A 70,000-nucleotide genomic window follows, 5' to 3' on the forward strand; every position below is an offset into this window, starting at 1 on the left:
GATGCAAAATTTTTCCCTCAAACTTGCTTAAGTGGCTTGTTAATTTCACGCAGCTTTTAAGAGTATGCGGTACATAAGCACCCATTCTCTTCAACCAATTCATAAAAAAGCTTTGTTCTGTAAATACTGCTCCCCACTGGATAAGATGAAAATCTGATACTTCCCTAGTTAATTATTCTTCCAAAATTTTGTCGGTTGGGAGGACTTCGGTTCTCATCATCTTGTTCTGGTCAAATGCAAACACAAAAGATAAATGTTGTATGGCTATTGGCTAAAAAAAAAGTAAGAAAAAACTATACAGAAATAGCCTAATAATAATATATTATATATATATATATATATGTATATTGTTTTTGGCAAATGAGAAGTGAAGAAGTTGATGACCCACCAATAGAAACAAACACCTATTAAATTGCCATGCATTATGAGAAAAATTTATATGGGATAAAATGTGGCACCGCAATAAATCACCACGTATAATACCCATCATTCAATTTCAAAAATGCATTTTATTTGACTTTTTCCTATTTTAACTTTAGCTTTATTTTTTATGTAAAAAAAATGGACTTTCTTTTTGTCTTCATCTCTCTCACGTACTCCTTTTATTGCATCCATCCTTTGAAGGTCTTATTTTAAAGGCATTCCCCTATGTGTAGATATTAATTGCTGAAAACATGGATTAACTCTCACCATCTTCTGTTTCTATTTATTTATATACATATATATATATATATATATATATATATATATATATATATATATATATATATATATATATATATTTATATTTATATTTTAATGGTATCAACACATTAATCTAATTGTCTTGTCTTTCAATTTTTGTTTTTTTTTTTACTTTTTTTATTTTTTTTAAGGTAAATTATGGCTGAAGCTAGTGGTTCGACAATTGGAAGCACTCCACATAACAAGGATCAATCATCATCAACACCTTTTAGCGACAATTCGACTCCAATTAGTACTCCTCAAGAAATACCTAGTCAAGAAGATATAAACCAAACTTCGATAGAGGTATGTGACGAGGATAGTAGTCAAGTAATTGGAAAAAGAAAATTGATTTCGGTTGTGTGGAATCATTTTAAAAAGGTAAAGATAGATGGGGTGGATAAGGCCATATGTAACTATTGTAGTAAGAAACTAGGAGGAGGGAGTAGAAATGGAACAAGACATTTGCATGATCATTTTAAAAGGTGTCCGCTTCGAACACAAAAGGATATTAGGCAAGCAATTTTGAATCCTACTAAAGATGTCGGTGGGAAAGTTAAAGTTGGTACATATACGTTTGACCAAGAGAATGCCAGAAAAGAGCTTGCAAACATGATTGTTTTGCATGAATACCCTCTTTCAATAGTTGAACATTATGGGTTTAGGAGGTTTATAAATACGGTTCAACCATTGTTTAAAGCAGTTTCTCGTAATACAATTAGAAATGATATTTTTAAATTATATGATTACGAAAAATCCAAAACAATGGAGTTGTTAGAGAAGAATTATGGTAGAGTTGCAATTACTACGGATATGTGGACATCTAACCAAAATAGAGGATTCATGGCTATTACGGCACATTTCATTGATGATGGTTGGATACTTCAAAGTCGAATTATAAGGTACTTTATAAGTTTATATATTAAATTTCATATTTATTGGATTGTTTTATGTATTTAGTTTATTATAACTATTTATTATTATTATTTTTTGTAGGTTTGTATATGTGCCTTGTCCACATACTTCTGAGGTTCTTTGCAATGTTTTTATGGATTGCATATTGGATTGGAATATAGATGGTAAGCTTTCTACTTTGACCTTAGACAATTGTAGCACAAATGATGCTTTGGTCAATCTTCTTTTGGATAAGCTTCCTAATTCTTCATTTTTGTTAAAAGGTCAATTTTTTCATATGCGGTGTGGTGCACATATATTGAATTTGATTGTGAAAGATGGTTTGGAAATAATTTGTGGAAGTATTGAAAAAATTCGTGAAAGTGTTTATTTTTGGACATCAACACCAAAAAGAGAGGAAAAATTCTTAGAATGTGTTCGTCAATTGAAAATTTCTTGTGATAAGAAGTTGGTTCTTGATTGTAAAACTAGGTGGAATTCTACATATTTGATGCTTGCTACTGCTTTGAAATATAGGACTGTTTTTCCTCGTTTGAAACAACGAGAGTCACTATATAAATGTTTGCCTAGTGATCAAGATTGGGATTTAGCCAAAGAGGTTTGTGAAAGGCTAGAGTTGTTTTATGAAGTGACTGAAATATTTTCAGGAACAAAGTATCCTACAGCTAATCTTTTTTTCCCACACATTTGTGAGATTAGGATGTCAATTTGTGATTGGCTAACATCTTCTTGTGAGGAAATTAGATTGATGGCCGCGGGTATGATATCTATATTTAAAAAATATTGGAGTGAAACACATGGAATAATGGCTGTAGCAACTCTTTTAGATCCAAGGTATAAAATGAAAGTGATAGAATATTATTTTCCTTTGATTTATGGGGATGAAGGTGTGCATAAGATAGCCATTATACGTCAAATTTGCTATGATTTAGTGAAGGAGTATCAATCAAAACGCAATTTGAGTGCAAATGTTCCAAATGTTTTATCTTCTCAATCCAATATGACTCTATCTGGAAAAAAAGATCGTTTGGCAAAATTTGATTTGTTTGTTTCTAGCACTACTAATCTTGATAATGTAAAATCTGAACTTGATCGTTATTTGGAGGAGCCGGTTTTGCCTAGATCTAATGACTTTGACATATTGGCATGGTGGAAAGTAAATGCAATGAAGTATCCTACTTTGCATAATATTGCAAGAGATATTTTAGCCATTCCAGTATCAACTGTTGCATCTGAGTCTGCATTCAGTACCAGTGGAAGATTTGTGAGTCCACATCGAAGTAGACTTCATCCTAAAACTTTAGAAGCTTTGATGTGTGCACAAGATTGGTTATGGGCTGAAATTAATGGTATGAAAAATTAAATTTTATATTTTTTTGTGTTAAATAATTTTTGTATTTATTGTTAACTAATTAATCTCATTTTTGTTAGCTTCATCTTCTTCACCGTATGTTGGAGCTTGTTCTTCTACTATGAGTGACATAGAAATTGATGAGGAGGTAAATTGAATTTATTTATTACAAAAAATGTTTATATTAAATTGTTTAAAATTTTTTGATATTATTTAATATTTTTGTCTATTTTTGTAGCAATCAACTCTTACGGAACATTCTTTCATGGAGACTTAAGGAAATGAGAAGTAAAACTTTAGTATGTGTGCATGTGTATTTTTAATAATTTTATGTTTATGTATTTGGATTATATTATATTGTATTTTTTGAGAATGTATGTTATTAAAATTATAAATTTGAACTTTGATATCTTCTATTGTATTTTTATTATATTTTTGGTCATTTTATTTATATTTTGCTTATAGAAGAAATTTTTTTAATATAAATTTATCAAAAGAAATTATATCAATTATACGAAAAAAAAACAAATGGGGAATCCCCGTCCCCGCCCCGCTTCTAAAAAAACGGGGAAAATTGCGGGAATGGGATGAAAAATCCCATACGGGGATGGGGACGGGATTTTAAAAACCGGCCCCGCCCCGCCCCGTTGACATCCCTACATCAATGTCCTCTCCATGTGGTGCGGACAGGTTCATTCTATAGCTGCTATAGAATGAATCCGTTCAATGTCCATTTTTTTTTTTTCTCCATTTAATGAAATGGTGCGTTGACATCCATTTAAAAAAAAAAAAAAAAAAACCACATCCGTTTCTTTCTTTTAATGAAACGGTGATTGGCACCCAATTCCCCAAAAAAAAAAAAAAAAAAAAAAAACCCACATCCATTCCCTTCTTCTAATGAAACAGTGCATTGGCACCCCATTTCCCCAAAAAAAAAAACAAAAAAAAAAAAAACAACAAGAGAAAGCACAGGTCTTCCTTCCTTCCTCTCTCCCAGTTGATCCCCTTCTTTCCTATAACTATAAACCAGCAGCTCACCACCCACCAATTTTCCTTCTCTACTACCCAACTCTCTCTCAACTTATATTGGGGGCAGAAAAGTAAAACTGGTGGTTGGTAAGCTGCTGATTTAGGGATTTAGGAAAGAAGAGGACAAACTAAGTGAGGAAGGAAGGAAGACCTGCGTTTTGTTTTCTTTTTCTTTTCCTTTTTTTTTTTAAAGAAAAGGGGGTGCCAATGCACAATTTTGTTAAAAGAAATGAATGGATGAGGGTTTTGTTCTTTTTTTTTTTTTGAAATTCGTGCCAATGCACCATTTCATTAAAAGAAAATGGATGTGGTTTTTTTAAAAAAAAAAAAAGAAAAAAAGGAAAAAACAAAACAAAACAAAACCTAGATCTTCCTTCCTTCCTCTCTCGCAATTGATCCTCCTCTTTTCTAAAGCCATAAACTAGCAGCTCACCACCCACCAGTTTTCATTAAAAGAAAAAAATGGATGTGGTTTTTTTTTTTAAAAAAAAAAAAAAAAGGGTGCCAACGCACCGTTTCTAAATTGAGAAAAGGAAACGGACGTCAATGTCCCCTCCATATGGTGCAGAGGGGTTCATTCGATAGCTGCTATAGAATGAACCCATCCGCACTATATGGAAAGGGCATTGACGTTTGTTTCCTTTTCTCTATTTAATGAAACAGTGCGTTGGCATCCATTTAAAAAAAAAAAAAACAAAACAACATCTATTTCTTTCTTTTAATCAAATGGTGCATTGGCACCCCATTTCAAAAAAAAAAAAAAAAAGGAAAAAACAAAACAAAACAAAACCTAGGTCTTCCTTCCTTCCTCTCTCGCAATTGATCCTCTTCTTTTCTAAAGCCATAAACTAGCAGCTCACCACCCACCAGTTTTCCTTTTCTACTACCCAACTGTCTCTCATCTTATGTTGCGGGTAGAAAAGGAAAACTGGTGGGTGGTAATAAGCTGCTGATTTAGGGCTTTAGGAAAGAAGAGGATGAACTGAGTGAGGAAGGAAGGAAGACATGCATTTTGTTTTCTTTTCCCTTTTTTTCAAAAAAAAAAGGGGGTGCCAACGCACAATTTCATTAAAAGAAATGAATGGATGTGGGTTTTTTTTTTTTTTAATAAATTTGTGCCAATGTACCGTTTCATTACAAAAAATAAATGGATGTGGTTTATTTTTTTCAAAAAAAAAAAAATTGTGCCAACGCATCGTTTCATTAAATGGAGAAAAAAAAACGGACATCAATGTCCCCTCCATGTGGTGCGGACAGGTTCATTCTATAGCTGCTATAGAATGAATCTGTTCAATGTCCATTTTTTTTTTCTCCATTTAATGAAATGTTGCGTTGACATCCATTTAAAAAAAAAAAAAAACAACATCCATTTCTTTCTTTTAATGAAATGGTGCATTGGTACCCCATTTCAAAAAAAAAAAAAAAAAAAAAAAAAAAAAGGAAAAAACAAAACAAAACAAAACAAAACAAAACCCAGATCTTCCTTCCTTCCTCTCTGGCAATTGATCCTCTTCTTTTCTAAAGCCATAAACAAGCAGCTCACCACCCACCAGTTTTCCTTTTCTACTGCCCAACTATCTCTAATCTTATGTTGCGGGCAGAAAAGGAAAACTGGTGGGTGGTAGTAACCTGTTAATTTAGGGCTTTAGGAAAGAAGAGGATGAACGGAGTGAGGAAGGAGGGAAGACCTGCATTTTGTTTTCTTTTTCTTTTTTTTTTTTGAAAAAAAGGGGGTGCCAACGCACAATTTCATTCAAAGAAACGAATGGATGTGGGTTCTTTTTTTTTTTTTTAATAAATTTGTGCCAATGCACCGTTTCATTAAAAGAAATAAATGGATGTGGTTTTTTTTTTTAAAAAAAAAAAAATTTGTGTCAACGCACAGTTTCATTAAATGGAGAAAAAAAAAGGGACATCAATGTCCTCTCCATGTGGTGCGGACAGGTTCATTATATAGTTGCTATAGAATGAATCCGTTCAATGTCCCTTTTTTTTTTCTCCATTTAATGAAATGGTGCGTTGACATCCATTTAAAAAAAAAAAAAAAAAAACCACATCCATTTCTTTCTTTTAATGAAACGGTGCATTGGCACCCATTTCCCCAAAAAAAAAAAAAAAAAAAAAAAAAAAAAAACCCACATCCATTCCTTTCTTTTAATGAAACAGTGCATTGGCACCCCATTCCCCCAAAAACAAAAAAACAAAAACAAGAGAAAACACAGGTCCTCCTTCCTTCCTCCCTCCCAGTTGATCCTCTTCTTTCCTAAAGCTATAAACCAGCAGCTCACCACCCATCAATTTTCCTTCTCTACTGCCCAACTCTCTCTCATCTTATGTTGGGGGTAGAAAAGGAAAACTGGTGGTTGGTAAGCTGCTGATTTAGGGCTTTAGGAAAGAAGAGGACAAACTAAGTGAGGATGGAAGGAAGACCTGCGTTTTGTTTTCTTTTTCTTTTTCTTTTTTTTTTTTAAAGAAAAGGGGGTGCCAATGCACAATTTCATTAAAAGAAATGAATGGATGTGGGTTTTGTTCTTTTTTTTTTTTTTTTTTGAAATTTGTGCCGATGCACTGTTTCATTAAAAGAAAGAAATGGATGTGGTTTTTTTTTTTTTAGAAAAAAAAAAAAAGGATGCCAATGTACCATTTCATTAAATTGAGAAAAGGAAACGAACGTCAATGTCCTTTCCATATGGTGCAGAGGGGTTCATTCGATAGCTGCTATAGCTGCTATAGAAACAACATCCATTTCCTTTTCTCTATTTAATGAAAGAGTGCGTTGGCATCCATTTAAAAAAAAAAAAAAAAAAAACAACAACAACAACAACAACATCCATTTCTTTCTTTTAATGAAATGGTGCATTGGCACCCCATTTCAAAAAAAAAAAAAAAAAAAAAAAAAAAAAAAGAGAGAAAAAACAAAACAAAACAAAACCTAGGTCTTCCTTCCTTCCTCTCTCGCAATTGGTCCTCTTCTTTTCTAAAGCCATACACGAGCAGCTCACCACCCACCAGTTTTCCTTTTCTACTGCCCAACTGTCTCTAATCTTATGTTGTGGGCAGAAAAGAAAAACTGGTGGGTGGTAATAAGCTGCTGATTTAGGGCTTTAGGAAAGAAGAGGATGAACCGAGTGAGGAAGGAAGGAAGACCTGCATTTTGTTTTCTTTTTCTTTTTCTTTTTCTTTTTTTGAAAAAAAAGGGGTGCCAACGCACAATTTCATTAAAAGAAATGAATGGATGTGGGTTTTTTTTTTTTTTTAATAAATTTGTGCCAATGCACCGTTCCATTAAAAGAAATAAATGGATGTGGTTTTTTTTTTTTTTAAAAAAAAAATTTGTGCCAACGCACCGTTTCATTAAATGGAGAAAAAAAAACGGACATCAATGTCCTCTCCATGTGGTGCGGACAGGTTCATTCTATAGCTGCTATAGAATGAATCCGTTCAATGTCCGTTTTTTTTCTCCATTTAATGAAATGGTGCGTTGACATCCATTTTGAAAAAAAAAAAAAAAAAAACCACATCCATTTCTTTCTTTTAATGAAACGGTGCATTGGCACCCATTTCCCCCCCAAAAAAAAAAAAAAAAAAAAAAGACAAAACCCACATTCATTGATTTTTTTTTAATGAAATTGTGCGTTGGCACCCCATTTTTTATTTTAAAAAAAAAAGGAAAAAGAAAAAGAAAACAAAATGCAGGTCTTCCTTCCTTCCTCACTCAGTTAATCCTCTTCTTTCCTAAAGTCCTAAACCAGCAGCTCACCACCCACCAGTCTTCCTTTTCTGCCCCCAACATAACATTAGAGAGAGTTGGGCAGCAGAGAAGAAAAACTGGTGGGTGGTGAGCTGCTGGTTTAGGGCTTTAGGAAAGAAAAGGATGAACTGCAAGAGAGGAAGGAAAGCCTGCGTTTTCTTTCTTCTTTTTTTTTAAATGGGATGCCAACACACCGTTTTATTAAAAGAAAGAAATGGATGTGGTTTTTCTTTTTTTCAAAATGTGTGCCAACTCACCATTTCATTAAATGGAAAAAAGGAAATGGACGTCAATGTCCTCTCCATATGTTGCGGACGGGTTCATTCTATAGCAACTAGAACTACATCTAAGATGTTAAAAATTTGAAAATCTGCAGCTGATTCGCTCATTTTTTATTATATATTTATTCATCTACTCACATCTTTACATTGAAAAACCAAAAGCTCATTCTTCCAATACATTAAATTGAAATTGTCATCACCAAACTCAAGCCATTATAAAACCAATTATATGTTAGTTTACACATATTCATAAGTTTATTAAGATATTTGTTGCAATTAGATTAGAACACATTTAAACCCATGTTTAGTTATTTGAAGGAGAAATATTAAGTACTTTTGGGTCTGCATGAAATTCGGAATTCTCAAAAGTGTTTGGTTCAAGGCTTTTTATTAGCTACACACCTTCAAATCGCATGACTCTCATCCACCCTACATCGGTTTTATTTTCCTTTTGGATATTAGGATTGGAGGAATCCAAACTCAAAATATTTCTGTTCGAGAAAACAATAACTTTGATACGTGAATGTCTTTTAGATAAAACCATCATGAGTGGTTCTATTCCCTTGGCATGCACGGAAGTGATACTGTATGCAGTTGCATGGCATGTGCCAAACTTTAAAAATGGAGATCAAGGTGGAGACTAGGCTATTAAAACTAATAATCGACGATACTCACAAAAAGCTTATTAGAAAAAGCTCGTTAGTGTTTTTATTTATTTATTTTTTATTTATTTTTTTTTCCTGATGATGTCAACTTCTAGGGCTTCAGACAAGAAAACAAAGGGTGCTCTTAGGAGGCATCTTACTAACCAACCCTGGGTTGATTTCTATTTTCTGTTATGAAAGCAAGTCCAACAAGTTCAGAAGAATCCTATGTAATCGTTAATAATTTTTATTTTTTTTTTATTATTATAAACAGTCTTCTTTTTTAAAAATTTTTCTCTCAATTACTGCAAGTAAACGTATTGAATGACAGAGAAAGTATTTTTGTTAGGCTACCAATGCTTATGCATAAAAGTGATCCCTTTTTCTTACTAATAATAATTCTTAAATTATGAAATAAACAATTGTTCTATACTCCTTTCATGCATGCAGGGAAAAAAATAAATAAGTAAAAAATTAGGCTCTTGTTAACATTACAAAAATGTATCTGTATGTACCATTTATACAAAACCATCAAACACTATTACACAATGAATAATAATAATAATAATAATAAATAAATAAATAAAACACACACACACACACACACAAAAGTAAATAAATAAGAATGAAAAGCCAATACCAAAATTTTAACTTCTGAATCTGACAAACTACTCAAGATTCTCTCCAAAAATATTAGCCAATTCAACAATTGGATCGTTGGAGCTATAGTATTAGAAATGAAGATGTTACAACGTAACCATTATATTTAACTAAAAAATAAATTATTTCTAAATGTAAGTCGTACTTTGTTCAAGTCGGTGGTGTAATTCAGACTTCCATATCTTGTACCTTTTAGAAGACTTATTTCAGAGGGAGCAAAAATCACTTATCCGAGTCTAGAAACGATTTATTTCTTCTACTAGTATCAAGATTCAAGAGGACCTTACTTTTATAGATGAATATCTAAACAAAGAAAGTGCAAATGGTGCACATCAGCACATCCCCTCTACGTAGAAACTAAACAAATCATATAAAAGTAAAAGTTAAACTAACCCATTTCTAAGCCGTTCCTGACCCCATCAAAGCAGGAATGGTGATTATGGGTCTTCTTCTTCTCCTTAAAGAGTTTTGTCTTATGAAACTCCTGTGCTGGCACATGTGCAGCCACTTTTGGGTTCCTCTCGGTTGCTAATACTATAAACGCAGATTGCCTTGCAACCTCTTCATGCTCTTTGAATTGACTAATAGTTGCAGGGGAAAAAGGAAAAAGAAGGAAAACAAAGCATATACCCTGTACAAGATCAAATCTATTGTACAAAAAGAAACAACATACAAAATTAAAAGGTCCCCTCATGGATAGTTTACACCAGAAGGTTTATTTCAAGTTCTATTTCATAATCTTAGTACAAAATGGAGGATTAGAAAGAACCTACATCTCTATAACCATTCCCATGAGTTCTCAGCTTTTTACGACGAGACCGAGGAAACAAAAGTTGCTGTATCTGCTTTTCTGCTGAAACTTCAGAGGTGACCTGACAATTATACATGCACAAAAAAATTCCATTAACATGTTTTTGCCAATCAAATGGAAGAGGTATGGTTCCTAGGAAATTAATCAGTTATGATTTGTTTTTATTAAATTTGACAAGAACCGTGTGTTTCCTTTGTATAGTTATGCATAACTGACAGTATAAAATGGATCAACTCTACTAGCTATTCAATGCATTTGGCATTCCAAAATATAGTTACATGTCGATAATCCCAGTGTACATCAAAACGAACTTCAATAGTTTTTGGTTTACCATTGTCGGTAAAATACAGTTTCCAAACGTTAAACAGTATATCACATAATGCCCATGTGAATGCGTGGATGCAAGTTGCTTGCATTCTAAAATGATGAATCAATAAACAGATAAGGGTGTCTGCATATCATAAGTGCACAAGAACACAACATATTACACTTTTTGATGGTGAGGGCATTACAACTGTAGTTAGCATTTTTTTCACATTATTTATTAATTAATTTATATATCTTTCTTATGTTGTTGGAAGGAACTAAATGATTTTAGCAGGTAAACTGTAATACATATTCAGACATACAGATAGCAGGAAATCATACTCACATAGCCCAAAATAAAAGCCTTACATATACACTATCTTTTAATTGCACTATATAATGCTTACTCGAACTTTGAAGGGAAAACGATAAGTTTGTACTTCCAACCCCGAGAAGACTCTGACATCCATTCCAAGACTGTCAACGCCAATCAAATTAGCTCCCTACAAGATCAGTGATTCAAAAGACCAGATGAAATCAATTATCTGATGACAATATGGAGTCTACCTACAAATTACAAAATATGTCTTGTTAATTATACATGTGGCAGCATTGAATTTCGACATTCATTCGAATGCATGGCAAGAGAAACGGAGAATAACAAGGCTTATGAAATGAAAGGCCTATCATTAAACCATAAGCAAAATAAATGAACCAAAAATTAAAAGCAAAATGAGAAATTTATTTTTCCTAACTATGTCTCAATAATTTCAGTACTAAACAAAAATTTTGATTTCACATTCTTTAAACATGGAATGATTTAAGTTTTTTTAATCAATAATTTCATACCCCTTTAAAACTTTTCAAAACAATGAAAAAGAATTTCAATTGCAGCACTATATGTATGCAAAAATTTTCAGTATTTTATCATATAATAATTAAAATGCATAGTATAATAATAATATAGTAAAAATAAAAGATATAACCAATTTAAGAGGTTACCAAACTCTTTGTGTACAACATAATGTAAAGTTTCATACACACAAACAGCCATATATTCACATAATTTTTCTGAGAAAAAATTAAAGTTGATATTACACAATTATGTGACCTAGTGAAATTTGATTTCTCATTCCAACCCAATGACTTCCTTTCACCCTAAATCTTGATACCATTGACCTGAAAGAAAATGATCTTTAAGATCTTCTCCACTTTGTTCCCACAAGAAATTCATATTTAAATTTTTCAAAGGTCTAAATATTTTCATAAGGTCTCTAGACAACGAAAGATAGTATGGAGGAATGCTTGACAACATACACTGCTGTACTAAAGTAAGCTTGCCACCTTTAGAAAGGCAGCCATCTATCAAGATGCATTTGACCTTCATTACTAATGGATCCCCAAAGTCAGGTTTATAATAGGATTTCCTCTTAAAGAACTGCATAAATAATTTATATGTGATTGTCCTATGCCACAGAAACCACTTTTGAAGCCAATTCCTACAATTTACTACCATAAAAATTTATCTTCAAAATTATACCTTTTGGATTGTCGTCTCAATCCTCGCTAAATATGGGTTGCAATAGGTTGAAATGAACCTCTTACAACTTTTAAGGTAATAAGGTAAATGTCAGGTTGAATATAATATCGACCAAGGAAGCATCATAGTTACCTCAACTTGAAGACCTTTCTTTTTGCAAAGAGCTTTAAGAGCCACATCACACTGAATACCTTTTTCACTGAAGCGCTCTACAATTGCTGAAGTAGAGTGCACAAGAAAATCAGGCTCCGCATCTTGGAAGTCTTGCAAACTAATTTCAGACTGCATTTATCAATAAATAAAATAAAATACTTTCAGTTTAACATGGTCAAATTTTTCATTGAAATACAGATTTCCATTGTAGAAAGAGAATAAACATCTTTTCACTGTTACATCCTTAGTAATATTGACATATTCTTGACGGTAACTTTTATTTTACATAAGTCTGAAACATTTCAAGTAAGACAGGACATACGAGTTAAAATTACATACATGTCCACAAGCAGTAAAATATACATGCCTGAATACCATACACAGAGAACAGCTCTATTCTCATTGTCTCCAATCTGTACAGAGTTGAGGCAGCGTCACTTCCATCACTTCTTGAATTAATGCTCAAAGTTTCACCATCTAAACATAAAAGTAAGAATAATGACAAATAGAAGCATCCCAGGGATACAAATGTGACTCAGCTGCATAGAAAAACAAGAATAAAAGGATAAACATGTTTGAAGGTATTTCTACTAATCAGATTCGGTTATCTTCTTCTGGTATAGAATGCTTAATTGTAATGTTTTCTTTTCAAATTCACAATGCCTGAAACTTTATGCAAATAACAACATACTAACTGAGTCTATACATCTAAGGTGTGCCAGAAAGCGAATGGAATATACAAACTCAAACATCTTCCCATTTTGACTAAACAATGGGAACTGAATTTTTCTTTGAGAATGGAATGATCAAAACAGATGTGAAGCACTCATAAATCCCAAACAAAGGCAATGTCAACAACTCACAACAAGGTTTTAATATCAATTTAATATCTTTTGAAGCTTGTACACCCCTTACATGCCCCCCAACCAAAAAAATAAAAGGTTGACAAGTAGACCCTCTTATCAGTGCCTCATTAAGTCAACTATAATCAAATTCAGGCATACGTACACACGCAAAGTATGCATTTGAAATTTTTCTTCAGGACTACACAATTTAGTGCCATACAAGTCATAAAGTAGAAGATCTACATTCTACTCGAACGACTTAGTGGGTGTGTGAACAGCATGTCAACAATTTAAAAAGTTACACTTGAGTAAAATGGTGAACCCCATGCACTCTACACTCATTAAACATGCAAAAATTCTATTAGCACTTGATTGAAAAGTACCGATTGACCCTAAAAATTTCAAGGTTCATTGCTTAAATTTACGATATCAGGTTATGGGAAGAACATGTTTAGGTCAGAGTGCAAGGGATAATTTGTAAGAACTTCAAAAGTTAACAATCCATTTCAGTAGGACCTACCTATTTTGATGTCCCCATCCATATCTTATATAGTGAAAGATAACTTTTCATTATATCAATTCAAATTATTCAAGCATGGAAAATATCAAACATAAAATACCTTTCCAATCCAAATTATATCCATCACTACCTTCATAGTAAAACAGCTTTCTTATATATGATTCTTCATCTGCAAAAGCAGGTCTGAGGCACCCCAAAATAGAAACACCATTTGATGGATGATCCATTTTCTTATCATATTCCATATTGATGGCCTACGAGAATGGAAAATGGAATTAAAGTGATTCAAAAACCATAAAATGCCTATACAGAAAAAAAGAAAAGGAAGAAGTCCAAATACCATAAAGTAATTTGTTACAGATGCAAGAGACTGGCTATTTTAAACAGTTAGTACTGGATGCCAAGCAATAAAACTCTTATGCTAAACCTTCAAAATCTCATGATTACCAACAAATGCAACAATGAGAAATGCTCACATATCTACTTGTCAAACCAAGAAGTAATCGATATCCAAATAATAACTTTTTTTGAAAAAAAAAAAAAAAAAAAAAAAAAACGAAAGGAGTAATTACCTTCGTCAAGCATTTGCTAAAATATATAGGATGAGTCAAACTAGAAGTATCTGGCATCCCCCAATCCACTGGAATTTCGGAGACTTCTGATTCTACAACCTATTTTAGTCAGAAGAACCATGTCATATTGAGTAACTTTGGCAATCCAATAAATTAACTAAAAATATAGAGGAAAAAAACAAAAATTGGAGGGTCACTATAAAAATAAAAATGTGAAGGTTTGGGCAAAGAAGAGGAAATTGAAAATTTATGATATGGGTAGATATGAAGAATAGATGAAGGAACAAAAAAATGTTAGGGGAAATATGAAATTGTATCCAAGGAATTTCCCCAGCCTTCTTCCATTATGCCCTGAATGCAACCCAAGCAACATTATGAGGAAAAACCCACAAAACTCAGGGCACAATAAAGAATGAAACTTCCAAACAATCAAGAATCCTCCTTCATTTACCAAACCAAAACTACTACATGATGCATAACTCAAAGGACTAGCAATTCCATATAGTCAATGCAACTTTTTGACAAATGGTGGTGCATAATTTTTTATTTGTTAGAAATTAATTTGAGACTCATTCACATAGTAGGACTAGATTCTGTAGAACATCTCTCATCACCTTTCAAAGGCACTAGAATGAAGAATGATACAAGGGAAAATTCTTCATATGGGGACCATTGCTTATTTGAAATAGTTTTCTAATCTCACATCACTTTTTCTCACTACCTGACAAAATCTTTCTATAATTTTCTGTTTCCTCAGCCAAAGCTCAAACTTTTGCTTGCATTTCCTAAAGCTTTTTCCCATCCGATGTCAAAATTCACAATCAAATGAACTCCTAAAATCAAGAATATGTAATTTCTAACCTCAAAATAATCATCATCAAAGGGAATTTCCTCACTACTGCTATCTGAAATGTTGTATTCACCAACCGTCCGTCTGTTCTCATATATTGGCATGTCCATCCCAATCAAAGCATTCTGAAGGCAATGAAATCATGTTACCAAAAAAATGCAATTACTATCACAGAATTACAACGAAAAATAGCACAGTATAGAAAAGGAAACAACTAGAGAGGTATGTACAATAAAGAAGTCTAAGCCACTAGGGATGCTAAAATACAGGTAACTTTCCTAAAACCATGTTGCATGCAGACGTCTGCCTACCCTATATCAAGAGCTTATTGTGCATTAACATGCCAATATCCAACTACAATTGGTTTAAATTTATAACTTATGGTTAACTAACAATATACAAACAATATGTATTTTAATATGTTTTACTTATTAACCTGCAGAAGTTCCTACAATATTGTTAACTTCTATTTATTAACGTGAAAAACCATGCCCACCAAACATCTCAAGTAAGCTAAATAGCAATACAGATGCATCATATTTGTTAAAAGAAATTAGCAAATAATGAATAATTGGGAAATGGACAACCTACAGGCTACAACATATTTAAATGAAGAAGAATATAATATAAGTGAGAAAATTCTCACCACAGGGTTACTAGCTGCACGGTCCTCTAAGATGTTTCCGTCATCAAAAATTTCAAAATATAGATCTACAAAAGTAATTTAAAAAGCCCAATTCAGTGATAAAATAGATATGGAATGTGATATTATTCACTCTAAAGTACAACAAGAAATTATATACTAAAACCCAAAAAACTAAGAGAGGAAACAGACCTCCATAATCATCAATAACATACGAAGAAAAAGAGAGAGAAACAAACCTCCATAATCATCAATAACATATTGAAACTCAGCCCATGAAATTTGTTCATGTGGTTCACAATGTACAGTCCCAGGGAATATCAGCAACGCACTGCTATTATCCTAGACAAAAAGAAAATTTTAAGAATGCATGGTAAAAACATGTACATAAAATAAAGAAATGAGAATTAGGTACTGCATTGTTATCTGACCATTCTTCTCGTATTCAACTTCATATTTGTTAAAACATGTAAAAATGATATGCACACACCTCAACCGTTGTCCTTGCTATTTCAGCAGAAGTAAGTTTAGTCTCCCGGCTCTTTTTGCACACCTTTAACTCTTCCAGAGGATGATAACCTCCTTTAGTCCTGTAACTAGACGAATCAGGAACAAAATCCGAATAGTCAGCAGCCACTGAAACTTTCCAAGGGCAAACATCATGTCCAATAGACAGCCAGTGGAATTGTGTTGACCCAAAAATTGGATTCCTGCATATAAATTAACAAAAAAAGTAAACACTTCACCTAACAGAGATTGATTTTATTATGAAAACATTTGGAGCAGAGAGTTGTATAAATACAAGGTGAAAAGAGGAAACAAAGGTAATGAATGCAAAGAAAATTCAGCACCAAAATTATTGTCATGCACTCATAGTCCATGTTTAGTTGCCAGTTCCCGTATAGGAGAGAAAAGATATAAACCACAGAAACTAAATTTCTTTTCCCACGTGCGCTAAGAGAAGACAGCATTGATTTAGAAAAAATTGCAAAAATTCCCCCTAAGCTTTTACCTCTGTAATTTAGGAAAAATTCAAACACAGGTTAAAGTTCATTGAGGATTTGCAAATTTCTGTTTAGATTTCATATGCATGTCAACAATAACATGTTTTTCTTTCAAGCCTTTATCAGAATCCACACAACCAAAGAAAAGATCGACACTGTTCAAATCCACTCCGAAAAGTCGCGCAAAGAATACAACGATTTCTAGGATTGTAACTAGATATGCCACTTTAAACAAGAATAATCAATTTCAAACAAAATAAACCTTATGCTGGGATGATCAGCAACTCTTCGACCATCGAAAGTAGGTTTTTTGAAATTGTTTGTGATCCCATATGATGTTGAACAACAAACTCCTTCTGCATGGCATGAATGATTATGACAAGGACCTGAATTCATCTCCAACAAATAATAGTGTTACCAAAAAGTCTTGGTAAATGTCAAAGAATGCAGAGCCTAGGCAGAAGCCATAAATAAAACACTTCAAAGACGCATAATGACAGACAAACAAACAAATAACTACCCAAAAAATTACTATCCAACTGCCATCAAATTTTAGGAAATTAATACAAAAATTACAACGTCGAAACCAGTATAAGTTTTCATGATTCCCATGACAGAAAGCCTCAAGTAGACAGAAACGTAGTCTTTGGTCGGTTTTTTCAGATAAACTAAAAACAAGAACGCTAAAAATCACAATTTTCCTCTTGTAACTTCTCAGCCGCTTAACAGATTTAAAAAGCCATTAAGAGTGTATAATCAATCTATCTCCAACTGGGTTTTCTTCTCCACAACAATAACAATCCGATAAATACCATGCTGATTAACCACTCAATGCAAGCATTTTCATTCAAAATTTGATACAAAAGCCAAAAGGGTTTCCTCTAAAACATGCAAATCAAAGTGGGTATTTCACAAATTCAACTGGGAATGCTTCAAATCAATCAAAACAACAATAAACGTGATTCAACAAGAAGAAAAATAGGAAACGGGAAAGGACATGATTACCGAGAGGAAGTGAAGAAGCAGCAGCGATCGCCATGAGAGAGACAGAGAAGAGAGAGAGTTTCAGAGTTTAATGAAGTCTCAGAGGTTGTCGTTTTATGTTGGGTGGTTGGTAGTCTGATCAGCCCATCAAGATCTCTGCCAGGAAAGGGCCAAGGAGCTTCTTCTCCTTTTGTGTCTTTGCGCCCCAAAAAACCCATTAAATAATTTTTATTATTTTTATTTTTATTTTTATTTCAAATGAAAAACGACTAAAGTATGGAGAATAGTTTCAGAATTTATAAGGTTAACATGAAACAATATTTCGCTTTCATATCCAACAAAATAGTTTTTTTAAAAAAAATAGCGATAACAAAAGCAACATTTTTTTTTTCTTTGCCAAAAAAAATATATATATATATATAAATATATTTTTTATTTTAATCTTTTCTGCACACGATAACATTTGGGAGTCAAACATTATTATAATTTACAAAATAATGAATAAATTGGAAAGTATGTTACCTGTAGCGAATAACTATTTCCAAACTCACCAAATTTTTGTATTCAATAAACTAGTATTATATTATTGGCTTTATCTTTCTAATTATGGAGCATTATTAATTTGTCAACTTTAATTGTCATATAATTGATGTCAAAAATTTGATTAATAAATTTGATATTTGTAATTTTGCTCTCAAATTTTATTCAAAGGAAAATTTCAATTGACAAATGCTATAACTATCAAATTTTATTTACCAAATAATATAATTGATTGCTACGGAAATCAAATTGTTTATGAACTAATGTGATAAAATAACAAATCAATTTTTTATTGATTTGTTTATAATTTTACTTATTCAACTAAGGTGGCTATTTAATTGGTGGTTTATTTTGAATTCATTTGTCTATATAAGTTTTTGATTTTAAATCCACTTAACTAATGTCTAATCAATTTTAATTTTTGACCACCAATTGTAATAAATAGTTATACTCAAACGAAAAAGATAGCAATTTTCTTCTAGGAACTATTAGATAATTAATTCCAAACTACCATGGTTTTTTTATTAACATTTTACAAATCGATCATTTAATTCAAGGAAAAAGTAATTTGTATAATCAATATATTTTTAAATAGAAACTTACATAAAAATAAATTATTATTTAAAAGATATATTACTCTTATAGACTATTTACTTGAATGGTTAGTCCTTTTAAACTGTTGAAAAACAATCCCATTATTGATGAAAACTTAAAATTTTATCGTTTTAAGAGGAGGCATTACTAGAGTTAAAGCTTTATGGAGAAAAATCAAATTTAAAGGCAAACTTAAATGAGATTTATTAAAAATTTAATCAAATTAGATGGTTGGCAAAATAAGTAATAAATATAGTTGAAAATTTTGGTTAAAATGGATAAAGTTTTTTTATTTTTTTTGTGAATAAAATCATTTTTATAGCAAAATTTGAAGATAATTTATTTTTTAATAAAACTATACTTGAACAGGAAAATATATATATATATATATATAGAACTACAAAAATAGTGGTATTAAAAATATATTCCGAATTTACTAAAAATTAATAATGTCCCTTTTTTATTTAAACAAATTTCCAATTTATGTCTCTATTTGCTCATTCAGTCTTTCATTTCTGTCACACATTCTCAGTCAACTCTCAATCCTCGCCGCCGGTGGCTGACTCGTCGCCGGCGTACACTGCTGTACGACTCTTTTTCAGCCAGTAAGTCTCTCATCTCGTTCTTCTCTCTATCTTTCTCAACGCGAGCCATTTAGGTTTTGATTTTGCATTTGGTTTTTTGCTTTTGTTCAGCTTCCAAAGCGCGTTTTAGGTTTCCTTTTGGATTTGTCTTCCTGGTTGGATATTTGAGATTTTAGAAGAGGGATTTAAAAAAAGTTGCGTAAAAAAAAAATAATAAAAATAAAAATCTCTGAATTCACTACTTTGTTGTTTTACTGATCTTTCTTTATGTTGAAAATGTTATTGTCTGTGCTTAAGAAAATGCAGAACTAAGAAGTGGTTAAAACCATTATTAATTTGCGAACAGTATGTAATATGAAATATGTTGGATATGGAAGGGGAAAAAAAAAAAAAAAAAAAAGGTAAAAGAAAAACAAAAAACAAAAAACAAAAAGTTATAAAGAAATTTCAAAAATCTGCAAGTTAAATCTGCTTTATAAATAGGACATGGGAGTAATAACTTAAGGTCAGTTTGGAATGCAGTACTGATCCGGATTGGATTGGATTGGATTGGATTGGATGACTATTGACTATGTAAGTTTAGTCCAATAAAATTGGACCCTTTGGGTATGGGTTGGGAATGTAAAGAATGCAAGCTTATATTATGTTTGGCAACATTTGAAGCTTTGTGTGGGAAGGGAGTTTGGCAAGGAATAAGGGGGTTTTTTTTTAATACTTGACATGAATATGATAATTTGGTAGTGGGGTTACCATGTAGATTTATTTGATCCAAAAGTGCTTCTCTTCCCCAGTAGCATTTTTCATGTTACTATAAACTCTAAACGTTGTGTGATTCATTTATGTATCTGTGTTTCTTATTTTCCTCTTATGATTTAGTGTAATCACCCTTATAATTTGGTCTGCTATTTTCACACTCAAGGAATGTTAGACATAAAACAGATACATTTCCTATTACATTTTTAGCCATAAGGTGTCCATGAAAATGTCTGACCACTAGAATATGTTGTTCCCTCTACAGCGCTATGGAGTTTATTCTTTCTGGAAAGAAAGCTGGCTATTTTCAATATCCATCCAATCTGCCAAGTGATTCCCATGATAATTAATTTGCCATCTGGATGTCACTGTCTTGTTTTTACTCTCGCTCATTTTTAATGTTTTTATTGTTTGTAATGTCATCTTGTAAATTTAATTAATGTCAGGTGCTCCTTTTTTTCAGCTTCAATTTGTGCACAATGTGCGAAAAACATGCTTGGTAGTGAAATTGGGGAATGCTGCTCATCAATATATTGGTAGAAGAATATGGTTAATTGGTTGCTATTCAGTAGGATTGGAGGAAACAGTTTTCTCAATGGATGTCAGTTAGGATTTAGGTACCAGCAGAAGTGTAGTTTAGTGAACATAAAGTTGAAGTGGGTGAAAGATAAAGCACTTGATGCTGTTGTGAACGATGACAGGGATCTCAAAGCAGCCTGCATTCTTGTTACCATTATATCCTCAACACCTCAATGCTGCCTCCCTATACATAGCCTCTCCCGTCATCGTGGACAACTTGGTCTTCCTTGTGATCTTAAGCTCTCGACCTTTATTAGGAGATATCCTTCTGTTTTTATTGAGTCACATAGTCTTGACACCGGAGGAACTCGTGTCCCCTGTTTCAGTTTAACTTGTGAAGCCCTAAAACTGCACCAAGAAGAACTCCACATCCTCAAGCATACTCAGACTGATCTACTTGATAGACTCCGCAAGCTTCTCATGCTCACCAGAAATTGGACCCTTCCTTTGCAAACCATAGACCAGCTAAAGTGGGATTTGGGATTGCCATATGATTACCATGATTCACTTATTCCTCATCATAATGATCTGTTTTCTTTTGTTCGGCTTCCTGATGAACGTGTTGGCTTGAAGCTTAGAAATTGGGATGATGGCCTTGCTGTCTCCCAATTGGAGAAGAGCTATGTTTCACAACAGAAGGAAGATGACCAGCAAAATGGTTGCTTGGCCTTTCCAATTGGATTCACTAGGGGTTTTGGTTTGAAGAGGAAATGCATGGACTGGTTAAGAGAGTGGCAGACACTCCCCTATACTTCTCCATACTTGGGTGCTTCCCATTTGGATCCCCGTACTGATGTCTCTGAAAAGAGGATTGTTGGAGTCTTTCATGAGCTTCTTCACCTTACCATTCAAAAGAAAACTGAGCGTAAGAACGTCAGTAACCTACGTAAGCCACTAGCTCTTCCCCAAAAATTTACTAAAGTTTTTGAGCGTCATCCTGGCATTTTCTACATATCTAAGAAGTGTGACACTCAGACCGTTATTCTAAGAGAGGCCTATGAAGGTCAGCAACTGTTGCAGAAACACCCCCTTCTGGAAATCAGGGAAAGGTTTGCAACAATGCTTAGAGAAGGGCAACTGGACAGGAGCAGAGGGTTGTACAAGAAAACTACAGGTTTTCATCTAGAAGGGGATCCATCAAGACATGTTTATCATATTGGAATTGGTGATCATTGATTAATGCTAATGTTCATTATAATGTTTTCAAGTATCACTAATATAGCCCCCTACATCATCCTTGTTGACGCAATTATCCCTGGCAAACAATTTTTATGTGATGGTGAGTTAAAGCACAACAGCAATCGCAGATGAATTTTTTGTTAGGAATCTTGCATAACATCATCAACGCAGTCCTTAGTGGATCTTCATTCTCATGAGGTAACAAAATCAGTTTAAAATATTTATCGATCAACCAGCTGTTCAATCTCCTATACCCTTGCCCATAATTCTCTAGCATGTGCCTCTAAAGGCCATGATACCCTTTATTGACAAAGTTTTCTCTTTTTTTTTTTTCTTTTTTTTTTCCCCTAAGAAACAGCTTTCAACTACGGGTTTCACTAGGAGGGGTATCAAATGAGTTACTTTTGATGTCATGTGTTTTCCAACGATGAAAATTCTTTGTTGACACGGAACAGAGAATCTATTGGAAGCTGGTACAAATGTTTCTTTTGGGGTGTGGATCGGAGGGGTTTGTTCAATATCCTATGCCTTTATAATGTCAGGATAAAATTTTGGAATGAAGTCTGCTCACACGATGATACACTCTCTCTTTCTTTTTTCTGATACTTCAGCTAAACACCTATAAAAACAGGTAATAAGTGAAGGTAATTCTTGGCTCTGCTATTCTCTTACGATACTAATGGATTTTTAGGAATGAGTGCATTTGATTCTGTGAATTTATATAGGTTCCAAAGATGGTGGTAATTGTGATTACCGTCTGCTAGAAAAATCCTCAACTTTCAGTACCTATAATCACTTCGTAATGCCGTCTTCCAACATTTTCCTTTTTATTTTGAGATGTAATGCAGAACAATCAGAGAGAATATATACATACATACATACATATATATATATATAGACTGCGGAATTATTAGTTTGTTCAGATATGAAGTTGGGACTTGGGTTTTAATTCTAAGACTAATTTATGATGGTTTTACCTCAAAGAAAAACAACATTAGCCTGTATTTATGCATTTTTTATGAACTAATTAATCTCCCAGGCATTTTAAAATTACCGCTGCTGTTCCCCAACCAGGAAACCCCAGCTTATAATTTTCAAGTTGTGGAATAATGCTAAATCATTGAAACACAAGCTAACCATATTAGAGTTTTTAATATTGCTCAATTTATCCTTTTGCTGGCCCTGAACTTTACAATTGGTGCAAACAACATTCCTGCATATGTACCTATTTGAAGTTGACTGCTTCTATATCAGTAGAATTCATCCAATTACTCGACTGTGTTTTTCTACCTTAGTTACCAATCATGCCAAAATACATTATGCAACTTTAAAATACAAAAACTTATTTTTTAAGACTTTTATATTGGAACATGAAAAAAAAAATATGATGGTTGGAAAGATATCTTTAAAAATAATAATAATAAAATAAAATAAAAAATTGGTGTATTTAGTAGGCCAGAAAAAATGACTGTTTAAAGAATTGTTTGGAAATGTTAGCAGCTTGCAATTAGTTTGTAAGATCCATAATTTGGTTGTTTCAGTTAACAGAATTTGCGAAAATGTCATGATGTTTGTTTTTGCAATTTTGTTTTATGGTATTGAATATGACAAAATATGTGGGTATTTTATTTTTATTTTTTATTTATTATTTTTTTTTGGGTGAATGATGTGGGTTTGCTGCTATTGCATATAACAATGTGGAATTTTTGTTCTGAAGCTTTTTTCCAGTTACTAGGAATTGCTTCTATATTTCTAAGGTAGCAAAAATTGTCCATTGTCCTTCGGGATTTATTGGGGTGGGCATGTAGCAGTGGTTACCTGCCAGAGTTGTGGTGTTTTATCACTTCTTGTACTGTATGTTATGCTTGTGAAACATTAAATCACATGAGAAATATGTGTGTGTATATATATATATATATATATATATTATTTAGCTTTAGAAACTAGTTGATGAAGGATTTGAAGATTGCCATGGGCCCATTGACGACTCAATTTGTGTGATGTATTTTGCTCATTGTGTATTGAATTAACTTATTAATTAAATTTGTCATATTTTATTGATTATTTTACTTATATATAAGACTTTCATGTTTCTTTATAGTTCAAAAAAGAGAAACTTTAATTTCAAGAGGACATACATGAGAAGCACGAGAAGCAAATACAAACTAATTTCGAGATGAAATACACGAGGAGCGATATGAATGGGCAGACCTAGTAGAGGTATAAATACAATAATTGTGTTGTGAATTGTTAAAATGTAAAATGACTTGTATGGTTGTGGAAATTGGCATTCGATACCCTCTTTATTATTATTATTATTTGAACTTCATAAATGTGAGATACTCTGTATTATAATTATTTTCATCATACAAAATTACGTTTGTAAACAAAAACAAAAAAAAAAAATGTCTTATTCATTAATCATAGATGAGTTATTACGTAATTAAAAATATTAATCATAGAGGACGATAAAAAATAAAACCAAAAAAAAAAATTAAAGATGAGAGATGCTGGACAACTATCATTGATTAAAGGTTTAGAAAAACTGTAATCAAAATATGTATTTAGATATAAGTGTATGTTTAAACAACTATCATTGATTCAAGGTTCAGAAAAACTGTAATCAAAATATGTATTAAGATATAAGTGTATGTTTTAAAGTAAGGATATTCAAATTTCTCTTTTTATTTAAAAAATATATATACAAAATAAATTATGGGAAAAAAAAAAAAAAGTCTAATTTTGGGATTAAAGTTTGGGCACTTCAGGATACAGGTTTTGAATTTCAAATGTTGTTTTATGTGTAATTTTGTAGTCAGAACTTAGCTTCTTAGCATAACATGTTGATTGACATTTTTTGGTTCATTTGTTGAACTTAATTTTATTTTTACAAAATTGTTTTATTTATCAACTTCCTTTCTTTCTTTAATGATAAACCCTTTCCACATTCCACCAATGCTCGAATTTTCCATTAACATGGAGACCTGCCACTTCTTAAATCATATGGATGTAATAAGGCAGGGTTGCAAGGGTTTCAAAGCCGCCTTCTCAAGTGAATCAAAAATCAAACCCAACTGGAGCTAGTGGGTCTCATTCTTGTGCAAACCCCACATCATGGGTCCTCTTCTCGTGCTGTGAAGTGGGAACTTTTAGAATTGCTTTGCTCGTTAACATGAAAACTAACTAGCTAAACTAGTGTAGGATTAAAAATAGCATTTGCCTTTAATAGGAAAGTGAATATTTTAAAAGTTAGTACAAGAAATTTATAAGAAATCTAATACAACACACCTTATGATAATTCCATAACAAAAATGTTGGAGACATGCATTACGATTTTGTTGATGAATAGATAAAGAGGATTGAAATATATTTACAAATAAAACGTAGATAAGAACAATAAGAGGCAGAGGAGATAAACAAATAAGGACACTCAATGAACTAAGTAATTAAGAGATTACATGTGGCGACATGTCCTAAAATTAGAAATTAGAATTCAAATTTTATATTTGGCTTGATTGGGATTGATCAGTTACACTATGAATGATCCTAATTTTTTTTTTTTTAATTAGGCAAGAATTTTGGTTTGATAGGTACACTGTAGTTTAGAGCTCATCGATACTAATTCGTAAACTGGTGACTCACCTAATTCTGTATTATGATTAGAAAGTTATGATTTTGGAAAGTTTTAAATATCAATATTTATTTATGTAAAAAAAACAATCTTAGATTTTATCATTTAGTAGACCCTAGGCCTATATATATTCATAAGGATGCATGTCATCATTAAATATATCAGAAAATACCCATTTTGTCCCAAAATCCATCAAAACCAAAAAACCCATTAGGTCAACCCACCCCACAGCATATTGGGCTTTTTGCCAAAATCACCCATTTTGTAGCCAAAACCATTTATGTGCACCAGACAGGGCACTTGGCCGTTGAATTTTTTTTTTACCTAACCCCTGGAATCCCATAGCTAGCTACCGCCAAACTTGTTGGGATTGGTCACTTAGCCCCAACGATGGCAGCCCATAGGTTTTGTTGGAGTTTGGCTGTTTTTCAACCACTTCAGCCCACCACATACCTTTTACCCATTATTTTTTGACCTTCTGAGCTCAAATCTGACCTCCATTTGTCGAAATTTTTCACGGTTTGAAAGATCCATCAACATCAAATTTGGAGGAGATTTCCCAACTATCGGTGAGGTTTTTGGACAAAAGTAACTACACCATCATTTTCCTCATCTCTTGGGCTTTCTTTTGATATAAAATTTATAAATTTGGGATAACATTTAATAATTTTTCTATTGTTAGGTCAATTAGTTTACATACCAAACAAATTTGGATTGTATTTGGATATAATTGGACAAACTGGACAAAATTGAACTTGGATTAGTATAATTACACATTAATGGGACCTAATGAAAAGTTTAGTTTCAACAAATTGGTCTACATGTGAAAAATCCCAATTTTGAATATCACGTATTTAGGGTTCACAATATAATTAGACTGCTCAATATCTGATTTTAGAAATTTTAGAGTTGTTAAAATTATTTTGGGACATTGGTATATTCAATATCTTTAGTTTAATTTTTGAAGCATAAGGAATATTTTATTTAGAGACTGATTTGAATTGATACGGTGACAAAAACTAATTTAGTGAACTTTATTTTCTAAAATAGTTTTGGGAATATGTGTTTGATTATATGTGATATATTAACTATCTTATTATTATTATTTCTGAAATTATTTCAATTATATGCTTTATCACATGCTATGAAATAATTATTTAATTTATCATATTATGATATATAAAAAGAAATAGCTTGACATAAATAAATTCTGGTTTATGTTTATATAAATATATATAGATATATATATATATACACATGTTTATGTTGGTATATATGGGGATATATTAACACGATGATTATGGGTATTATATAAATAGTTATATAAATATACTGGGTCATGAGTTAGATACTAGATTGTAGATTATTGTGTATCATATTGTACCACGGATATAAATTTGTTGGATTATAGTTACACATGCTTATTTGACCATCCCCTACTTGACCATGTAATTCTTAAGATTGGATAGGAAGTCCCCGTCTATGACATCTCTGGAATGATGATGGTCGCATTAACAGTTTTTCCCTCCTCTCGTAATCAACAACAAACTAAAATGCTAGTGTGTTCGTGCGATAGGTTATGGTAATGCATATGATAATAAGGTTATTGTTGTTACAGTATGGTTACAGTATATGATTATTTATATTCTTTATTACTGATATTTGTAAATGATAACTCACAAAAAGATTATTTTTATTGTAAGTTGGTGGATATTATCTAATTTTAACTTCTTCATCTTTTAATTTATGAAATTATTATGTTGGAGATAATTATAAGTTTTGTGAAAATGGTTTGTCAAAATTAGAAAACTATCAAAAAGTGAAAGTGAGGTCTTGAAAGAAATTATTTAAAAAAAATAATATTTATTTTCATAATATCGTACTTATTTACTCATTGAGCTCGTCTTATAGTTTTTTATTTTTAAATTATTTCCTTAGGCCTTGATTGACAGTTTATGCATACTACATCTGAATACCATTTCATCATCATCCTCATACATTTCGTCGTTATCGCATCTTCGTCTTCATTGCATTTCTACTACGAATGTAATGCCTTTTTTCTACTTCCTATGAGACTACTATGTATTTTATTTTATTTATATTTGGACTCATTTACTTCTTTTTACTATGTTCTAATAGATTAATTTTTATTTTTCTTTTTCTTAAGTTGGAACCCTTGATAGATATAACTATGATTTCAAATTTTATATTAAAAATGTTTATTTTTCTCTTTTATGCTATTGAATTATATCTATTTTACGAAAAAGTCCCACTAAACTCATTTAGTAGGGTTTCCCTAGATGGGATCATCTTGGATGTCTAACGACAACCCCGGGAGTGGTCTTGTCATTAAATGTCTTGAGTGATTGATTCTTCATTTACCTTATATATATATATATATATATATATTACTACCTGTTCTTGTCATTAAATGTCTTGAGTGATTGATTCTTCATTTACCTTATATATATATATATATATATATATATATATATATATTACTACCTGTTCTGAATGATTGATTTGTCACTTAATATAAAGATATAAAGAGAAGGATTTAAACAGCTACTAAAGAGAAGGGTGTGAAATAAGATGTTAAAGCATGGAAATAAGATAGTTTTTTTTTTTTTTTTAAACTTATACAAAATTAGACATACTTGGGTGGCAATAAAATGAGATTGCAATGTTTCAACTAATTGCTTAAATTTGCTCTGCTGAATTAATCATTATGTATCACAAGTATTATGTGGAAACAGAAAAGCCATGTCTTTCATTTCATAATTTATCACAAGGTAACTAACATTTTTTTAATGATGGATTTGTAATTGATAAGCAGAAAACGTTCTTCAGAAAAGAAATTGTTTGCTAGAAAATGACACTGAATCTTGAAGTTTAGTATGCCATTAAATAAAAGGTAATGAAAATAATCATCGAAGAAATAACCATTGAATTAAGTAAAGCTTCAGTATGGATAATATTCTAAATCTAAAAGTGAATGCTGTATTTATTTTAAGGAAATTGTTCTTGTATATGACAATTAACTAATATGGGATATAGAAATGACTCAGGTTTTATTTATTTACTTTATTTGGTAGACCAATTAGGGAAAAAAGAAGAAGTTATTATTCGAGAAAAGAATGACTTTGCAATTAATTATCTCTAAGGAAATTGTAGGGCATGGTAAGGGATTAGTCGAGGTGTGAATAAACTGATTCGGATACATTCCGCCCTGTTAATGCCAAAACAAAAATAAAAATAAAAGTAAGATTTTTTTTTTTTTATCCTAATCAATCTTTTAGACTTATTCTTTCGATATTATTATTATTATTATTATTATTATTATTTATTTTTTCACTTTTTAAAATATATACACACATATATATAAATATATATATCATTGGTGGTTGGGAAGGGGGTAGGGTAGTGTTTTAATAAACTTAGATCATAATTGGGAGATGAGATTCGAAAATATTATATATAGTTTGTATGATCATTATTAAAACCTACATGTGTTTTGCATGAATTAATTTGATTTCCGAAGAAAGTTGAGATTCTCTTTCCTCGAACTGCTAGCACCTTATCAGCATCTTCTTTCTGGTAAATGGAATTTTGGATTTTATTATTTATTTGTATTTTCAAATTAATTGGTGATTCTTTCAAAACTCCCAATAATAATAATAATAATAATGAATTATAATAATCAGTATGCAAACATTTTCTTTTTATATCACCTTGTCATGTGCATTTTCTCAAACTTTCAATACTTTTCGGCATGCGAAGGTCCATGCGCTTCAGTATATCATTATTAAGCACTTGTGTATTCTTGAAAAGTGTGGTTATTTGTTGTGATGCATTTAAATTAGTTTTGATTTTTTAAAATTAAAAAATTTATATAAAAATGTGAATTCTTAAATACAGCCACTTCATAAATTCCATATCAGCTTTTAAAAGTGCTCGGTATAGACCAAATTTGTTTAATTCTGTCCACAATTCCATCACTTTCTCGGCTTCCAAATCTTTGTATTTGGTCTTCTTTTTTTTTTTTTTTTCATATCACTTTCACGCAAGCCAAACACTAATCATCATCGTCGTCGTCGTTATCGGAGAAAAAAGGTTGTATGGCGGAGTCGCCGGCTAAGGAGCTTCGTAGGATTCTCAACTCACCGGGGATATATCAGGGTCCCGGATGTTTCGATGCTCTCAGTGCTAAGTTGGCAGAGAGAGCTGGGTTTAAGTACTGTTTTGCCAGCGGTGTGTGCTTATTCATATATGTCCTTTTGTATTTTGTTTTGTTGAAGTGGATTTATTGCAACATATAAGGAATCTGTAACATATATTATGTTTTCCCAACCAGAAATTGGTTTATAAAATTTTTGAACCTCCAAAAATAACAAAAAATAGAACAAAAAGAAGAAGGAAAAAATAATGAAGAATATAGTTATGGTAGTTAAATACCTTTATCTATGTTATGAAAATATGGATTCGAGTTATGGGAATAAAAAATTTAAGATAATTTGTAATATTCAAAAAAAAAATGAAGAAAGAAAGAAAAAAAATGATTTGAACCTCGTTTGCTTATCTAACTGTAAAACAGTTTTCTCTCGTTGAATTTTTTTTAATTTAAAAGCTAAAACAATATATATATATATATATATATTGTAATCTAAAGCCAAACAAAGGCTTGATTTTTTTCGTTTATATATTTTAGTTATATTAACCATTAACTAATAATTTCTTCTGCTAAAACAAATCATTAGTATTTTTTTCTTTATCTGGGGTTGAATTCTTGAATATCATTTTCTTTATAGTTTTTTTCAGTGATAAATATATCATGTTTATAAATACTTCAGAATTATTATTTTCATTATTATTTACTTATTAACTATTCTAGGAAAGTACTAAAATCATAATTCTATTGAAGAGAGACAAAACAATATTCAAACCAGTAGAATACAATTGAATTTAAGCCAAACTTTATATTAAATGAGTTAATTACACTAGTACCTTTTAATTTGGGAAAGTTGCACTTTTAGTTTTCAAATGTAAAGCATTTCAATTTAGACCCAAGTTTCAATTTATTACATTTTAATCTAGTCCGATTTTTTGGTTAATGATGATTAATAGTTCGTCATATTTAATTAATATTAAAATACAGTTTGTTTCAATTTAGGCTCTTTTATTTTAATTTGTTGCAATTTAAACTCACTAATTTTTTTTAAATGCATTTTAATACCTTCAAACTTCAAACTGTTAACTGCTGCTAGCCAAAAACCTAATTGGACCAAAATGTAGCAAATTGAAACCTAGTAATTTAAATTAGAACGTTTTAAATTTGAGGCTGAAATGCAATTTCTCTTAATTAGAAGGTACTTAAGTGTAACTTCTCCAAACTATAGGATATTAACATGCACTAAATCCCATTTATATCATTGCATAATTTCAGTGAAATTACTCCATAGTTTTTTTTTTTCCCAAAAAAGAACAAAAATATCTTTGCTAAAGAAACATTTAGAAATGGATCAGGAATATAGCAAACAAAGATTCAAAAGGACGATCATGCATGTGACAACAAACTATATATGAAATGCAGTTAAGGTCAAAACTACACAAGAAGTCCAAGTTACATATTTGAAGAATAAGTCAAATTCTACAAAGATAAAGTAAAATATTTAATTAATCAAGACACCAAAAAAAAAAAAAAAAACTTAAATAAATATATATATCTTTGCACATTTATCAAATGACCTGAAGTTTTAACATCATAATTTGCATCTAAAAGAAAATGTTTTACTATCATTATTATTATGAATAAGTACCCTAAAATATGTCAGTAAGATGATGTTGTTTTTGCTATATATTTTTTTCCAAATCTTTCTTAATAATGCTGAGTGTTTGAAAGTGTAGGAAAAAATTAGTAAACTAATGTTGTATCATTGTATTTCCCTTAGGGTTTGCAATATCAGGAACTAGACTAGGTTTGCCAGATACAGGTTATATATCTTATGGAGAAATGGTAGATCAGGGGCAACAAATCACCCAAGCTGTGTTAATACCAGTTATCGGAGATGGTGATAATGGATATGGGAATGCAATGAATGTAAAGAGAACCGTTATGGGATTCATAAGAGCTGGTTTTGCAGGGATTATTCTTGAAGATCAGGTTGATATATAATTAAAATATCTATATCTTTTGTTTGGTTTAAGATTTTTTTTTGTTCCAATGTCTCGAACTATATCCAATTTTGCATGCGAATTGCTCTGTGAATTATGAGATTCAACGTTATATATGATCGGAAAAAATTAAAAAAAAAAAAAAAAAAAAAAAAAGAAGAAGAAGAAGAAAAGAATAGAAAAGAAAAACTTATAAAGTTGTTATAACGTAGTAGTGCTTAGAGAGTCCGAGGGCAATGCTGCTAATTTGATATATATATATATATACACACACATATATACAGAGAACATAAATATACACGAATGATATATATATATATATATGATGTTAATCATATAAATCTGATGGCTGTGAATGTTATTTCTTACAATTTTTTTTTCTAAATTTTTTACCATATCAAAACCGTATATATATTAAAATTGGGGAGGAGATTTTATCATCGTACCTCAAATCCAAAATCTAAAACTCATTAGTAGTCGTTGCCAATGGGATTGTCACAAAGAGATTGCTAATTTCATAGTTGATGAGGCATTTTGCATTATTGGGTATAGTTGAGGAGAATTGGTGGAAAACCTTTTGATTTCTAATGTACCATTCAATTTTGTTCTCATTGTCCAAATTAACAATCTTCTTTCCTTGCTATGGGTGTGTCTTGCTTACGAAACTTCCATCACAAGGCATTTCCAAAAAAATCAGGTGATGCGCAAGGCATGAAAGTGGTTTCTAGAGAAGAGGCAGTGATGCGAATCAAAGCAGCTGTTGATGCTCGCAATGAGAGTGGCTCTGACATTGTTATAGTTGCACGAACTGATTCTCGTCAAACAGTTTCTTTGGATGAATCTCTTTGGAGGTTAAGGGCCTTTGCTGATGCTGGAGCTGACATTCTTTTTAATAATTCACTAGCTTCAAGAGAAGAGATGGAGGCCTTCTGCAAAATCTGCCTTCAAGTTCCAAAAGTGGTACGTTTTAAATTTCCTCTATGCAAATAGGTGTTGGATTATCATTTTGTATCCATTTGCTAATTGCTAACCTTAAGCATGTCTTGGTTCTTTTCTATATATTATACTAATTTGATTGAAACTAGCTATTCATGCTCAAGTAAGTTCCACATATTATAGTGATTAATAAACGTCATTGGTTCTTTTAGGTCACTATGTTTGGAGGAAGGGGCAAATCATCTTTTTTTCAGCCTCATGAACTTGAGGCAATTGGATATAAACTTGTGATGTATCCAATTTCTTTACTTGGTGTATCTATTCAAGCAATGCAGGTAATATATTTAACCAAATCTTATTTTTCTTTTAAATTTTTATGGAAGTGCATAAAAAAGCAACTTGGACTTAAAAACGGTTTAAAGTACAATGATGATGTTCTTCTGTTCTTCCAAGCAGATCTTGAAGAAAATGGACTATGGCTAATTGAAAATGTAATTAAAAATCATTATTGTAATTATGCCATTGCAAAATTATATATGGAAATATCACCTCTTTTTCTTTCTTTTCAATATATATTAGAAAATCGCAGTGCGATAAAAAATTTAAAGCTTATATTATTTCTCCTTGTTGCAAATTTTATTTTGGTTTGTGGCTGTTCATTTTTTACTTGAGCTGTTACGACATATTGGTGATGATATATGCTATTAGTTGACTAGCTATTTGGTACAAAAATGAAAGTTTTAATAATGCGTTTGTTTTTGGTTTATTCTACTTGATTCTGTGCAATTTGCTTATTTCAAATCTTTGTTAATATTGAATAATTAAAATTTGTTAGGCATTTCAAATGAATATAAATTTGAAAGGAAAACAATAATATAAACACCAAATTGAAAATGAAAATCACTATTAATTTGTTACTTTTTTTTTCTTTAAATTTACAGTTGATTAAAATATCTAGCAAATTCTAACTAAAACTAGCTGGTATCATTAAGCAAAATATAAACACAATTACTAATAGTGAGGATGGTCTGGTACTCATACTGACATATCCTTGAAGCTGCTTGCTTTTGCTGTCTGATTTAATTTAGTTTGTTTTTGCAGTCTAAATGATCAATCTACCCCATTGACTAATATTAGTTTAGTTTTACATTAGATCTTAGCTTTACAAAGTTAGGACATCCTAATGTCTATATATATATATGCAATCTTAATCTTGTTAAAACATCTTAACTTTATAAAACCACGATATAGTGTAAATCAATCAGGATAAATTATTCATTTGTACTTCATCCTAATTTATTTACATTGTAAAATTAGAATATCTTAACTGGATAATTTATATACATATATATATATATATACACACACACACACTTAATATACGTTGTAGAATATATTTAAGTTTTTTTAATCCAACTATTCTAAATCCTTCATGTTTTATTTGATCCAATGTCATTCTTGCTTATCCATCTCAAGAACGTATATGAGCGAAGTTATGTATGTACTAACTTGATCAAGACTCTTTTGGTCATATTGGACTTGGCAATGATGCCTGTTTACATAAAATTTGTAAGATATTTCATCTAAATTATATGCAATCAGCACTAGATATCCAATTTGTTTTTACCCGATGCTCAATATATGATGGAACAACATTTAGGAATCTATGCATGTGTGTATGTTTGTATATATAAGTATGTGAACTTCAATTTTAACAATTTGAGATTTTAAACAACCTTGTTTCAGAATTCACTTATTGATATAGAGATGGTCGTATCCCTCCTCATGAAGAAATGCCTTCTTTAATGGAGATAAAGGAGATTTTAGGTTTCAACATTTATCATGAAGAAGAGAAGCGTTACACCTAGAGTGGTAAGTAGGAGATTTCTAACACATAAAACCATATGTTGGGTTAGCCAAGATGGAAACTTCAAAAATCAATTGTATCCATTTAAGGAATTATTCAATTGATTTCCATGAAAAAAAAAAAGAAAAAGAAAAAGAGGAATTATTGAATTACGTATCCTACAATTTTCTTTCATCATGTTGGAGTGTTTAATTTCCTAGTTTATTTTATTTGCTAGTTTAATTGGTTAGTGGTCTTTTTGTTTCCACCTCTTTGTAGAGGATTGCTCCCTCTTAGTTGCAGATGCCCATGCTTTGATTCGAAAGCCCTAGCCAGTGATGAATCCCCAGTAAGATCGAAGTATTGAATTCCTCCTTTCATTCCAGTTTGAACCCATCCTAGCAACGAACACCTTCCTATTGCAAGGTGAGGCCCTCCCTTCCCCTAGAATCCACTCCGGGTCAAAGGAGCTGCTAGTCTAACTCCTTGAGCTGCCGAGATATTGAACAACGAATATTTGATTGAATTCCTTGCCTCACTCTGGGATGAGAGGGAAGGTCGATTTGACTCAAATCCTGGACCTGATCTTTAATCCTACACCGGTTAATGATGCAATGGGAGAAGTTTTGATTTTGTCATTTTTTCATCAATGTTGGCCCATTCGAGGCTCGTCCATGCCCAATCCCAATGGACAAACATTCAATCTGCCCCTATCTCCAAAGGGGCTTATGCACTCCACTCATTACCGCTAAACGACGAAGCCAGAAGTGGAAGGAAGGACTTGAACCCTCAACCTCAGCCTTGGCAAGGCTATGCTCTACCATTAAGCTATTTCTGCTAGCTACAGTAGTGGCGAAGCACTACTAACCAATCCACATATCGCTTGATACGGACCACTTCTATTTTTCTGAGCTATGAGCACGAGTAGGTAGGCGTCTAAGGGGGGAGGGGCGGCAGGTTCTGGGAAGGAGGGGGCGTCTGCTTTGAGTTAAAACTAGGTTTCAATCAAAATTCGACATCATGGAACCTTCATTTGAGAATCGCTTTCATAAGTCAAGTAGGCAAACCTATAGGTCCTTAGTAGGCGTTGACAAAGAAGAATAGCTGGTTAAAAGACAGCAAATCTTTTTTCTTTTATATTTTTAAAAAATAATATATATAAAAAAAAAGATATAAAAAAATATATAGGCCAACTTGACAAGCTACCCTTCCTCTTGATCTGAGGTGCAAAGAGAAACAGTTGTCACGGGAGAAGTTGAAAACTATAATTCACAAGGAATTCTATCCCATTGGGTTTGAGGAGGACTAGTAGATTCGACGGCACTGCACTGGGGAAAGGACCAAGCTGTACAATTGCAGGGCTTCAAGCTGCTTTGACATATCGGGTGCAAGATGTGCTTCTATCCCCTTACCAAATTCTCTGTCATTTTCTGTAATATTAAGTGTTGTAAGATGTTGTAATAAATGTTCTAGTTGAAATTCCACCTCCTCCTTTTCTCATCCCTTAGCTCTTTGTTTGTTTGATGAGCTCTTCGAGAGTAATGAAATAGGCGTAGGCTCGATAACTCTTGAAAGTTAATATCACTCGCAATGGCTGCCCTGATGGTTGAACCCTTCAATGGTTGACTGCCTCCCGTTTGTCCTGAAGGCTCTCTGACCGGGGAAGAGCTTGTTATCGTAACCTTTTCTCCCGATGTATGTGAAAAAGAGTGATGAACTGGATGGACCCTTCCACTGTCTTTGAACTGAGACTAGGCAATTGCGAAGACCATAGCATAGAAAGCATAGAAAAGCGCCTCTCTCATCAACTTTGAGCTCAATAAATAGTAGGTGGGCTAGAAGAGCATCAATCAGTGCATCTTTTGCTTCCAAAGTCTTCGTTTTTGCCCATTTTTCACTTCTCTTCTGCATACGACTTTCCACTGGTTCCATTCCTGATGACTTCTCTGAATGAAGGAAGAAGTCAGTGAGAAAGGGCCTGCGTAAATGAGTTGTAGGTCAATCTGTCCAAAAAGACCTCAGGATTTTTATCCTGATTAGTTCACATGCTTGCTTTCTAACATGAGCTTCTTCTGAGCCCTCAACATGGCAAATGAAGCCAATCTTCTTGCGGTTGGTACGAACCAGCTCGAGGCTTGCTTCCGTAGGGTCCAAATGGCTTTCGTGTAGTGCATCATTTTCACTCCCTCTCTTTTTTTTTTTTTTTTGGGCCCCTCTATGAACATAGGAATTGGATGGATGACTCACGCTCTCTTGAATGAGATGTCAAACTGGTCCTCAAAGCCCCTCTCTTTTAGGTGACTCATCCCTCGTATTGACGAGCTACCCCCTGACGAAAGCATAGACCTATCTCCGGTTGACTCTCCCGGTCACCGAAACACGAACGAGGCCTTCTCTTACCTCATGCATCCCTTTCTGTAGGTTAGGATCAACAGGCTCGCTTAGGTGGCTGGAAGCTGACTGATCTGTTCGAAAGAAGAATGCAACGAATTCTGAATGTCAGGAAATGCTGGACCTCTCTTGGTTAACCGAAGGCCCTACTTCTCTTCCGGAGCTCATGGACTCTGTTCATGGAGCGTACTGAGCGAATTGACTACACGGAACAATCAAGCCTCTAGATGGAAGGGAATAATGTGGACAAATGGAACCAAAGAGGAGCTCTCCTTGCTTATCGCAGGCTACATTTTACCCCTAGATCATGAAGAAGGTGTCCCCTACACCAGACTAGAATCTCCATCCTGATTGGGAACCAAAAAAGTGATTTTCAATGGCTGGATGAGCTCAAGCTCCTACTTCTTAGTCACCACAGGAGCATAACCAAAGCAAGCAGGACCAGTACTGTTCCCTGTATTGGTTATGTTCTTTATTTCTCGCCTAGCAGAAACTAATCGAGCTCCGTTTGATCTCCCAGAAGTGGAAGCGGAATCAGTTGCAAGCTATAATGTGGAATATGCGCGGGATGGGATCCTTAATAGTCCATTGTTGGCGGAAGCCAATGTCCCGGGGAAACGACAAACTAGCCTTTCCACGAAGCAACCGGGTTGCCCAGCCAGGCAATCGGATCCGAATCCATCTCATTGCCTGATTCGTAGTTTGAAAACATCATCACTGCCTCATTGCATTCGTTTTAAGAAAAGAAAAGAAGATGATGATGATAATGATGAGAATGATGATGAAGACGGAATATACATACACACACACACACACATATATATATATATATATATATATAGAAAGAGAAAGAGATACAACATGAAAAAAATCATCAGGCTCGCAGACATTTAGGGAGGGCAAAAAGGTATATTAGAGAAAAACCCACACCGCTCCCTGAGAGCAAACCCTCATTCTTTTGTCTATAAAATTACCTCCACAACTGCTTTTATGTGGGTGAAAATACAACTCCCCTAACTTAAAAAAAAAAAAAATACCAAATATTTTTTAAATAGTAAAAACTTAAATTTTACTCTTATATTATGTTTTTTTTTTTTTGTGGGGAAAAAAATATATTGTAAAATTAAAATTATTAACTAGTCTTCTAACAACACAACAGATCCAAAATTTTATTATTATTATTATTTTCATTACTTTAGTTTTCATAATGTCTTAATTTCACATTAATTAATATTTGTCTCAAAATATTAGAATAATATATTGTTGTTGTAGAATTTTTTTTTTTTATAATAAAACTTCTCTAAAGTCTCAATCATATCATAATTTAGTTGTAATATTGATCAATTTTTAATGAAATTTAGTGGTATGCATATAACATAAAAAAATCAGTATTTACTAATTAATTTTTAATCAAAATTAATTAAAAATTATAGGTAGTTTTTAACTTACAAAATTATCATTAAGGTTGAATATGCAACATGCTAGTACAATTTATAGTAAGAGTGGGCAAAATCCGAATTGGCCCAACTAAACTGATCAACCTAAACTATTTGGTTCGGTTTGGGTTGGGTTTAAGTTTTTAAATGGATCGGTTCGATTACGGATATAAAAAACCTATTATGTTCGATTTGGGTTACGGATTGGAAAAATTTTTACCCAACCCAATCCGAACCAACCCGATCCATTTTACATACATGTTTTATTAAATTACAGCCCTTGATTTTTTCCCCATGTAATTGCCATTGTTGGATCCTTCTTCTTCTCATAAAACACCACCTTTCACATGTTAGTTTATTTGGTATTTTTGCTTAGGTGGATGTGTGTTAAAATTATTTAGATAGTAGCTTGAAAAAGATACTTAATTCAAAATATAATACATGAATATGATTAAATATTGATAATTAAAAAGGCCTAAAAAAACTTAATACAATTTTGGTTCAATGTGTAAAATTTATATTTCAAAATAGCATGAATGAATCTATAAAAAAAAAAAAAAAAAAAAAGGCATAAATAAAGAAGTTTGGACTAAGGTCCAACATGAGATCCAAACCGTGAATCCAACCCAAATCAACTAATGGTCATCGGTTCGGTTCGGTTTTGCATTGAATGTGACGGTCGGTTCGGATCGGTTTTGAACCCAATCCAAACCGAGTTGGTCGGTTTGGTTTTAAAAAGTCTATGAAACCGAATCGACCCGCACCGAGCCCACCGCTAGTTTATAAAGGGTTATTTATTATTTTTATAGTTTGACGAGTTTATTTATGTATTTTGCCTTCAAAATTATACCCATACCCCTCATTTTTTTTTTTTGGTTGGATAATCATACCCCCTCAATTTTAAATACTTCAGTTTTTTATATAAAATTTTATGCATTAGCAAAAATAAATAAATAAATAAGATAGTTAGAGTAATAAGTATGCACTATGTTTAAAATCTAGAACATACTTTTATAATCGGTAATAGAAATTATTTTTAAAATATTTTATTTAAGAGAACAAACGTGGATTATACTAAACAAATAAATAAACTTGGACGTAATGTGTTTCGTTTTGCAAAATAAATGTATAGTGCATCATAATGTGTTGTCCATTGTAACATACACTTAAATTTTAAAATTTTCAATTTTACATATATATATATATATATATATATATATATATAACAAGTATTTCATATGTTTATATATATATATAGATATATCATATATAACATATATTGGTATAATTTTATTTTATTTTCGTTGATAAATATATTGGTATAATTTTTTTATTTTTTGGCTCAATATATATTGGTATAATTTATGATATCTAATATGTAGTCAAATAATGTAGATATGTCGTATATTTGTTTTTACAAGTCATTTCCGATTCAACCATGCGAGTTTAATCATTTTGGTTGTATTTCGATTAGTTTCCTAAAAAATAAAAAAAAAATTTAAAATTTAAAATTATTAAAAAAAATAAAAATAAAAATAAAAAAATAAAAAATAAAAAATAAAAAATAAAAAATAAAAAATAAAAATAAAGAAGAAGAAGAAGAAGAACGCATGAAATTTGAAATTCAAAAAACAAGGGCTCAGCAGTAGAGGAAGCCGTAACCGTAAACTACAAAAGGCCCCTTCAAGTTTCAACCAAATTTGGCTCTCTCTCTCTCTGTGATTTTCTCTCTTGTTCTGAATCTTCAACCAACGAAACGAAACGATATTCTTTCTGTGTCTCTCTGTTTTGCTCCGAATCAGTATCAAATTGAAAGAGAAAATGTCTCGATCAAATCTGTATTCTAACCCATTGGGCAGTCTGTTGGATCTGGTTTTTCATCAGAACGAAAATATATGCCCGAATGTTCCACCGGAGAGACTTCTCAACTACTACTTGAACTACGACGTGTGGAAGATTTTGACACAGGAGTTGAAGGAATTGAAGGAAACACCATCCGCAAGCTGACACTATGAAGCAGGAAGCCATTGACCAATTCCCCAAAGAAGAAACTCCTTAGAAAGTTGCAAGGTGGCAATAAAATATGGCTCAAGAAGGGGACTAGGGTCTTAGTGAATATCTATATGTATTTTATATTTATTTGTATTTATCTGGTTTGTTATTATCTCTTGCTGTATCTAGTGTACTACTAGGATATGTATTCTTTATGTATGTATATCTAGTTGTTAGGCTTGTGATGTATATATACTACTGTTCACTTTAATGAATATATGCTTTCCACGTTCACTCTGCTGCTCTCTGCTCTTCTGTCATGGTATCAAAGCATTATATGCTTTAACAACCTTTCTCTTTTTACGATCTTTTTTTTTCTTTTCTCTCTCTTTCTTTCCAAAACCCATTTTCCTTCCTTTGTTTCCCAGTATGACGACCACTTCCTCCTCCAAATCATTTGCCATTGCTGATCCTCTTCAAATCGCGACAGAACGTATTTTTGCCAGCAGACGATTGGTCGTTATCAATGTAGCAGCTCAAGCACCATTAAAGCTGACGGAGACAACCTATTTTCCCTAGCGAAAACAATTCAAGGCTCTCTTGATCGGGTATGATCTTTTTGGATTTCTTGATGGTTCCATTTCTTGTCCTACCCCAACTTTGTAGGACAACTCGGCCAATCCCGATTATCTCTTCTGGATTCATCAAGACTCCCTATTACTTGGTGCTTTGCTTGCTTCTCTGTCGCCTGATGTCCATCGTCTCGTTTATACTGCTGCTACCTCAAAGGAAGCATGGGATAAGCTTGCACTTGCCTTTGCCAAGCCTTCCCGTCCGAGATTGCTCCATCTCCATGAGAAACTCATTCGGTTTCAAGGTAATTGATCTATTTCAGAGTACCTGCATGATGTTAAGTCTGCTGCCAATGAGTTGGCATTACTTGATACTCCTGTGAGTGATGATGACTTAATTCTTTATATTCTTAATGGGTTGTCTCATGAGTTTGAAACTATCTCTGCTGCTTTTCGCTCTCGTGACACTCCTATCCGTTTTGAGGAACTTTATGACAAGCTGCTTGAGCATGCAATTTACAAGAAACGAACTGAGACTAAGACTGATGATGTTCCCATCACCATACATGCTGCCAACAGATTTTCTTCATCCTCATTCAAGGCTGGTTTTCGGTCTCCCCAATCCAAACCCAATGCTATCTCTTCTACCTACAAGGGTCGTAACCAAAAGGTTCCCCCCACTGGCTATAAAGGGCGTTGCCAGCTTTGCTCTCAACTAGAGCACTCTGCCAGGTTCTGTCATCTTCTCAAACAGCAATGGACTTATACTCCTACCCACCAACAACACAACTTCCCACGTGTTCCTTCACCTCAGGCTTTTCGCTCTGGTTCTGTTCTTGGCCCACCACCAATGGCTTCTTCTTTCTCCTCCTCGTGGCTCATTGACTCAGGAGCTTCACATCACATTACCAATGATCTTCATAGTCTCTCTCTCCACTCTGAATATGATGGCCCAAATGAAATTACCGTTGGCAATGGTACCAAATTGCCAATCACACACATGGGTTCTACTTACCTTTCCTCTCCATCTACACATTTCACTTTGTCTAATGTTTTATATGTTCCTGCTATAACCTGAAATTTACTATCTATTTCCAAATTTTTCCAAACCAACAATACTTCCATTGAATTCTTACCATCTTATTTTCTTATGAAGGATCTTCGGACGGGCACAATGCTTCTCACAGGACCGCTTAATGGAGGAACCTATGAATGGCCAACCATTGTTGATCAACCCCATTCTCGTCATGTCTTTACCAGCATTCGTACCAGCTTAGAAGATTGGCATCATAGGCTCGGTCATCCTTCTAATCGAGTCCTCCGTCACCTAATCTCTACCTATTCCTTCATTTTCCAAGTTTCATTGTAATTCCTGTCACTGTAATAAATCCCATCAGCTTCCCTTTGGGGCATCGTCCATGACTAGTTCAAAACCATTACAGTTAATTTATTCGGATATTTGGGGTCCTGCACCTATTACGTTTTGTTGACCATTACACTAAATATATATGGTTATTTCCCCTTAAACATAAATCAGATGTGCAATCTACTTTCCTTAAATTTAAAACTCTTGTTGAAAAGTTCTTTCAGCTCCCCATTATTTCCTTCTACTCCGATAATGGAGGAGAATTTTTGAAACTAAAACCTTTTTTTTTAGGCAAATGGAATTAGTCACTTTCTTAGCACTCTCCATACTCCACAGCAAAACGGGTATGCTGAATGTCGTCATCGGCATATCCGTGAAACTAGTCTTTCTTTGCTATCTCAAGCTCAACTGCCACTCAAATTTTGGTCCTCTGCCTTCACCACTACTGTTCATTTAATCAATAGATTGGTCACTCCCACCTTGAACTTCTTGTCTCCATTCCAAAAACTTTTTCACAAATCTCCTAATTATGACTCTTTATCCATTTTCGGCTGTTTATGTTATCCGTGGTTAAAACCCTATACTCATCACAAATTAGAGCCCAAGTCCACTCCCTATATTTGTTTAGGACCCCTCAAGTCTTATAGTGGCTCAAAATGTTATGACCCCAAACTAATAAAGTCTATCTCTCTAGGCATGTTGTTTTCGTAGAATCAATCTTTCCTTTTCCCAGCCTCTCTTCTTCACATCCACCTTCTCGGAGCACTTTTGCTTCCTCCGTCCTTTCTATACCTTCGGCCACTCCCCATACCTTGATACCCTTTTCATTCTCCTCTCCAAGGCCTCCTCCTTCCCTACCTTCGTCTTCTCCATCCGTGCCATGTTCTACCCGTTCACATTTCCTTTCCCCGTCCATTACACCATCTCTGTCTACCTTTCTTCCTCTTGATCACAGGTCTGGCTCCTCCCATGTGCATCCTCGTGAAGATACTATGCCCAGTCGCCGCCTCATTTTATCCTCTTCACCTATTTCTTCCACATCCCAGTCCACTTGCCCACCTATTTCCCCACCCCCTTCTTCATCTTGGCCAACTCGCACCCATGCTATGCGCACCAGAGCTCTAAACAATATTTTCAAGCCTAAACTTCTCTCTGACTTTTTCCCTGCCATAACCATTCCTTCTCCCTCTCCAATCAGTTCAGAACCCCGAACAACCACCCAAGCCTTCAAGCTTCCTGAATGGAGAGCTGCCATGCAATCTGAATATAATGCTTTTCAAGCAAATAACACGTGGGATCTCGTTCTATCCTCCTCTGCTCAAAATGTTGTTGGCTGTCGTTAGGTTTTCCGTGTTAAATATAATCCGGATGGCTCTGTTAGCAAGTATAAGGCGCGTCTTGTTGCAAAGGGCTTCAATCAACACCCCAACCTTGATTACTCCGACACTTTCAGTCTGGTCATCAAGCCTGCCACTATTCGGGTTGTTCTAAGTGTTGCTTTGTCTCATAATTGGTCTATTCAACAATTAGATATCAACAATGCCTTCCTAAATGGTCATCTGCAGGAGGAGGTTTATATGGCTCAACCATCCGGTTTCATTGAGCCATCTAAATCAACGCATGTTTGTAAGCTTCGAAAAGCGATTTATGGCTTGAAACAGGCTCCAAGAGCATGGTACAATGCCTTGAAGCAATTCCTTCTTTCCTATGGGTTCAAAAATGCTTACTCGGATACCTCTCTTTTCGTTTACATGCAAAATGGTCTCACTTTCTATCTTCTTGTTTATGTGGATGATATAATTCTTACAGGCAGCTCCTCTACCTTCATGGACCAGTTTGCACCTCTCTTGCTAATCAATTTTCCTTTAAGGATCTTGGCCCTTTAAACTACTTTCTTGGTGTTGAGGTCCTCTCTACTGCAATCGGTCTTCATCTTTCCCAGCAAAAGTATGTCCTTGATATCTTAGATCGTGCAAGGATGATGGATGCCAATCCTGTTTCCACACCAATGTCTCCTTCTGCCTCCCCTTCTTTGTCTGATTGTCATCCTTTGCCAGCTCCAACTCAGTATTGCCAACTTATGGGTATGCTTCAATACTTACTTCTCACCCGGCCTAACATTGCCTTTAGTGTCAATCGGTTGTCTCAATTTATGCATCAACCGACAGATTCTCATTGGACAGCACTCAAACGTCTTCTTCGGTATCTCAAAGGCACCCATTTTTTTGGCCTTTTCTTACGTCGTAATTCTCCTCTTAATCTCCATGCATTTTCTGATGCTGACTAGGCTAGCAACCGTGATGACAGCACCTCCACAAGCAGAAGTCTGTCTCTCGCTACTCTACTGAAGCAGAGTATCGCTCTGTCACCCACACTACTTCTGAATTATGCTGGTTACTTTCTCTTTTAAAGGAATTGAATGCTCTGCCTCTTGTGACTCCTACTGTGTATTGTGATAATTTAAGCACCATGTATGTCTGTGCCAATCCTACATTGCATTCGCGGATGAAACATGTGCGTATTGACTTCCATTTTGTTCGTGATCATGTGACTGCTGGCTCCCTTCGTGTGGCCCATGTTTCCTCTCATGATCAAATTGCTGACGTTTTAACCAAGCCACTATCTAGTTCCCGATTTCAGCTTCTCCGTTCCAAGCTACGTGTTCTTCCCAGACCCACTTGCTTGAGGGGGGTATCTTAGTGAATATCTATATGTATTTTATATTTATTTGTATTTATCTGGTTTGTTATTATCTCTTGCTGTATCTACGTGTCCTACTAGGATATGTATTCTTTATCTATGTATATCTAGTTGTTAGGCTTGTGATGTATATATACTACTGTTCACTTTAATGAATATATGCTTTTCACGTTCACTCTGCTGCTCTCTGCTCTTCTGTCATAGGGCAGAGTTGGAGGAACTCCATCTGCAAGAGCTACGTAACGTCCTTTCTCTGTAGGGCAGGGGTTGCCAATTGCCATTGTAAGAATGCTACCTTGATGCATATGGCTGGTGCAACTCTACCCACTTTGGTATGCATTCTGGAATAAACACATTGGTTAGGAGTATGCATGTCAGTCTTAACTTACATTTATGCAGATTTTAATTTTCAAAAGGTAAGAGTATCAGAGAATGTCATATATAAAGCAGTTCCGCTTATCACTTCATAAAAGTGTGCTCTAGTCTCAAAAATTTGCTTCGCTTCCATTGTCTCATCTATTTCTTCACAAACAACCAACGGGTGGAATCTAACCAATATGCCTGATTTACAAAAGAAAAAAAAAAAACATATATATATATATATATATATATATCCTATACAGCCAGTAAGCCATTGGAAAAATCAATTCGCTTAAGTATCGAGCCAATGGGAAACAATGGGTTGAGAACCTATTCCTGAGGTTTCATATGTTTTGTACACCAGCTAAAATCAGATCGTAAATGTCAAGAGTTATTCATTGCAATATAAAGTAATTGTTGAAACAGAACCCCTTAAGATAGGAAAATGAATATCTTATGAATATGGAGCAAAATTAACTAGAATGTTGGGTTTACCACTTATTAGTGGTTGCTTCTAGTGTCCTTATCAAGTAGTTTAACTGGTTATTTCCAGTTTCACCTATTGAACCAGCATGCACAGAATCCTGAAAAGTTCAAAAAAGGTTCCAAGTAAGTTTAAAAAAAAAAAACAAAAAAAAAGAAATGGTAAAGAGCATCCTGTAGTGTTTTTATATTATCAACCCTTCAACAATACTAAACTAAAAGACTAAAAGAAAGTCTCTATGGTGCATTTTCATTTATCTGTTACAAAATCTGAATTCTGAAGCTCATTATACAAAAACTATGTCGGACCCCATAAGAAATATTAATGTTGGATAGACAGATTGTCAAATATCACAAGCTACTTTTGGCAAAAAGAATCTACAAAATCAAGTGGAGGCCAGATTTGCCTTTTCCCAGAGAGAGTGAGAGACAGATGAAAGGTATATACATATGTAAAAATAATATAAAAATGGATCATATACTGCTCTTCAATTTTCTTGCATGCATATTTAATAGTACCATATCAACACTCACATAATGAATAAAAATTATGAAGTAGGGCAGCTCAAAAATCTGCATTGCATTCATCAAATTGCCAAAGTAAAATCAAGAGTCTCATGATGTTATTACCATAGGCAGAAAAGAATTTTCCACTACCATTTTGTTGCATATGATATAGTAAGATAATATCATCCACTAAACTTATTTTAGTGAAGAAGATTATGCATTAACTAGTAGCAGGTAGAAGCATAACTCACAAAATCTGAGCATTAAACACAAACCAAATAAACTTTCTTTGGCCCACACCAATACCATAACTGGAAAATCTAAAAAACTTATGAGAAATGCCATAATATCCCAATGGCAAAGGAGTTCCAGAACTTGAGCACCAAAATTAAAGTTTGCATCCTTGAGCCTGCTTGATTTCTCTCAACCATTAATAAATTTTTAACAATCATAATTGAAGCCATTAAAATTTCAACTGCAATTAATAAACAGAAATTGACAATTGTTATAGCTGAATATTTCTGACACCTAATTTTGAGTATAAAGCTGCATATAACTAGAAAACAAACATCATGGCTATTCAAACCTACTCCCTTCTAAGTCTACAACTTGTATATGCACTGCTCAAGCTCTGGAAAGAAAAGAATGCAAAAGCACTTAAACTGACCCGCAATAAGCCTTTATACCTGTAGGGTCATCAATTATGCACAAAATCTTAAACTAAAAATGCCCAGTTATTGCATTTTTGAAGAACCAAAAAACAAAAACTTCAAAAGCCTAGTCTCAAGTAGAGTTCAGTCATGTAAAATTTTCTAACATAATGTACCTAAGTAAGTGAATGGATCTATGGACTTTGCTGGTTTCACCCATTTCTCAGTACATGATAAAACAATAAGGTGAGATCCAAAATTTGCAATCATTTATTTTCAAGCAGAAAAGAAACCTGGGAAAAGAGATGTAGAAATTTGTACACAAATTCATAAAAGAAAATTTTCTTGAGCGAAAGCCAACAAAACTTTTTAGGAAAAGTGCATCTTTTTCAGTTCCAGGAAGAGAAGAATTTCACTAGACTTTATGACAATACCATCAAACTTTTTGGTAAGATTAGTTTTCCCTGCTTTATAAATAAATCTCCCACACCATGGGAAGATCACATTGCTTAATCCGCATTTGTTTTTTCACAAATTCAAAAGATTTCCATGATATTAGCATTACTGTCCAAAGATTAGATTCTATATCTCTTCAACAGAGCTTACGTACAGAAATATGCAAGGAAACATTCCCTTTGAAACTTTCTTTGTAACACATGACATACCGAATTAATATACCATCTATTCATTCCCTTCCCATCCCTCCAAGTAAAAGTCCACATTATCATTGAAAAGAAGAAGCCAAATATAGAGAAAAAGCGTATTTAGCTTTTAATTGACTTAACTTTCATTTAATTGCAGTTTCATAAAAAATAGCCATCCTATAAATCTGGCATCTGGCATTGAATATATTATACTTTCAGAGACCAAAAACAGTCCTTGCATTGTGAAACCTATTGCAGAAATTTTTCAGAATCAAATTGCGAAAAGCTGTATGATAAGTCTGTATCCTTCCTTTGTATTGAACCCGACACCCCAAGCCAATTATCAACTTCAATTCTATCCCTTTATTTTTTTTTTTTTTTTTTTTTTTTTTTGGTGTGTTATCCAAAGGGCATTGCATTTATAAAGTATTTCCTTTTTCCTCTTGGGGTTCTCCCAAAATTCCAATGATCCACTCCGGAAAAATAATTAAATAAATATCAAAATAACTAGCAAATTTTCAAAATTAAAGACTTCGATTTGGGGGTTTTCCAATTTTTCTTTTAAAAAAAAAAAAAAAAAACTTCAAATCACAAAAAGGAGGAGGAAAGGTCGGCTTGGGGATTTTTCAGATTTTCCCAACGGTTCAAATTTTTTCAAATTTAAATAGAAAGCGTATAACGAAAAAGGAAAGTTTTCAAAAAAAAAAAAAAAAAAAAAAAAAAAACAGAGCACAAAGCGAAGGGCAGAAACAGATTGAGGCTCAGCCTGCGCTCTCTCTGCGGCAATGAAGAAGGAAGGAGATGCGGTCACCAATGGAGGACAGCCACACGGCCAACACCAAGGAAACGACAGACTAGTCTTTCCACGGAGCAACCGGGTTGCCCAGCCAGGCAACCGGATCCATCTCATTGCCCGATTCGCAGTTCGAAAACATCATCACTGCCTCATTGCATTCGTTTTAAGAAAAGAAAAGATGATGATGATGATGATGGAAAATAAATATATATATATATAGAGAGAGATACAAAATGAAAAAAATCATCGGGCTCGCAGACATTCAGGGATGGCAAAAAGGCATATCAGAAGAAAACCCGCACCGCTCCCTGAGAGCAGACCCTCATTCTTTCGTCCGGAGAATGTCCTCCTCAACTGCTTTTATATATGGCCCAAAACTGCACTGCCCTAACTTAAATAATATCAAATATTTTTGAAAAAGTAAAAACTTACATTTTACTCTTATATAAGTTTTTTTTTTTTTTTTTTTGGGGGGGAAAAAAATATATCGTAAAATTAAAATTATTAATTGTCCTTCTAACAACAGATCCAATATTTTATTTTTATTATTTATTATTTATTTATTACTTTAGTTTTCATATTGTCTTAATTTCATACTAATTAATATTTGTCTCAAAATATTAGAATAATATATCGTTGTTGTAGAAAATTTTTTTTTATAAAACTTATCTATAGTCTCAATCATACTATAATTTAGTTTTAATATTGATAAATTTTTAATGAAATTTAGTGGTATATAGATAACATAAAAAAAAAATGAAATGATAAGTATATCAAATTGGTAATAGCAAAAAAAATAAATAAATAAATATCAAATCAGAATTTGTTAATTAATTTTTAATTAAAAAATATAGATAGTTTTTAAATTACAAAAATTATCATTAAGGTTGAATATGTAACATGCTAGTACAGTTTATAGAGGGTTATTTATTATTTTTATAGTTTGAGTTTTGCCTTCAAAATTACATCCATAACCCTCATTTTTTTATTTTTTTATTTTTTTGTTTGGGATAACCATACTTTTCAATTTTATGCCTTACAAAAAATAAATAAATAATATACTCAGAGTAATAAGTGTGCATTATGTTTAAGATCTAGAACACATTTTTATAATAGTTGATAACAATTGCTTTTAAAATATACTGTTTAAGAGAACAAACATGAATTATACTAAACAAATAAATAAACTCAGACGTAATGTCTATCGTTTTACAAAATAATTATATAGTATATCATAATATGTAATCCATTGTAAGATACACTTAAATTTTTCAATTTTAAAGTTATATATATAGTGCACCATAATATATAATCCATTATAAGATACACTTAAATTTTTCAATTTTAAATATATATATATATATATATATAAATAACTATGTTTTTATATATATACACTTAAAATTTTCAATTTTAAATTTATATATATATATATATATATATATAACTATGTTTATATATATGTATATATATCATATATAGCATATATTGGTATAAATTTTTCTTTTCTTTTTTTTTTTTGAAAAATATATTGGTATAATTTATGATATATATCTGATATGCAGTCAAGTCAAATAATGTAGATGATATATATATATATATATATATTGAAAATACTACAACTCGCTTCCGATCCAACCATGCGAGTTGAATCGTTTTGGCTGTAATTCGAATGGTTTCCTAAAATAAAATTAAAAAAACGCGTGAAATTGGACATTCAAAAAGCATGGGTTCCGCGGGGGAGGGAGCCGTAACGGGAAACCGCGTGAAAAAGGTGGAACGTTGGGGCTATAAAAGGGCCTTTGAACCAATTTTAGCTCTCTCTCTCTTACTTGCTCTTTTTCGTCTCTGTCTCTCTCTCTCTCTCTCTCTCGCTCTCTCTGATTTTGTATCTTGTTCTGAATCTTCAACTAACGAAACCAAACGATCTTCGTTCTGTGTCTCTCCGATTTGCTCCGAATTATTCCTCAAATTGAAAGAGAAAATGTCTCGAAGAAATCAGTATTCTAGGACACTGGGGAGTCTGTTGGATCTAGTATTTCATCAACATGAAAATATATGCCCGGATGTTCCGCCGGAGAGACTTCTCAGCCGATACTTGGACTACGGAATGTGCAAGATTTTGACAGAAGAATTGGAGGAACTGAAGGAAACACCCCCCGCCATGGCCGCCGAGAGACGCAGAAAGATGCAAAATCTCATGGCCATGAGGTAGTTGTAGTTCATGGCGGTGGCGGTTGAAATTTAAGCAACCCATCTGACTAACTCAAAACCCTCCCTCCTCTGCAGTGCCTCAACTAAAGCAACCTCTATCTGCTAAACCCCATAATGTTGTTGTAGCTCATGGCGGTGGCGGTTGAAATTTAAGCAACCCATCTGACTAACTCAAAACCCTCCCTCCTCTGCAGTGCCTCAACTGAAGCAACCTCTGTCTGCTAAACCCCATAATATTCTTTCTTTCTTTTTCTTTTTAATTTAATTTTTCTATTTTTATTTCTTATTGATGCAGGCATATGAAGGGGGTGGATTAAAAGGTTTTGCAGACTTAATTAGCTCCGTTGATGGAAACTAAAAAGGAAGCGTATGGGTTTAGGGCTTCACCGCACGATCTGTTCCACCGTAGGGAAATTCTTTCTCAACGATTAGTAGCGGAGAATATCGACGATTTGCCATAGCCGCCTGAGAGACACAGAAATTTAGAAGCGCACTCTGATATCGATGGCGGTTGATGAAGCAACCGAGTAGCTCAAACCCTTGTCCTCTTTGCGGTACCTGAATGCCTTGGAGCTCAAGGAATTGCAAAACAGCAAAAGCCTTTTTTTTTTTTTAATAATATTGCCTTTTTTTTTATAGTAAATAAATCTTTAATTCTTAAGTTTCTGTTTATTTAATCTTCATTCTTCTCATTTTTTTTTCTTGTCTATTATTATTTTTTTCATTACTTAGTTTAATGAAATTGTTTTTGTTTGGCATAAAATGCTATAATCCAAGCTAAAGAATGCTTTTGTTCGAAACAGTGATTTAAAATTTTAATTTCCGAATAATCATCTAAAAACAAGGAAAAAAAATTTAAAAATAAAAAAGAATTTAAATGATTTAATTTCTTCTCGGAGTTTGTGTATTTTGTCGTCTATTAATAAAGTAATTTAAGAGACCGTCATGTTTTGAATTCATTCATGCCCCAAGTATCACACCGTGATAATAACTCGTGAAAAATATTGGATCCAGTTGGAACAAAGCCAGTTAGCCTGGTATAAGACTAAGGAGATGAAAAATCCAATTTCGTTAATCATTACAGAACATACCTATTTATATCAGCTTTGAACCATAGAAATAGAATTCATTCTATCATTAACACTTATCAGAGTGACACTCTAACCCAATCGAAGGACAATAGCACCCTTTCTTTCTCTGACAAAAGTAAAAGAACAGAGATTCTTTCCAATACCATGTCACAGACACAGAATCTCAGAATTAAAGGGACCCAGGAAAATAGCCTATACAAACTGGCTAATATAGTGTCCTTTATATTTTTGGATTTTCTCAAGCCGCATAAAACTAACATAATTTTCTTCTCTTTTTTTTTGGTCTCAGAGTTGCTTCACATTTCCAAGCAATCGAAGGGTATGAACAAAACCTCGAATCCACCAAGATAGCATACAAATAAAATTATATTAAAAATACATCCCAAATAACCAAACCCACGAGCACCCAAAAAGATAAAAAAAGGAAATAGCATAAGACAGAAAACAGATCAAATATTTTCAAGAAACACAAGTAAACATGGAAGACAGTTGATAAACCGACCTGTTTTAGAAGGTGGGTCTGTTGATTGAAAGGTCTAACGCCTCCTCCTATATATAATATATATATATATATATATATAGATTTTTTGTCATATGCTTAAAATAGTACCGGATGAATTTTGTCTAGAATACTTGTACAGACGAGGATATTTTGGAAAATCAACATATTTAACAGTATCCCTAATAAAATTTGTACGAAATTTCCCGTAAGAGAAACTCTCTTTATATATATATATATATATATGATTAATTAATTAAGAAATATTTGCACTAGATTCACACTCACAAAAAAATAAATAAATAAATAAAGGGTTGTGTAGAAAAAAGTATTGAATTAATTTTTTTTTATGCTTAATATTCCCCCCTAAAGAAAACAATTAGCTACAAATGTTTTAGCTAGGATATAAAACTTCATTACTAAAAACTTTTGTCAACAATGTATTAGCTTCATCGGAAAAGGAATGACTGAAATCATTCCCAACCAATTTTTTGGGGCCAAAATGGCAGGAAACTATTGGCAACTAAATGCTTCTTTTCGCTACAACAACATCTCTATCGATAATACTCTTGCGTGGCAAATTTATATTTTTAATTGGTTTCCAATGAAAATCAAAATATATAAATTAAAATAAATTTATAATTTTGTATATGTTTATCGACAACATTGAGTACATCGTCTACCAACGCAATAATTTAAGGAAGCCCCGCATGAGCAAGCCAAAGCTGCTCATGCCAAGCAGCTAACTTCGAGACAGCTAAGGGCTAACTTCGAGCTAGAACTACAAATCTTGTAGCCAGAGATCTTGGAAAGTAATTTTACATGTTAATAACCGCTTATCCGCAACTTTTCTTATATCGCTGCTAAAGGATTACCATGGGGCTACAACCTCTTCAATTTGTAGCCGGATAAATTTAGAATGATTTAAATTTTTTATCAAAATTTTGATATTTATGATTTAATATTTTTTAAATGATTTATTTTTCTATATATATATATATATATATATATATATATATGACAATATCAATTTAATATCATTAAAAAACTGTTACATAATTGGTTATCAAAATTTTGATAAAAAAATTTAGTATTATTACTTTTTGTAGCCAATGGAATTTATTAGCTACTAAAACATTGTCGACAATGAAATATATATATATATATATATATATATATATTTTTTTTTTTAAGCTACAAAAAGTTGCATAGGTAAAACTAATATCTCTTGAAGTAAATGTTGTTAATCTAAGATTATTTAAGAAGCAATTTACAACATTGGACATAGTTTCTCGCGGCATTGGTGCAAAAAGTCATAATATTAATTATTGATTTTAAATCTACATTAATAAATAATTACTAGCATAACTTTTTAGTTTAATATACGTTAATTATAATTGTTCCTTAATTTGTTACCTGACAATATTTTTTTTTTAAATTAAATATACATAGAAAAATAATTTTGTTTAATTTTAAAAAAGGTTAAGATAAAGAAGAAATGGCATTTCAATGATTTAAGTAGAGCAGAAAATAGATCTTGTTTTAAATTTATACGAGATGCTACTCTCGAGCATAGTTAATTAAATACGAAACTTAAAAATGACGCATATGATTCTTAGGTGTATAATTTGTTAGATTCAAGTGCTAAAATAATTAAAAACTTTTATTTTTCGACAAAATAAATTAAAAACTTATTATACGTGTATAGGCATATGATGCAAATTATAGCTAACTTCTAATTCGAGTAAAATTTTCAAAAACATAAATAACATTTAGATAGATAACATTTAAATTTTCAAAAACGCTAGCATAAATAACATTTAGATAAATTTTAAATTAAACATATATATTAGTTTATAATTAGCATTTACAAGCCTAACAAAATATGAAAAATTTATTGATATAATTAAATTAAATTTCATGAAAAATTAACCTAAGGAAAAAGGAAATATATATATATATATATAGATATATTGATGTTTCAACCACAACTTCATAATTATAAATGTAAAAACAACTTAACTTAATCAAAAAGGAAACATTAAGTGAACCATTTTACCAAACAATTTTACCTTTTGAGTATTTGATCGTATCCACAAAAGTTGGCAATCATCAATTAAAAGTAGTAGTTATAGCAAGATAACAAAATTAATTATGGGTCCCACGTTATTAATAAGAGTTGGTAATCATCAATTAAAAGCAGTAGTTATAGAAAGATAACAAAATTAATTATGGGTCCCACGTTATTAATAGAACAAAATACATTTATTATAGTCTTGCCACATCAAATGCTTAGACTGTACGGGGTTGCTTTTGCACCACCCTTAAATTGGATTATGGAATAAATTTGCATAAAATAAAGCGTTTGACTAGCTTATAAAATTTATATTGTCCAATAATCATTAAAAGCAAAAATCTCAGAGTTAACTAAAATCATATTTGGTTGAAAAAATGATAATTCCTAAAACATAAGATTTAGTAATTCTCATAAATAAAAAAATGTGGAATAGGATAATTATTCATAGTCTTTGATTTGCTATCAATAATGAAAAAGGTACAAAAAATGGCAGGCAAAAACCTAAAAAGATTTTGGAAGAGTGACCAAAAAGGTGTTAAAAAAAAAAAGAAAAAAAAAACATAGGGCATGTTTGGTTTATCGAAAAACACAGGAATAGATTTTTATAAGAATAGATATGCGTACATTTGAAAAAATAACAATTTCTTTTTAAAATCCCATAATTCATATTCTTATATTTTAATCTGGTATTTTAAAATATTTTTATCATATTTAGATTTAATTTGATTATCATATACTAAAAATATATAAATAAATATAATTTTTAATTTTTAATTAATTTTTATCAAATTTGAATATTTTTGGAAAAAAAATATTTATAAAGGCTAAACTTGAATTTTAAGTTAATATTTTTACAAAACATATAGGAATAATTAATCATTTCTCCATTTTCTATTCCTATGAATAGCTATTCCTATTTTTAAAGGAACTAGCATTTATCCCATGCGATGCACGGTATATCTAATTATCATAGATGATTTTAAAAATAATATATAATAATCAGTTATATTTAAAAATTTATTTAAAATTTTTATTATTGTTAAGTATATTTGAATTTTTGTTTTCAATCTATACTATAAAAGTTTATTAAAAATTATAAATTTGACCTTATATATAATACTATACAATCATAAAATTCAAATTCAAAAATATTTACGGATATAATGTTTTCCACATATAGAATTTTTTTTCTATTTGTGGAATTTAAATTCAAAATTCATTTATATAATTTAATTCAAATTCAAATCTATTTAAATAATATTTTTCATGTATAGGATTTAAATTCAAATTCAAACTTAGTTTCATTCCTTGCAAATAATTCATTTTCAAATATTAAATACTTATAATGTAATTTAATTAATTAATAATATTATTATTTAAGATTATTGTATATTAATATTATCATAATTTCAAGTATTTGTTTCCGTTGTAACATATATATATATATATATATATATATATATATATATATATATATATATATATATATATATATATATATATTTATATCTATAAGTAGATCTTAAATATTTTTGAAAAATATTAAAAAAAAATGTATTATTCAACATAAATTTATTGGTAAGAAGATCAATCCTATTATTAGTTATCGTATTTTAATATTATTATTTTATAATGAAATTCTACTTATTACATATCTATACATGAACATGTATTAGTTTATGAAATTATTATGTGAAATATTTTAATAATAAAAAAATCTTTTATTACATACATGTTTTTTACCTTATCTTTTAAAATTTTAAAAAGAAACTAAATAAGAAAATCAATTTTATTATTAATTTATCTATGGTTATATATATTTTAAGGATGTCGAATAAATATATCAATTTTATAATTGAAATCTATATATTAAAATATTAAAATTCCATTTATTACATATATATATATATATACGTGAATATGTATTAGTACATGAAATTTTTTTGTGAAATATATTTAATAAAAATAATATCTTTTATTATATAATAAAATAGTATATCAATTCTATTATCAATTACTGTATATAAAATCTTATTATTTTGCAATAAAATAAATATAAAAATTAATAAAAATATTTATATTTATATTATTATGTTTTTTAATATTTTCTTATAAGTATATAAAATTTATGTCTCAAATTTGAATACATATAATATTCTTTATCATTGCTTTTGTATTTTTGTATTTTTATTATTTACTGAGAGTATGGTATGAATATATATATATATATATACACATAAGTAATTTTAAGCATTTGTTTTTTTTTTTTTTTTTTGATATAAATATATATATATATATATATATATATATATATATATATATATATATATATAAGCACATTTCAAACATTTTTTGAAAAATATTTTAAAAATACATTATTTACCTTAAATTTCTTGATAAGACGATCAATATCATTATTAATTAATATATTTTAATCCGACTATTTATAATGTAATTCAGTTTATTAATATATATATATATATATATATACATAATATGTATTAGTATATGGAAATTTTAGGTAAAATATATTTAATAATAAGAAAATCACTTATTATATACATATTTTTTACTTTATCTTTTAAGATTTCGGAAAAAAAAAAAAACAAATAGGGAGATCAATCACATTATTAATTTATTTCTGTTTACATATATTTTAAAGATATCAGATAAGGAGATCGATCTTATAATTGAAATATATAAATTGGGATATTGAAATTTCATTTATCACCTATATATATATATATATATATACACACACACACACACACTTCAATAATAAGGAGAATGTTTTGATGAATTATCATTGACAAAATAAAATATAAATGATAGCTAACCATATATATATATATATATATACATATGTTATCATAATTTTAAAATTATCTTTTAAATGCAACTTAAAAAAAATTATATATATATATATCTATACATATATATATATATATATATATAAGTCCTTTTAAGCATTTGTTTGCTTTGTTAATACATATGTATATATATATATATATAAGTACATCTCAAATATTTTTGGAAAAATATTAAAAAAATGCATTATTTACTATAAATTTATTAGTAAGAAGATTAATCTTATTATTAGTTACCACATTTTAATCTTATTATTTTATAATGAATTCCATTTATTACATACCCATATATGAATATGTATTACTTTGTGAAATTATTATGCAAAATACTTTAATAATAAGAAAATCTTTTATTACATACATGTTTAATAAAAGTAACTAATAAAGTACCTTAAAATAAAAATAAAAAGTAACTATTATATATTTTGGAGAAATCTATGCATCAATAAATTTATGTGACAAATAATGCTTACAAATCAAATAATCATCAAAAGAGGTAATTTCGTTGGTAAATTGATATTTATCCTCAAGTAAAATAATTAAAATTTAAATAATTTTAGGGTTAATTATATAGGTTAATGTTTTCATTATTAGTAGTTAATTTTCTTATTTTATTTTCATATTTTTTAAATAGACATTATTAAAATATATAGCATGCCACAATTAGCCCATAATGCCGTTATAATATATGTATGTATATATTTATACCATAACTCCGTTATAATATATATTAGGCCATCTAACATTAAGCTGCATATATGTATAATTCCATTATAGTATATATGTATATTAATTAGGCCATAAATATATATTTGATAAATAAGATATATAAAGGTAAATCAATAATCAAGAATTTTTCGTCAGAAATATTTTCTTCTTTTTGAAGAGTGTCTACATTATATCTTGATTCAAAATCATCAATTTCAACTAAAAATTCATACCATGGCTCATATATATGTTTATGATTAACATGATTGTGTTTATGATCCATAAAAAAAAATAATAATAAAAAAAAATTGAAATTAAAGAATAAAAACAAAAAAATGCATTAATAACTAAAACAGAAATATGAGAGAATAAAAACTAATAAAATATTGAATATCAAATTTTAAATAACCGTGAGGTGTTGTTTACTAATTTATAGCTAAATATGTTTAACTTATTTGGTAAATAAAATAAAATCAAATATTGGATATCAAAGTGCATCTTAGTAGACATTATTAAAATATATATTAGGCCACAATTAAGCCATAATTCCATTATAATATATATGTATATGTTTAGGCTATAATTTCATTATAATATATGTACATACATTAGGCCATATATATATGTATAATTTTGTTATAATATATATATATATATATATATACTAATTAGGCCATAAATATATATTTGGTAAATAAGATAAAATCAAATATTTTATTTATTTTCAATTTATTTAAAAACTATTACTATATGTAATTTTATCAATTGTTTGATAGTTATGGATATTTATATCAAAAATTAATTTTATATATATTTAGTTATATCCATAAAAAGTAAGATAATAAATAATAAATAATAAATAATAAATAATAAATAAAACTAGTACTTTTGGAGGGAATTTGGAAGAAGGATATGCTGATATGTGGCGCATTCGCTTCTTATTTTATATATTATATAGATAGTTATTCTGTATACCAAACATAGCCATAAAGTAACATATATTAATTTATTTTAGAAAATACAGGTTCTAAACTTTTTAAAGGGAAAATAATTCATCATTTTGAATAATCAGATTTTATAGGAATAGATAAATCCAATTTTAAAAATCCAACCAAATTAAATAATATCAAAATTTTAAAAATATATTTTTTATTTCATCATCTAATCCATAAACCAAACATATTTTGAAAATAACTTTTTATATTCTCTTTCTAACAATCATTTATACCATATATAGAATATTTTATCTTGTAAATATTAGTCAAACCCTATACAAATAAATATATTTATGATTAATAAAAATCATGCCTTATCATATTCCTGAAAAATCTTCAATTTTATTTTAGATTAAATATTAAATATTAGATAATTTAATATTGAATATTAAATATTAAAATTATAGTTAATTATTAAATTCTTCAATTTAAATTTAATAATTATCATTCCAGATCGAATTTATCTATTTTTTATATTTAAGAATATAATAGTATAATTATAAAAAATAATTAAATAGTAAAATAATCATTTAATAATATTATCATTCTTGTTAATAAAATAAAAACATCACGAGATAACAATTAAGATTTAAGATTGATTGAGATCATAAAAATCAACTTAGTCATAATCACAAATCAAATTAATAGTTATTAGTCTTGTACAATTTTCATTACATTGTATATATTCAGTTATACTTTTAAATACAAAATCCACCTTTTATATAAAATTGATTTTATATTGATCTATATTAATTAAATTTTGTCATATGTGTACATATATATATATATATATATAAAGTACATTTTGAGCATTTTTTGGAAAATATTGAAAAAAAATGCATTATCAATTTTAAATTTCTAATAAAGAGATTAATTTCATTAGTAATAAAATTTTATTTATTGCATATCCATATATAAATATGTATTAATGTATAGAGTTTTTGTGTGAAATATTTTTAATAATAAAATTATCTTTTATTATATACATTTTTTTTTATCTAATCTTTAAAAAATTCAAAAAGTAACCAAATAAGGAGAGAAAAAAATTTCTCTTGCCAAGTTTTATTCCATCACCAAAAATAAAATCTTCATACCCACATATTATGCAAATTTTCAAAAAATAAGATCAAATTTTTTATTCCAAGTTTTACAAAGATTGTACAATTTTTATTTTTGGAAATATTATTTATATAAATTATTTGTGATAATATTATTTATATAAATTATGCTCAAACTATTGTACATGTTATTACAAAGGTTTATAGCCAAATCTTGATAGTGCCCATACATTATGGAAATTTCCAAAAAATCAAGATCAAATTATTTCTTTCAAGTTTTATTAAAATTGTGAAATTTTTTAAACAATTTTATTTCTAGATTTTAATTATTTATAATCTTTTTGGAAGGAAATAAAATGAATATAAGGAAATATATGGCAATGATTTTAAAATTCTAGAATTTTTAAGGTAATTTTATTTTTGAATTTTAATTATTTTAATGTTTTTGAAGGGAACCGAATGAATATGAGGATGACACATGGCAAAAATTTTTGCTACTCTTTTACTTTTAAATATTATATAGATGTATATATTTAGGCCATAATTTCATTATAATATATATTAGGCCATATATATATATATAATTCCGTTATAATATATGTATATATATTAAGGCATATATATGTATAATTGCGTTATAATATACACTAATTAGGCCACAATTAAGCCATAAATATATGTTTGGTAAATAAAATAAAATCAAATATTTTATTTATTTTTAATTTATTTTAAATTATTATCATATGTAATTTTATCAATTGTTTGATAGTTATGCATATTTATATTAAAAATTAATTTTATATATATTTAGTTATATTCATAAAAGGTAAAATAATAAGTAATAAATAAAATAAAAATAAAAAAAATACTTTTTAAAGGAATTTAAAAAACGGATATGCTGATACGTAGCACATATACTTATTTTTTTATATAATATATATATATATTTTGCTGAAAACTCTATATAAATTTTAATTTGATGGGATAAAATTAGTATTCCTGTATTAACTAATTCAAAAAATTATATATATGTTTTCTTTAACATTAATGTAATTTATTAGGGGATAATGAAAAAGAATGTAAACATTATTTTAATTATTAAAAAGACAAACATAATGATGATGATGATGATTATTATTCATGTCTATTTTGGTAATTGCCTATAATTTTAACAGTTAAGAAAGTAATTTATCAAATATTCAATTCTAATTTTGTAACTTTTAAAGTTTTGAAATAGTAATTCACCAAACACTTAACAGATTACAAAAAAGGTGATTGTTTTCTTCATCAGAACTTTAGCTGATACTTTCATTATATACAGCAAACCTAAACTAAGCCTTAGACCGATAATAAAATGACACTGTGGAAAAGTAAGGAGGAAGGTCCCACACTAGTATAGAAGTATTGTCTTTTAAAAAATGTATACTAGCTAGTTAAATTGCATATGACACACATATTGTATACTTATGTATGTATGTATTTTTGAAAAAAAAAATTGCTATAATTTTCAATTATACGCAATTAATAATGCATAATTTTGAAACATAAAGTATAAAATATTGGATGTTTTGTATAAGAAATTCATACATATGCATATATATTGGATGTTATGTTGGAGAAATTATTATATTTTAGAGCACAAACCATTATAGACAACAAAAGAGATTCTCAGCATAAATGCATATTATATGCATATTCAATCTCGAGGAATTAAACTTAATAGTGAATATGAATGGCCATATGATCGTGAATGTTAGGCCATGAATGTTATTGTCACGTGACTGTAGAGAGCTTCTTATTGATAAACAAATCCATCTTAGTATTATTTTTAGTTCTTTGTTTTTTTTCTTTTTTCTTTTTTCTGGTTTGTTTATGCTTTTTGGGTTGTTGATTTTCTCTTTCTTCAATTTTGATTTTCTATGTTTCATTTTGCTTCTTGATATTTGGGATTGCTTTAGGTTTAACTTTAGATTTCTAGTTTCTCTCTTTTCTAATTGACTTTTTTTTTTTTTTTTCTTATTTCAAGTTTGAGGGTTTTTGTTTATTATTATTTTTAATTTTTTGGATTGTGTTATTTTCAAACTGTTTATCAATAATTTTTGTCATTTTTATGGATTCTTTGGTGTTTGCTTTGGGTTTTAGTTAAAAAATTGACTTTATTTTATTCTTTTTTATTTTTATTTTTATTTTTTCTTATTCAGGTTTTGATAGTAGCCAAGGTTTCCCTTGTTGAATATGCAACCGACATGCAATTGATCAATTATTGAATTGACTTGTGATATTTTGTGGGATTTCCCTCCTATCAATAGAAAATATAATTAGGTTTTATTTATTTATTTTTTCTATTATGACTTTTAAACACATCAACCCACACAGTTAGCTTCACTACATAATGTTTATTTTTTGTCAATTAAGGTTCTATTTGTACTACATTTTTCATCAAAATAAAGACTTTAGTGAAGATTAATTTAATCAAGATAAAACTATAATTTCTTAAATATAGTAGTCTGATTAAAGTTAGAGTTTCTTCGCACTTTTTATTTAATTTTGTTTTCCTTCAAATCAAAGGTGGCATGCATGCATCTATGTTTATAGAAACTACAACATGTTTGACTAATTTCTTTTGATCAATATGTTTTTTGGAACACTTAGTGGGACATACCGTTGACACTCAAGAGAATAATGAAAAGGAATTCAAGGGACATGACTGTTAGTGAGTTAGCCTAACAACTGAGGGATGTGGAGGGTCTCATGGCCATGAGTATGATATTGAATATGAACAACCATATGACAATGGGTATTATGATCGCAAGTGTTACTGTTGCAGGTGTTATGGCCATAAGTGTTAGGACTCATCCAGGATCCCTTCACAAAGTCCTAGATAAGCCCTGATTCCAGAAGAAACCCTACCAAACCGTCTTATGGAAAATCCGACAGCATCTCCCACAAGAGTTGAGCATGCCCCAAAAATTACCTGCACGAAAACACACTTTTATAGTACCACTTTATCCTTCTCACCTTATTACAAATAATTCCATAAGTTTTCCGGACTTCGATAATAAAAGTAACAACATATAGATAGAAGGAATAACTAAATAATAACACAGATACCTTTTTATTTCACGTCCACCCACACCACCCACTTAATGGCGTACTACATCCAATATTGTTTTACTAACATACCAATGCATAATCTAGATAGGAGAAAATAAAACAACAAGAATAATAGTAATATTAATAACAATAATAGGACAACTTGCCAAAAGACTACCACATTTGTCCAAAGGTTAATATACTTGTCCGAAGGCTAACATACTCACTCGAAGGCTTCCATACTTGCTCAAAGGCTTCTATACTTGCCCAAGGGTTATCGTATAATAAGAATAACAACAACAACAACAACAACAATAAATTATTACAATAAAAATAATCATAATAAATAATAAAAATAAATACAATAATAATTAGCAATAGTGATAATAATAATTATAAGAAAAATAATGATAATAACGACAATTAATAATAATAACATGAATTAAAATAACATTAATAAAAATAATAATAATAATCACAATAATTAATGTTAATATCGGTGGTAAATAATAATAATAATAATAATAATAATAATAATAATAGAGACAATAACAATATTAATGACAACAATAATAATCCCAAAATACCAATAATAAAAATAGTACCAACAATAATAATAATGAATAAATAATTAATAATAATAACAGCAGTATTAATAATAACAATAACAATAAAGGCAAATAAAGGTAATATTAGAAAATCAAGTCTAAATAGATAAGGTGACGTAAAGTGAAAATCAAATTTTAAAATTAATAAATATACTACAAAATATGCACACCCATATCGGAGACATATGATACCATATAACATGTTATGCAATCCACGATATCAATTGTTGCCTTACTTTGCTACCAATAAATCCCAGAATGGTTGCCTATAATGGTCGTTCAACCCTTTGGACTCGTAGGTAACATAGTTACAAGGCTAGACTATTCATAGACTGAATTTGATCGTTGCCCCTGTACGGTGTGCTATATACAAACATGATATAGTATATATATATATATATATACTCGTATATATATGAAAAAGATATTTGACGCACCATACTATACACTAGTGGTGTCAGATAGTGTCCGACATCCCGAGTACTACCTGACGGGGAGGTTAAAAAGATAAACTTGCAAACAGTCGCCTTGGGTTCCCAACAATGCCGATGCTTATAACAATCATCCTGGCCATGGAGGGGGGCGGCTGATGCTCACTGTATAATACTTGCCAACCTTTGGGTCCATGGCATCTCATAAGACGACCATATTTACTTGCGCGCTTACAGCAGATATAATATAAAATAGCAGTATTATGTGGTGCATCTAAAATCATAACCTGATGCACCACACTATATACTAGTGGTGTTAAACAATACCTAGTGTCGCAAATATGGCCTAATGGGGAGGTTAAAAAGAGAAAGTTGCAAACGGTCGCCTTAGTGTTCCAATAGCGCCGATGCTTATAACAATCATCCTAGCCATGAAGTGGGGCGGCTGATGTTCACTGTATAATACTTCCCAACCCTTAGATCCATGGCACTCCACAGGACGACCATACAAACTTGTGCACTTAATAATATATAACAAATACAGTACAGAACACCAGTATTATATGGTGCATCTAAAATCAATAAAATCATAAATCTTACAAATACCAAAATTTAGTAAAAACAATGAGTTTAGTACATCACTTAAACCCATAAAATTCCACATTTACTTTTAATCCATCATCATAAATCCATCGGTATAAATACACCAATTTTTCTTTTCAACACCATTAAAACAAATCCCACAAAATTTAAATGCTTAAATATATTTTTGAGCATAAATAATTTAAACCAAATATCTTCCTCAAAACCTTAAAATTTATTTATGCCAAACATGTCATTAAAAACCCCATAAAATCCATTGAAAAATAAATTCACAAGAATGCATTCTATTTGCATCATAACCTCAATAATAAAATTAACAATATTTTAACAACAATTTAAAAACCACAATTTCCTTAATTTCAAGGATGTAAATTTCATGCCATACATATTTAATTCAACAATAAAATTTAACATTTATTTAACAAAATTTAAATCCATAATTTCTTAAAAATCAAAGTATATTTTTTATGCACATATATTTTTAATTTATTCCAATTTAGAATCATAAATTCAAATATAAATTTTATTAAATATCCAACACTTAAAACATTATTTTCAAATATTTAATTAACACAAAATATACATAAATTAACACCCCAACATAATTTTGAAGGAGGATCACTCACAAATATATATATATATATATATATATATATATATATATATATATATTATTTATATATGCATATACATACATACTTGTGTATATATATGTATGTGTGTATATATATATATATATTTATATATTCACACACACTTCTTCATATAGGTATACACATTTTTTCAACAATTAAATAAATGTATACACGTATTTATATGTTTCACAATATATATATATATATATAAACCTAACACATATCAACAGTATATACCCACACTCATACGCACGTGCACATACACACACACACACACACACACACACACACATATATATATATACATATTATATAAAGCATATATATATTCACAAACATACACAAACTAACTTTATTTTTCAATTTTTCACATTTAATATAATAATTTGTTCAAAAATGGAAACTTTTTAAATATATCACTATAATTCGCAAACAAGGTACCAATGGAAAGCTAAAGAGGTGAAGAATATGTTACTAACTTCCCATGGCCTCAATTTCGCCTGCAGTGGCCAAAAAATGGCTGAAAAGTTTTGGCCAAACTTCTCCTCCATGTACCTAATAAAATGGTTTGAAATTTGAATGAATGAAGGTTATTTTTTAGATCAGGGGGTCGAGAACTAGGGGAAGGGACCAAAAATTTGATCGGCTAGAATCCGGTGAACTAAAAGGAAGCTCACTACCAGCTTTTATGGAGCTTTTCTGGCACATCTCCGGCCATTCCAGTGAATGGTGACCATCATGGTGTTGTCAGCATGATGGATCATCAGCTAGACGTGGTGGTGACACTTAGGTTGGCCGGTGTTGCGGTGATCCCTCATGAGAAGCCATAGCAGCGAAAGGAGGAGGAAGAGAGTGATCGGTAAGGAGGAAGAGAAAGGGAGGGGAGGAGAGAGATGCATGTGTGTGAGAGGTGGGGAAGAAGGAAAAAAACAAAAGGAAAAGAAAAGAAAAAGAAAAAAAACAGAGCGAGAGAGAAAATAAAAAAAATATATATATATATATATATATTTTTTTTTCATTATTACTTTTATTATTAATTTTTATAGTGACATGTGGCACTTTTCCAGTGACATGTAGCCCTCTTCTATCATGATACATGATACCTTCCAAGTAGTGACATGTGGTGCAAATTAAAGACTCCCTCACTTATTTTACTATCCAGTAAAAATCATTCTTGGAAAATACAGACACAATCTTATAGACCCGTAACTTTTCAACCGCAAGTCCAAATTAAGCGTGCTACTAGTCTACGGACTCGTATCAATGAGTATTTTTATATAACAAATAGGTCAACACCAAAATCTATATAAATAAAAAGTCAACATCGGACTCATTAATTAGTCCAAATCGCATTTTATTTTAACCATAAATTTTTATTCTTAGCTCTGATTTTGGCATACTATCAGTCTACGAACTTGTGTCAATTAGTACTTTACCACTAATGTGACAGTCGCAAATGCTATGCAAGTTAGACCATAGCTTTATCACTAATGCAATATGGAGTCAGTGGCACTAGTACAAAACTCGAACCCATGACTTCTTTTCCACAAACCACTTGGGAGCCTTTCACTACTTAATGCAACCATACGTATAGTATTTAAGTGCAATGTATATTTTTGTTACATTTAGGTCCACTTAGGAGGCACTTACATCTTGAGTACAACATATGTCTATTAAGCAAGGCAGTAAATTCCACTTAGAAGCCACCATTTGAGTGCAACATATAATATTTCATGCACTTAAATTTCATACTTTTGTCAAATCATCACTACCCTCTGTTTTAGTTTTTTATATTTATCAGAACAAACTTATGTAACATCTCGTCTTGAAAAATATCCAAAATTTTAAAACTTTAATCGAGTTTAACCAACTGGACCATTTATGGATCCAAAGTTTGACTTCTCATATGGTCAGTGTTTTAGTTTGATCGGATATCATTGCGTAAAATATGTCGATACAAATTCATAAAATGGTAGCATACCAAATTTTGAGTTATAGTTGAAAAGTTATTATTCTAAAAATTTTTGAGCATTGGTATTATATTAGTGCCTAAACCAGCCTTAGATTTTTGTCTATTAGTGACTCAGGCCCTATATATACATGAAGAATCGTGCCTTCATTAAACAATTGCAAAAATATCCAAAAGGTGCCAAAATCTCTCAACAACCTAGGAGATCCAAAAGAGACCTGAACTGGGTCAACCCAAATGAGCAATTGGGTCATCGCCATTTTCTCATTTTTTACCATTGTTGACCACCACGCACTGGCTAGGCATGAAGACCATACTCCAATGACCACAACCTCCAAATCTCAGGCCGAATTGCAGTCAGTTGTGCTTGGATTCGACTGGCACATCTGTCAGTGGTGATCCGATGGGTCGCCAGAGATTTTGGCATTTTTCGACCATTTTAGGAAAGCCCATAACCCTTACCTACCATTTTTGGACCCTTTGAGCTTAAATTCAGCCTCCATTTGTCAAAATTCTTCACAATTTTAGAGATCTATCAATATCAAATTTGGCTAAATTTTCTAATGTGTTTTCCAACCACCAGTGACATATTTGCACCAAGATAAGCTTAGATGTTTATTACCCATTTTACAAGCTTGCCATTGATATTTATAAATTTTGAATATCGTTTGACAAATTTTTCATTTTTAAATTGATTAGGAAAATAAAGAAAGAAATTGGCCTTTTTTGATAAAAATTGGAACAAATTAGACAAAATTGAAGTTAGATTATTATAATTAGATATTAATAGAACTTATTGGAAGGTTCAATTTAGTAAAATTGGCCTTCGGCTAAAAATTTCAATTTTGAGTACTAGGTCTTAAGGGTTCGCTATATAATTTAACCGTTCGGTATTCAATTTATGTAAATTTTATAGTTGTATAAATTATTTTAAGACATTTGATACATATCAATGTTTTTGGTTTAATTGTTGGAGTTTGAAAATTATTTTATTATATTACGGGCACCTGTATTGAGTCTGAAAGTGATCATGCATAGAAGGAAGAGTGAGCTTCAGTAGTATTTATGAGTGTTTATATTTTTAAGTAGTTTTGGGCATGCTAGTACAATATAATAGTTTGGATATTATATATATATATATGGTTTGCTTTAAATGCCTATTTTATGCATATATGAATATTGATTAACCATCTGGATGGAGAATGGCTCGACGAAATAAATATGTCTGTAAAGATGAGGACTACCTGCACTAGAGAGGAAGATATGATGCATATTTGTATATTGTTTTCCAAATATATGTGTTATCATTTCATATGATTTTTGAAAAGATTTTTAAGAGTTTCAAATTTTAATGAGTTGATAATAAACTTGTGAGTATTGGTATAAAAATATTTTGGTAATTAAATCGATACTATAGTTCTTTTGAAAAATAATTGATTTTTAGAAAGTAGTTTAGTAATTATATATAGTTTTACCATATTTAAGTGTTTTATATTTTAAAGTGCTTAAAATTGGTTTATGGCAATATATATTTCACTGTTGGTATATATTTTGGCATGAATTGGTGATTTGAAATTTTTAGAATATTTAAATAAATGGTTGGATTAAATATTAAATTATACTTTATGCTACAATATTGTTTGAAAAAGTAAAAAAGTATGATATTGGAAAGATTGTTTTAAAAATATTGTATTATTATTTTTAATTGGTGTATCATATAGTACCAGTATCTTTATTCAGTATTGTATTATAGCATATAGGTTTATCACAATGCTTGTAGTACGCTAAAAGTTGTGAGATGGGTTCATCCCATAGGTTGATTATTGCCACGATATCTTTCATACATTAAGAGTTGTAAGGTGAGTTCATCCCACAGGTTTGTACTATCACGATACTTTTGAAAAGCTAACGATCGTGGGGTAGGTTCATACCACAAGTCTTTTTCCTTTTATTATCCAGTAGTGTTCTTGGATGTTGTGCACCACTTGACAGTGCTAAGTATATCATACGATACATTTTTTATATTTCTCAGTATATTGGCGATTTTTTGATATTTATGGTTTAAATGCACTTTTCATAATTATTTTATGAAATTATGTTTATACTATTTTATACTCAATATTTAAATCATGATTAATCCAGTTTATAATATTTTAATGGTCATTGATTTATAATATTTAAACACCGACTTTAGGATATTGATTTAGAGTATAACTTGGATTTTATGAAATGAATTTTAAGTGGAAAATCTTTCAAAAGAATGGAACTAGAGGTCTTGAAAGAAAGATTTACATAAATAAAATATTATTTTTCTATTATATTATACCAATAAGCATTTTATTTGTTAGTTTTTATTAGGTTTAACACTAAATAGAGGTTAAAAATTAGTATTTTATGATTAAATAACATTGCAAAAATATAATTTTGTTATTTTTATTAAAATTAATAACTAAAAACTAATGGATAGATCTATTGGAGGTAGGGGATAATGTTCCGCAATCGTGGGATCTAAGTGTAATTGAGGCAAAATTAAATGAATCTAAATGAAATTTTATCTTTCTTTTTTTTTATTCTATTTGTAAGCTTGACCTGATGATAAGATCGCTGAAAAAATACTTTCAAATCTTGGATTCAACCAAGCTTAAGTGAAATCCCCTTTCTTTTAAAAGCTTCAACCCATTAATTGAAATCAGTCAAATGCATCATATAGATGTAGAATAAGTTTCATTTCAGCTACTTAAAATACCTATATTTGGTATAGCTTTTCTTATGGTTAAAAAGCTCTATTTGGGAATCAAAAACGCATTTCGGAAAAACCTTGAGTGCTGAATGTAATTAGCAAGTATTTGTTGATTAAAAA

The 70,000-nt window shown here is 30.8% G+C and overlaps 3 protein-coding genes across 13 annotated transcripts; 2 read left to right on the forward strand and 1 right to left on the reverse strand.

Moving 5' to 3' along the window:
* Window positions 1–9,314: 9,314 nt before the first annotated feature.
* Window positions 9,315–17,809, reverse strand: LOC107407886 (uncharacterized protein At3g49140). 4 transcript variants are annotated; one of them, XR_003054518.3, is made up of 14 exons: window positions 17,604–17,808; window positions 16,861–16,984; window positions 16,085–16,304; window positions 15,834–15,936; window positions 15,598–15,662; window positions 14,963–15,076; window positions 14,102–14,200; window positions 13,630–13,783; window positions 12,532–12,641; window positions 12,144–12,293; window positions 10,879–10,974; window positions 10,128–10,226; window positions 9,748–9,935; window positions 9,315–9,657 (listed from the first exon to the last, which is right to left on the reverse strand). XR_003054518.3 is itself a non-coding variant. In XM_025069900.3 (13 exons), the coding sequence occupies exons 1-13, from the start codon at window positions 17,635–17,637 to the stop codon at window positions 9,918–9,920; spliced, it is 1,356 nt and encodes a 451-aa protein (XP_024925668.3). In that variant the 5' UTR covers window positions 17,638–17,809; the 3' UTR covers window positions 9,315–9,917. The 4 variants fall into 4 exon arrangements, 3 of the variants coding, with proteins under 3 accessions (XP_024925668.3, XP_015870704.3, XP_015870706.3); XM_025069900.3 differs by having other exon boundaries at window positions 9,315–9,935; window positions 16,861–16,954; window positions 17,604–17,809; XM_016015218.4 differs by having other exon boundaries at window positions 9,315–9,935.
* Window positions 17,810–19,166: 1,357 nt separating this feature from the next.
* Window positions 19,167–24,169, forward strand: LOC107408652 (protein WHAT'S THIS FACTOR 9, mitochondrial). Of its 8 annotated transcripts, none has more exons than XM_048478231.2 (4): window positions 19,167–19,321; window positions 20,517–22,009; window positions 22,170–22,455; window positions 23,913–24,169. In XM_048478231.2, the coding sequence occupies exon 2, from the start codon at window positions 20,600–20,602 to the stop codon at window positions 21,806–21,808; it is 1,209 nt and encodes a 402-aa protein (XP_048334188.2). In that variant the 5' UTR covers window positions 19,167–19,321; window positions 20,517–20,599; the 3' UTR covers window positions 21,809–22,009; window positions 22,170–22,455; window positions 23,913–24,169. The 8 variants fall into 8 exon arrangements, with proteins under 8 accessions (XP_048334188.2, XP_048334189.2, XP_048334187.2 ...); XM_048478232.2 differs by having other exon boundaries at window positions 22,170–22,442; XM_048478230.2 differs by lacking the exon at window positions 23,913–24,169 and adding an exon at window positions 22,537–22,864.
* Window positions 24,170–29,515: 5,346 nt separating this feature from the next.
* Window positions 29,516–34,421, forward strand: LOC107406367 (uncharacterized). The gene is made up of 5 exons (XM_048478238.2): window positions 29,516–29,693; window positions 31,391–31,602; window positions 32,292–32,573; window positions 32,762–32,884; window positions 34,296–34,421. Exons 1-5 carry the CDS (start codon window positions 29,561–29,563, stop codon window positions 34,353–34,355), a joined length of 810 nt encoding a protein of 269 aa, XP_048334195.2. The 5' UTR covers window positions 29,516–29,560; the 3' UTR covers window positions 34,356–34,421.
* Window positions 34,422–70,000: the final 35,579 nt, after the last annotated feature.

This window comes from Ziziphus jujuba, chromosome 3 (assembly GCF_031755915.1).
Source record: "Ziziphus jujuba cultivar Dongzao chromosome 3, ASM3175591v1".
Lineage (NCBI taxonomy): Eukaryota > Viridiplantae > Streptophyta > Magnoliopsida > Rosales > Rhamnaceae > Ziziphus > Ziziphus jujuba.

Excerpts from the sequence above, each read along its gene's own strand:
- LOC107407886 (XM_016015218.4), bottom strand. The coding sequence starts at position 17,637 with ATGGCGATCGCTGCTGCTTCTTCACTTCCTCTCG. Across the intron at positions 15,663-15,833 it reads TGTTATTGATGATTATGGAG|ATCTATATTTTGAAATTTTT; the intron begins GTTTGTTTCTCT and ends TTACTTTTGTAG. Across the intron at positions 12,294-12,531 it reads TCTCTGTGTATGGTATTCAG|TCTGAAATTAGTTTGCAAGA; the intron begins GCATGTATATTT and ends TGATAAATGCAG.
- LOC107408652 (XM_048478231.2), top strand. The coding sequence starts at position 20,600 with ATGGTTAATTGGTTGCTATTCAGTAGGATTGGAGGAAACAGTTTTCTC.
- LOC107406367 (XM_048478238.2), top strand. The coding sequence starts at position 29,561 with ATGGCGGAGTCGCCGGCTAAGGAGCTTCGTAGGATTCTCAACTCACCG. Across the intron at positions 31,603-32,291 it reads GGATTATTCTTGAAGATCAG|GCATTTCCAAAAAAATCAGG; the intron begins GTTGATATATAA and ends TTCCATCACAAG. Across the intron at positions 32,885-34,295 it reads TATCTATTCAAGCAATGCAG|AATTCACTTATTGATATAGA; the intron begins GTAATATATTTA and ends ACCTTGTTTCAG.